Source organism: Oncorhynchus tshawytscha, linkage group LG01, assembly GCF_018296145.1.
Source record: "Oncorhynchus tshawytscha isolate Ot180627B linkage group LG01, Otsh_v2.0, whole genome shotgun sequence".
NCBI classification, from domain to species: Eukaryota; Metazoa; Chordata; class Actinopteri; order Salmoniformes; family Salmonidae; genus Oncorhynchus; species Oncorhynchus tshawytscha.
Window position 1 is genome coordinate 73,880,786 of NC_056429.1, and position 69,684 is coordinate 73,950,469.

At 42.2% G+C, this 69,684-nt stretch overlaps 1 protein-coding gene across 2 annotated transcripts; it reads left to right on the top strand.

Annotated features, from left to right (window-relative positions):
- The first annotated feature begins 26,116 nt into the window (after nucleotides 1–26,116).
- Nucleotides 26,117–59,941, top strand: LOC112256580 (secreted frizzled-related protein 5). Of its 2 annotated transcripts, XM_024429915.2 has the most exons (3): nucleotides 26,124–27,345; nucleotides 44,754–44,831; nucleotides 59,398–59,941. In XM_024429915.2, exons 1-3 carry the CDS (start codon nucleotides 26,757–26,759, stop codon nucleotides 59,724–59,726), a joined length of 996 nt encoding a protein of 331 aa, XP_024285683.1. In that variant the 5' UTR covers nucleotides 26,124–26,756; the 3' UTR covers nucleotides 59,727–59,941. The 2 variants fall into 2 exon arrangements, with proteins under 2 accessions (XP_042181327.1, XP_024285683.1); XM_042325393.1 differs by lacking the exon at nucleotides 44,754–44,831 and having other exon boundaries at nucleotides 26,117–27,345.
- The last annotated feature ends 9,743 nt before the right edge of the window (nucleotides 59,942–69,684 follow it).

Sequence of the window (69,684 nt, forward strand, 5' to 3'; positions counted from 1 at the left end):
GCCAGAGTCGCCCGTCTGTCAGGAGCTGCCAGCGCCGCCGGTCTGTCAGGAGCTGCCAGAGCCGCCCGTCAGTCAGGAGCTGCCAGAGTCGCCCATCAGTCAGGAGCTTCCAGAACCGCCCTTCACTCCGGCGCTGCCGGAGTCGGACTTCACTATGGCACTGCCGAAGTCGCCCTTCACTACGGTGCTGCCGGAGTCGCCCTACACTACAGCGCTGCCGGAGTGTCCCGCCTGTCCGGCGCTGCCGGAGTCTCCCATCTGTTCGTGGCCGCTGCAAGGGTCCCCAGTCTGAGGTCGGCGGCGAGGTTCGCGGCTCCAAAGGCGCCACTTAAGTGGGCCAAGACTATGGTGGAGTGGGGTCCACGTTCCGGGCCAGAGCCGCCACCGCGGACAGACACCCACCCAGACCCCGCACCTTTGGGGTGGGGGTACTTTCACGTTCTGACCTTAGTTCCTTTATTATGTCTTTGTAATAGTTTGGTCAGGTCGTGAGTTGGGGTGGGTAGTCTGTTCTTTTTTCTATGTTATTTTCTGTGTCTGTGTTTTTCCACACGGAACTGTTTCGTTTTCATGTTGTGGAGTGTTCAGTTTTAATAAAAAATATGACGAATACTTACCACGCCGCGTATTGGTCCGATCCTTCCTACTCCTCCTCAGAAGAGGATGACGAAAACCGTTACACATCTGGAGTGCAGCGCTGACCATGACTTACATGCTCAAAGCGGCTCCAAGGCAAAATTTCATTCTTAGCACGTCGTGAGAAACTACATTTCATATAATCTAACATATAGACCAAATAAATGTTGAGTTTTGAAACTTGTTTTCCAGAAGTGGCCAGTTAGCATGTCTGGAGAGTGCACTGAGCCCTGTCTCTGCTATTGTCACGCCCTGACCTTAGAGAGCCTTTTTATTTCTCTATTTGGTTAGGTCAGGGTGTGATTTCGGTGGGCATTCTAGGTTGTCTATTTCTTTGTTGGCTGGGTATGGTTCCCAATCAGAGGCAGCTGTCTATCGTTGTCTCCGATTGGGGATCATACTTAGGTAGCCCTTTTTCCCACCTTCAGTTGTGGGATCTTGTCTTTGTATAGTTGCTGTTTAGCGCTACAGAGCTTTACGTCCATTTTGTGTTTTGTTGTTTTTGGTGTCATTTTAAAAATAAAGTAAAATGTACGCCTACCACGCTGCACCTTGGTCTCCTTCAAACAACGAGCATAACAGCTATGGCCCCTGGCTGGGTTGGAAGTTGGAAGAAAGGCCTGGGGGAAGGACAGTACACAATGCCCACTCTACACGCTGCAGTCTCTGACCGCTCAGGTTATTTCTCTGTCTGCTGAACAGTGTGAGTGCAATAAACAGGTACCTAGAGATGGAAACTGTCACTGGGGCACTGCCGTCAAGAAGCAACAGTCGGTGTGTCTAGGTGTAATGAGTTAAAACACAAGGCAATCAATGCTAGACTCAAAACATAATGCAATGTCTTTCAGTCCCTCCACATGTCAAAGAGGACAAGGTACTCATCCCTGCTCATCTTTCCATCTCTTTGATGGCCCAGGTCATCTATTAATCTTGATCCTACTTGAGACGCAGACGTCCCAACTAGAGCTCTGGAAATGCAAATGCGCTACGCTAAACGCTAATAGTATTAGTTAAAACGCAAACGTTCATTAAAATACACATGCTTGGTATTGAATTAAAGCTACACTCGTTGTGAATCCAGGCACCAAGTCAGATTTTTAAAATGCTTTTCGGCGAAAGCATGAGAAGCTATTATCTGATAGCATGTAACACCCCAAAAGACCCGTAGGGGATGTAAACAAAAGAATTAGCATAGTCGGCGCTACACAAACCGCACAATAAAATATAAAACATTCATTACCCTTGACCATCTTCTTTGTTGGCACTCCTTGATGTCCCATAATCAATACTGGGTCTTTTTTCGATTAAATCAGTCCATATATAGCCTAGATATCGATCTATGAAAACTGTGTGATAAACGGAAAAAAATAGCGTTTCATAACGTAACGTCATTTTTTAAAAGTTAAAAAGTCGACGATAAACTTTCACAAAACACTTCGAAATACCTTTCTAATGCAACTTTAGGTATTAGTACACGTTAATAAGCTATAAAAATCATCAGGAGGCGATGTAAATTCGATAGCTGGTCGTCTGGAAAAAATGTCCGGAAAAACACCGAGCCAATGCATCAAGTTGGTGGTCGGAGGGAATTGGTTCCCTTTGGTCGGATCTACCAAGAATCAAATCAGAATCAAATGAGAAGACTCTATACATCCTGTGGAAGCTGTAGGTACTGCAACCTCGGCCTCATTTAATACGGTTCACCTTTAACAATGGGTTGAAGTGGCGCATGGATATTTTTTTCCATCTCCAGTGATCAGATTTTCCTGCGCTTTTCGATGAAACAGACGTTCTGTTATAGTCACAGCCGTGATTTAACCAGTTTTAGAAACGTCTGAGTGTTTTCTATCCACACATACTAATCATATGCATATACTATATTCCTGGCATGAGTAGCAGGACGCCAAAATGTTGCGCGATTTTTAACAGAATGTTCGAAAAAGTAGGGGGTCGGCCTAAGATTAACTGAGTTGAGGTCTGGCTCTTAACTTCTTGCCTCGAGCAATCCCGTATCCGGGAGCGTAATCATAGCCTCAAGCTCATTAGCATAACGCAACATTAACTATTCATGAAAATCACAAATGAAATGAAATAAATATATTGGCTCACAAGCTTAGCCTTTTGTTAACAACACTGTCATCTCAGATTTTCAAAATACGCTTTTCAACCATAGCTACACAAGCATTTGTGTAAGAGTATTGATAGCTAGCATAGCATTAAGCCTAGCATTCAGCAGGCAACATTTTCACAAAAACAAGAAAAGCATTCAAATAAAATCATTTACCTTTTGAAGAACTTCGGATGTTTTCAATGAGGAGACTCTCGGTTAGATAGCAAATGTTCAGTTTTTCCAAAAATATTATTTGTGTAGGAGAAATCGCTCCGTTTTGTTCATGTTTGGCTAAGAAAAAAAAACGAAAATTCAGTCATTAGAACGCCAAACCTTTTTCCAAATTAACTACATAATATCGACACAAACATGGCAAACGTTGTTTAGAATCAATCCTCAAGGTGTTTTTCACATATCTATTCGATGATAAGTCATTCGTGGCAGTTGGGTTTCTCCTCTGAAGCAAATGGAAAAATGCACGCAGCTGGAGATTACGCAATAATTGCAACGGAGGACACCAAGCGAGCACCTGGTAAATGTAGTCTCTTATGGTCAATCTTCCAATGATATGCCTACAAATACGTCACAATGCTGCAGACACCTTGGGGAAACGACAGAAAGTGTAGGCTCATTCCTTGCGCATTCACAGCCATATAAGGAGACATTGGAACACAGCGCCTTCAAAATCTGGGGTTTTCCTGTTTGAAATTTCATCTTGGTTTCGCCTGTAGCATCAGTTCTGTGGCACTCACAGATAATATCTTTGCAGTTTTGGAAACGTCAGAGTGTTTTCTTTCCAAAGCTGTCAATTATATGCATAGTCGAGCATCTTTTCGTGACAAAATATCTTGTTTAAAACGGGAACGTTTTTTTATCCAAAAATTAAAAGAGCGCCCCCTATATCGAAGAAGTTAAGCAACAGTACCTTTCTACAAACAGAGAATGACTTCTCCATATCTCAGATCAGATAAGATAGGATAAGATGTCTGGGTTATAGGGGAGCCATGGGAATTTTTTGTGTCTTTCCAAGTCATGTTTTTCTAGATACAGCCATGGGAACGTATGTATTTTTCCTCTGCCTATAATATAACAGATTGTTCTCAATATCAACCATCACTGAATTTTGTCTGACAACGGATTACTTCCTAATATGGATGCCGACACAGAACTAGCATAACGGGTGTCAGAATCAGTTGTTGAACCCTATTGTTGAACCCTATTGTACGACAATGCTGTCCAATCCTCTCCGATGGGTTGAATTCTGCCTTATGTTAATCCTCTTCTTTCTCTTATTGTTACTGTTTTTGACTGTCGTAATGTGTAAAAATGATCCGTTCAACATATACAAAATAATATGAAGTAACTACAGTAAGTGTGTAAGTAAGCATTGAGTATGTACAATATGTGTAATAGATATTTGAGCATAGAATATGAGAAAAGCAGGCGATTCCCCCTGGCAGGCTCACTGACTGTTCCAAGCTGCTCCTCTCTCCTCTTACACAGGAATTACACCAATGCTGCTTTTGGACAGCACTGTCTTTAGAGAAGGAAGAGGCTCATTAAGAAACATACCTCATACCTCACACATATACACACACACACGCGCAGGCACGTGCGCACACGCACATGCACACACACACACACACACATCACCACCCACCCACACTCATGGGCGCTGAACGAAAAGACCAAGTCCAGACCACCTGGATATTCCAGCAAGGTCAGAGGAAAATGTTCCCATTTCCATCAATGAGGTCCAGTGTCTTACGAGCGCAGGCAGTCCCACTCACATTTCAAGGCTATTAGTAAGGCATGGGTTGGGATGGGTCCAGGGCACTACTCTGGTACAAACTAAAATCTGGTTCAAGGTAGGGTATATGTGTATAATGTCAATCTAACCAGTTTCACAGGTGCATGTAATACAACGTAGCAACGGAAAAAGGAACATTTAACATATCATCACACCTTTTACCTGATTCCAAAGTAAAGCAACTTTGGGTCTTTGACCAGTTTGAAAAACAATGTTAGACTGCTACCGTTGTTTGTCAAGCTTCATAAAGACCCTTTAGAACAAAATGTTCGCACATCAAGAACATTTCACAGTTATGGTAGGCCTACAGGAAGTAGTATGTGAGAACAAAAGTAGGTAGGCTGCATGCTCACGCTCACACTCCCAGTTACTAATGATTGTCCACTGTGGGTCATCTAAAGATTCCCAGTGGTTCAAATGTTTCTACCGGGGTTGGGGTCAAATCTATTTCAATTTTGTTGATTCAGGAAGGTAATTGAAATGGAATTGATCCCGACCGTGGTTGTTGTATTAAATCCCAGAAACCTGGTCTCATTTCAGATGTCCTCATTGTGCCTTGACCTCAACCCGGCCACAGCCTTGGTCCCCAGCTGGGACTGATGTACTTGACAATGACATTCACTCAGTCGCTGACAAGACACACACACACCACTACACCAATCATTGACTCCCATCTGATCAAACAGAATCCCATTCACCCATTCTTTCAGGTGGTTATTTATCTGAAGACAAGTGGGACACAGACCAGTGGAACTAATCAAAGAAGACTGGGGGAAAGGGAAACGACCAGGGAATGTGTGTGTGTGTGTGTGTGTGTATGTGTGATTCAGTTGATTGAGAATAGGATCCAAAGAGGGTTTTCTCTCCTGGTTACAGTAGAATGAAAGGGTCAGAGGACAGGGATGGTCTGTTCTGGGTAAAGGCCTCTCCCATGTTTAGCGTAGTATTTACTGTTTTTTTCTCCTATTACAAAAGAACAGTAGAACAGTGGCAGAGAGAGAGAGAACAAGGGGGCAAGAGGGAAGGGAAAGGCATGCCTGTCTTTAACAAAGACTGCTCAAGTTTCTACTACAGGGATGGACCCCAGTTGTTTGGAGTGAGTGTATCCCCTGGCTTTTCCCCTGCATCTGACCTGGGACAGCCACCAAGTCAATGTATGATGGAGAAGAGTGGAGAAGAGAAACGTGTAATGCTATGGCCTAATATACCTGCCTACACACCACCTAGTGTAGAGGAGGAACATGGCAGCATGGAGCAGGGTGTGTGTACGTTAGTGTGTGTGTGTGCGTGTACCGCACTCTATGCCAGAGCCACCAAGCGACTAAGCAAAGGCACATTTTTTACCCTTAGAGTCGTTCACCGCCTCAATGACCCTGTCTGGCTCTACAACACACACCTCTCCCTGCTCCTGCTTCACCTGGCTGCTAATGACATTGGAAGCACAACAGAGAAAGAGAGAAAGGGAAAGAGAAAGAGAAAGAGAAAGAGAGAGGAATGGATATGGTTGACATTTTTATAACACAGGGGAATTGAAAGATACATTTTCTTCATAAAGGGGAAAAAGGGAAGAAAAGGAGTTCAGCTATTCAGATTCCTAGTTAGAGCCTTTCCAAAGAGAGTTCTGTGAATACCGACACTAACCTTAATTCGACCTACATGATTGGTAGTGCAGAAGCTTAGAGATAGCACGAGACAGACAAAGAGAGAGAGAGAGAGCAAGAGAGGGCAAGATAGTGAGAAATACAGAGATGGGGAGAGAGATTGAGGGGGAGAGAGGGGGAGAGAGCGAGAGAGAGAGCGAGAGGGAAAGGATGAGAGAGGGCAAGGGGGAGAGAGCGAGAGGGAGAGAGAACAAGGGGGAGGGAGAGAGAGAGAGAGAGATTGGCTACAGGTTGTTAGATAAAATGTGTATATTTGCTCTTCTGTGCCTTGTAACTATGTTACTGTGCTGGGAAAACTGTGAGTCAGGTGAGAAGAGTCCTGACAAGATTAATGATGGTTTAAAACGTCACAGCTGCTTATCATCTCCTATAAGACAAGGGCATACAGAGGCAGAGAAAGAGAGAGGGAAGAGGGAAAGAGGGAAGGAGGGAGAGAGATAGCATCCCTGTGGTGAAACAGGGATGAAGAGTTTAAGCCAATCCGGATGAGCCAAAGTGTGTCTGAGAGTGTGTCTCAAAGTTTATCTCGAAGTGTATTCCTCAGATTTGTCTAAAAGTGTATGTGGAATATGTGAATGGTCTGTGCCTTCAGGTTTTATATTGTAGCTTAGAAACAGCTGGATAAGACGGAGATAACAGATTTAGAAAGGACACACTTTTTCATAGACACCCACTGTAAAACACACACATCCCAGCCGTGTGAATTTTATCACCATGGTTAAACTATGAGACAAAATGTTGACAGATAGTCGCAGCTCTGAGTAAGGAAGCCACCTGTCTGGTCTTTTCTAATCTTTAATTTCCACGTCACTATCTGTTATTAAAAGCACTGCAGGCAAACAGTGATGACCATTTCCAATTAGTGTGTGTGTGTGTGTGTGTGTGTGTGTGTGTGTGTGTGTGTGTGTGTGTGTGTGTGTGTGTGTGTGTGTGTGTGTGTGTGTGTGTGTGTGTGCGCGTGCGTGCGTGTGTGTGTGTGTGTGCGTGTGTGCACAACAAGCTCTTACAGTCTCACTGCAGAATTAGACGTTCATTGAAGTGTTTTTGTTGCTTCTGCTGCTCTGTATCGTTCCATTTCTCCAAACGTCAAATTTCAAAGTTAAGAGTTAAGTTTAGGCATTCATTACGAATGGTAAAGCTAAGGGTTCATGGATCAGACTCCATCCACCACCCCTGTAAACAATACCTTAGCAAAACCCAAATCCTACTTGATGGTAATAGTGCTTACTATTGCCTCTAGTGGTCAGTTTTAAATTCATTTCCTGATGTTCTCAGGACATGGACAGACATCCAATTTTGATGTCAATCTTGAACGATCAGGCTGATGTGCATCCTTGCATGGATGTTTGTATATGCCATTTTGTTCCTTGGGGCAGAGCAAAGTGGTTGTGTGTGTGTGTGTGTGTGTGTGTGTGTCAGGATGTGCAATGTGGTAGTGTCAACACGTCAGAGGAAATGTCACGTAACCCAAAGCTATTTACTGAAAGTGGACCACATGCTGACACACACACACACACACAGACACACACACACACACACACACACACACATTACATACACACACATACACACCCCTAGCTGGGTTTAGGCAATCTCTCTTTCTCTGATCTGTCTCTTTACATAGGCTCCATGACGCTGATCCATTCTCAATGGCCTTTTCACACAGCCACCCTCTGATTGGACAAACTCAAGCCAAACGTGAGGGCCGCGCCTCCAGTGGACAGGTCCACGAGTGGGAGTACCTGAGTTCGTGTGTGAGTGTGTGTGATTTTGTGTGTGCGTGTACCTTTTGAACCCTTCTTGGTGGCCTAAACTCTTCTTATGCCAAGAAAGTGTGTGTGTGAGAGAGAGAGAGAGAGGGGGGGAGAGAGAGACAGAGGGAGTGAGAGAGAGAGAGAGAGAGAGAGAGAGAGCAAAGGAGAGAGAGAGAGCGAGATAGAGCAAATGAGAGAGAGAGAGGGAGAGAGCAAATGAGAGAGCGAGAGAGAGAGCAAATGAGAGAGAGCTGTGAAAAGTAGTATAAATGGTTGGCTGCCTGCTCTTCTGTCCGCTGTCCAGTGTGACAGACAACAGGGTTTATCACCGTCTCAATGTGTGGTGAGAAAATTCTCCTACATGATTTCATCACATTTTAACAAGTACATGCAACAGTCACTCCTCGAGAGAGAGAGACTTCAGCATAGAGCAGGCGTTCCCAAACTGGGGTACGCGTACCACCAGGAGTAGGCGCAATGCCGTCGGGGTACGCCAAATCAAAATGTGATTCACTTTTTTTTTAAAGTATACATTCTTCACATTTTCAAACAGTCCATTTATATTTTCCAATGGGGCTATATATTTGAGTGAGTTTTTTTTCTCACCTGAGTAGCCTCGTTCAGTGAAATAACAACACAATGTCAAATACAGTCAAATAATTAACATCCAATCAAATTAACCGGGAATTCCACTAACGGTCAGTATGTAGCCAAACGTAGCTGCTGCTCATTCCGTCTGCTCGAAAATTGATAAATGGTTAATGGTCCATAGAGACTCTACTGGTAGCACTGCTACTACCAGCAGTACTACACCTGCACCTGTTGACAACACAAGTTGTTCTGCTTCCATGAGCACATCCAATGCTAGCATCAGTAATTCTACATTTGTTGTTAGCCCAGCTAGCATGGACACTGACAGGTGTGAATCTGATGCTGCCGAAGAGCTACTGCCCCCTTACCTGGGAAAGCCCCGAACAACAGACAAGGACGTTGGACGATTGAAGAGGTGCAAATATGATGAGAACTACATTGATTTGGGGTTCCCTTATATTGGGAGTAGTGCCTTTCCTCAGCCACAGTGTGTTATATGTGCAAAAGTACTATCTCACAACTTGATGAAACCTTCACTCTTGTGCAGACATTTAGAAACAGAACATGTCAATTTGAAAAATCAAATCAAATCAAATCAAATTTTATTTGTCACATACACATGGTTAGCAGATGTTAATGCGAGTGTAGCTAAATGCTTGTGCTTCTAGTTCCGACAATGCAGTAATAACGAACAAGTAATCTAACTAACAATTCCAAAAAACTACTGTCTTATACACAGTGTAAGGGGATAAATAATATGTACATAAGGATATATGAATGAGTGATGGTACAGAGCAGCATAGGCAAGATACAGTAGATGATATCGAGTACAGTATATACATATGAGATGAGTATGTAAACCAAGTGGCATAGTTAAAGTGGCTAGTGATACATGTATTACATAAGGATGCAGTCGATGATATAGAGTACAGTATCTACGTATGCATATGAGATGAATAATGTAGGGTAAGTAACATTATATAAGGTAGCATTGTTTAAAGTGGCTAGTGATATACTTACATCATTTCCCATCAATTCCCATTATTAAATTGGCTGGAGTAGAGTCAATGTCATTGACAGTGTGTTGGCAGTAGCCACTCAATGTTAGTGGTGGCTGTTTAACAGTCTGATGGCCTTGAGATAGAAGCTGTTTTTCAGTCTCTCGGTCCCAGCTTTGATGCACAAAATAAGCCACTGGAGTTTTTGTGAGCGAGAATTAAGACAACTTTTGAGTAGTAAGACATGTATAAAAGCAACAGATACCATTAATAAGAAGGGGCTAGAAGAGTCTTATATGGTGAGCTACCGAGTGACTAGGACAGGCAAGCCCCATACTATTGTGGAGTACTTAATTATTCCTGCTGTCGTGGACATGGCTGGGACAATGTTGGGGGAAAAGGCCAAAAAAAACTTCACAGACAATGTTTCCATCAAACCTGTTTCATGACGCATCAGTGACATGGCGGGAGATGTTTTGAAACAATTACTGGTTCGCTTACATGCAATGAATTCTATGCATTACAGCTGGATGAGTCAACAGATGTGGCGAGCCTGGCAGCGCTTGGTATATGTCCGTTACGTTTATGGGGGGTCAATTAAGGAAGACATCCTTTTGCAAACCAATGGAAACAAGGACAACAGGAGAGGATATTTCTACTGGACAGCTTTGTGACATCAAATGGACGTCAAATGGACTTTGGTGGTCAAGATGTGTTGGTATCTGTACTGATGGCGCAAAAGCCATGACAGGGAGACATAGTGGAGTGGTAATGCACATGCAAGCAGTTGCTACTGATGCTATTGATGCTAGTTGGGTACACTTCAGCATCCACTGAGAGGCTCTTGCTGCCAAAGGAATGCCTGACAGCTTGAAAGACGATTTGGACACTACAGTGAAAATGGTTAACTTTGTTAAAGCAAGGCCCCTGAAGTCTCGTGTATTTTCTGCACTATGCAATGATGTGGGCAGCGAACATGTAACGCTTTTACAACTTACAGAAGTGCGTTGGCTATCTAGGGGCAAAGTATTGACTCGTTTAAAAAAAAAGACAAACGAGCTTAAAGTTTTCTTTACTGACCATCATTTTCACTTGTCTTACCGCTTGCATGATGACGAGTTTCTCACACGACTGGCCTATCTGGGTCTCGCCTGAATGATCTGAATCTAGGATTACAGGGACTCTCTGCAACTATATTAAATGTGTGGGACAAAATTGACGCTATGGTTAAGAAGTTGGAGCTCTTCTCTGTCTGCATTACAGTTTTTTTCGATTGCTAAATGACAGTGGTCACAACTGGAGTCACATGTGCAAAACTCTAACTACAGTCTGCACTACCAACAGTCACCTGAGCTAAACAGTTCACATCACCTGCAAAACTCATTCCAAGCAACACAACTCTTAACACATGGCTCAAAACACGCTCAGTGCAGCCAAACACTATGCACAACCCTCACTGAGATAACACACACTGTCACTCAGAACACACTGAGAGTAAAAACACTAGCATCAAACACCAATACAGAAAATACAAACTTTTCATCTTTACAGTTTGAACAATTTCAGTGACTTCATACAAAGTAATATTTTCTTCAAAGAAAAGAGTGACATTCTTTCACATGATTTATTAAAATTTTTAGAACATAACAATTCTTTAAGGTAAATGAAAATTAGCAGTTTGCTTCAATAGTCTGTAGTAATTTACGGAATTACAGTAATGAAAAAAAAAGGTAGAAACTAAAAGTACATACTGTAATTTGAACAAATAATTGAGGGGCTAATCCTGCCTCTCTCTAGCATCAGGCCACAGGTTTTCTTCAACATCACATCTAATGTTTTCTCTTGCCATGCACCTGGGGAAGAACCTTCTGGAGTGCCTTATCCATCCCTGGCAGTCCTCTGGACTCGTGTCCTCACATCCGGCACGCATGGCTTCCAAAAGAGACATTTGGTCATGTGGGTGGTGACCAAACACTTTCCACCTCCAGGCAGAGAAAAACTCCTCTATTGGGTTGAGGAAGGGTGAATATGCAGGCAGGTACAAAACCATAAATCTGTGATGTGCTGCAAACCAATCTGTGACAGCTGCAGAGTGGTGAAAAGCAACGTTATCGCAAACTATGACAAAAACTTGGGGGTTTCTTACTGGCTCCCCTGTTCTGCTGGCACTAGCTGAGCATAGAGCTGTTCTAGGAAAGCTATAAGCCTTTCTGTGTTGTATGGGCTAATGAGTGGTGTGTTGAGAAGCAAACCATCATTGGCCATTGCAGCACACATGGTGATATTTCCCCCTTTGGCCTGGAACCTCCACAGTGGCCCTTTGACCTATAACATTCCTTCCTCTGTGCCGTGTTTTGGCAAGGTTAAATCCAGCTTCATCGATAAATACAAATGAATGTGGTCTTTCCAGTGCTTCCACCTCCATTACTCTCTGAAAAACAGTAAGTGCACAGTTTTACTGTAGAAATGCTAGTGTTTTTTTTACTGTAAATATTTTGTATAGCTGTGTACGTAACCTCAGACGTCTTACCTGGACATATTGGTATCTTTGCTCTTTTACCCGTTCACTGTTTCTCTCGAACGGTACAGTGTATAACTGTTTCATTGTAACTTGGTGTTTCTTTAGGACTCAAGCAATAGTTGTTGTGCTGACAGAATTAACATTTTCAAATATATCATTATCAGCCAGCACTCTATCTTGAATCTCCCGCAGTTTTATTGCATTGTTGACAACAACCATGTCAACAATAACATTTTCCTCCGCATCTGAAAATATTTTTCCTCTTCCCCCTGTTGGGGGCAGCCTTTGGGTCCTGTTGTAAAAATATATTTTACAGTCAAACTTACTGTAATATATATCTGTGTAAATATTCTATAATTGCAATACAAAATAGATTCCTGTAATGTTTTCATTTACTGTAAGGATGTAACTCTCACCTGTTTGCATGATGGAAAATTCGCATTACAGATGCCACTGTGGATCTTTGCAGATTGGGTTGCACCCTCAACCCTGCCTCTCTCAATGAGAGACCATGGTTCACGACATGGTCTATAAGTGTAGCCCTTATTTCATCTGAAATAACAGCTCTTTGTCTTCTTTGTCTTCCTCCACACATCAGCCCTCTCCCTGCCACCCTTCTCCCTCCACGAACCCATCTTCCTTGTTCCATTTCCAAAATGAGTCTTTCTGAGCTCTACCTATATATACTGTAATATGTGTGTGTGTTCACTAACAAGTCTAAAACAAGACACCTGCTTAGCCTTTCAGCTGAAATTGCAATCAGCAGTGTTTGAAAGGCACAAGGCTGAAATCTATTCCGTTTTGAATGTGTGCTTCACAGTTTTGACAGCAGTGTGTTAGCATTTGAACAAAGTGCTGTAAATCCACAGTGTTGTGCAGGTTGTGGTTAAAGTCATGGGATAAGTGTGTAGAGTTTTGAAAACTGTGTTCAAGCAATGAAAAACGAACTACAGTTTGGTCCACATGAACTGCTGCTGTGCAGACTGTAGTTAGAGTTTTGCACATGTGACTCCAGTTGTGTCCACTGTCGTTTAGCAATCGAAAAAAACTGTAATAAGGACAACACACAGGTCTTTCCATCATTGTATGATTTTTTTGTGTGCAAATTAACTCAAGCTTGTCAATGTCAAATGTGATATAGCAAAGCACCTGAGTGAGTTGGGTGCACAGTTACGCACGTACTTCCCAGTATGGATGACACAAACAAGATGGTTAAATAAAGTGCAAAATTATTGATTATTATTTGTGCCCTGGTCCAATAAGAACTCTTTGACTTCCCACGAGCCAGGTTGTGTCAAAAACTCACACTCATTCTTATGTTTAATAAATGTATCGTATAGTGTGTGTGTGGTAGGCTTACAATGATGGCAAAAAACAACATTTGAGAGTGCGTTGACCATGGTGCTAGAGTGGATACGCAGCTGGAGGTTGAACATTTGAAGCGGGACTTTCAAAAATTTGGGAACCACTGGTACGGAGTCAAAGCAATGAGAGTGGAGAACATCGAAACGTTGAATCAACTCAAGTAAATGCTGGATTTAACTGTGAAACCCACACATTTGTCAGGCAGTGGGTGACGTGTGTGTGTGTGTGTGTGTGTGTGTGTGTGTGTGTGTGTGTGTGTGTGTGTGTGTGTGTGTGTGTGTGTGTGTGTGTGTGTGTGTGTGTGTGTGTGTGTGCGTGCGTGTGTATGCGTGCGTGCGTTTCAGGATCAGAATCTTTACCGTCTCACTGTATGGACTGACTGACCTCACACTGTTTGCAAACATCCAGAGTTAAGGGGCAGATTAGTCTGCTAATGAGGTTAAAGTTTACAGAAAAACAATATAAATGACTTTTCCATTGGCACATACAGTGTATTTTTCAGAGAGTTGAGCTAAACAGATATTTCATATTTTAAAAGGGATATTTGAACTGAATATTGTTTTGCAGTGTAATACTAGTGGAGAAGCCGTTACTCTTGTTTTGAAAGCTCTGCCAGCTAATCCCTATTGTAGCTGTTTGAGGTGTGTGTGTGTGTGTGTGTGTGTGTGTGTGTGTGTGTGTGTGTGTGTGTGTGTGTGTGTGTGTGTGTGTGTGTGTGTGTGTGTGTGTGTGTGTGTGTGTGTGTGTGTGTGTGTGTGTGTGTGTGCGTATGTTTGTGAAAGTCTTTTCAAACCACACTGAATCTCTGGCCTTTTTAATGCTGCCTGGACCTTTAATCTATAATCCTTCCTCCAATCACAAAGCAGGGAACTCCAGCACATGAGGCTGAGTGGCCAATAGTAGAAAAAGACATAGATGAGGGAAAATAACATGAAGACAGCTATTTATGAGTGATCACTATACAATGCACATTGGATAACTCCTTCCTTGTCAATAACTAATGGAAATGTACCAAGACTTGAATGTGATCCACAGTGTTTTCTCAAAATACTTTTGTCGGAGATGCTGGATTAGAAATAAAAAATACAATCACAAATCTCAATGCAAATCTCAGCACAAGCAGTATAGACTACTGTAACACAGTTGTTCATTTCTCTTTTTTACATCGTCTCTATGTGTGTGTGTGTTTCCGTGTGTGTGTGTGTGTGTGTGTGTGTGTGTGTATGAGTGTGTGAGTGCATTCCAGCGTGTGTAAATGTGTTTTCTGACACCATCTGCATACCTTATCAGTAGAGAATAATGTCTCCCGACCATTAGTTCCTATATTGGCTCCTAATATTGATTAGCTCTGGTTCAAAGATCAGAAGGCCTCTCTCAATCAGTATAATTAGCCAATCTAGACAGAGTGTGGAGAGATGGAGTACATGAAGGTGTGGAGGAGTGGCACAACGGATCAATGAAGGAGTGGAGGAATGGAGAGTGGGGTGTATGAAGGGGTGGAACTGGTGAAGCGTAGACCAACTAGAAGCACTAAGTATTGCACCAAGGTCTTGTGTTTGGAAGCTACATTGAGTTACACTGCTCAGGAAGGTTCAGGACAAAATTAATTCACAACAAGATTGAATCAGACAGGTAAATAATAAACTTGTATTCAGATATCTTTATGTCAACATATCTTCCATCGAACTTACTCTCAAAATACAATCCTTGTGCAAACACATTTCCCAAAATGTAACTGTGTATTTGGCAAATAAAACATGCATGAATTTCCATTGGGTCTTCTTTCAGTGGACCCTATAGTTTGCCATAATTTCACATATTTTTACTATAGTTCGGAATCAACACTCATCATAGAGCTAAGTGACTGTTTACTCTGCTGGCAGAGACTGTTTCCCATTATATCCTTCTGCAATGTCTCAACACACGAGCAAGGTAGAAACTCAGCGGGGACTTTAATTACGGCTTTGACAGATAGTGTTGGAAGTTGGAACGTTCTCAAATCTATTTTCTACAATAAACATTATTGCCAGTGTTATAATGTGTTATAATGTGTTATAATCCCTGGTGATATCTGATAAGAAACTGTAGATTTGAACTAAAAAAGGTCCATACTCTCACTTCTTACTTGAAGTTTGATAAACATTGGACATCATTTTGCATTTATGCTATATTACAGTACATATTAAAGTCAGTGCCATCCAGCCTCTTATAATGTAGCAATCGACTCGGACTAAAACAATATCTGTGGACCTCTCATATAACAACAATCACACAACACTAACAATATCTGCCAATCCATTATTGGCTTATCTGTTTAACTGTACAAGTCGACCTGTTTTATAGTTGTAGACTTGTGTCTAATAGTTGTGGTCTGTGGGGAGAACAATGCAGCTAGTGACAGTAGTCCTGTTGAATTTCTCCTGGTTATCATCACATAATGATATGACATAAACCAACCATCAATGGTGTAAAGTACTTCGTTTTGGGGGTTATCTGAACTGTACTTTACTATTTATGTTTTTGACAACTTTAACTTTTACTCCACTACATTCCTAAAGATAATTATGTACTTTTTACTCCGTACATTTTCGCCGACACCCAAAAGTACTCGTTACATTTTGAATGCTTAGCAGAACAGTAATGGTCCAATTCACACACTTATCAAGAGAACATCCCTGATCATCGCTACTGCCTCTGATCTGGCGGACTCACTTAAACACAAACGCTTTATTTCCGAATGACTTCTGAGTGTTGGAGTGTGCCACTGGCTATCCGTAATTTAAAAAACATCAACAATGGTGCCATCTGGTTTACTTGATATAAGGAATTTTAAATGATTTATACTTTTACTTTGATAATTAAGTACATTTTTGCAATTACATTTACTTTTGATACTTTAGTACATTTAAAACCAAATAGACTTCCTCAAATAGTATTTTACTGGGTGACTTTCACTTTTCCTTTTTTTTTTTTTTTTTAGTCATTTCCTATTATGGTATCTGTACTTTTACTGAAGTATGACAACTGGGTACTTTTCCACCACTACCAACCACCACATGATCACATAATCTCCTGAGCTTGTTTCACATCTCCCTGAAATAGGAGAAATGTAGATGTGTTTATAGCAGTGCTGGAAGTCATTCTAGAATAAAGTAAAATAGAGTAAAAACCCTATAAAATGCTCATCTTTTGAATGTATTTTTAAATCCCATTTAGCTATTGAAGAAAACAGCAGCTATTCTTCCTGGGGTCGACATAAAACATAGAACATGGAAAAATACACCTCACTAATGGACAAGAGCAGCAACACAAACTAAACTAAACTTAGAACACTATGACTAAAGAACAATACGTCTATCTTAATGTCAAACATTCAATAATAGTGTGTGTGTGTGTGTGTGTGTGTGTGAGTGTGTGTGTGTCTCTTTACAGTCTGTGTTGTTCCTTGAGGTGTTGTTTTATCATTTCGGTTTTGGACCTGAGGACTGCGAAGAGACCACTGATTGACATTTCCCTCTGTGTACATTTGAGGGTCTGACATGCTGTTCTGATTTGGACCAGCTACAGCTGACCATACAACTGGGCAATAGTCAAGATGCTCCAAAACCAGAGCTTGCAGGATTTGTATCCTAAATATAACTGCGAGCAGCAATGAACAGGGTTCACAGGATGACAGAAAGGACACAAAAGACACAAGATCAGTTGCATAACAAAGCAAGCACTCTATAATGTAGCAACTACCATTAAGCATTAGCTTTACTTAGTCAAAAGAGTTTCCTTAGTTTTTAAGGTATCAATGACAAACTTTACATGGTTTATCATGGTAATGTCTTTGATGACCCAAAATAGTTTCATGTTGATAGGCCATTATGGAGGGAATTTACAAAGGATTTAAATGGACACGTAAAATCTGATTTCCTGATTTATCAATAACTCAGCCATCTCTTAAAACCTCTTAGGGCTAGGGGGCAGTGTTCGGAAGTTCAGATAAACTGTCTGTTACTCAGGCCCAGAAGCTAGGATATGCATATTGGTAGCATTGGATAGAAAACACTCCGAAGGTTCTAAAACTGTTAAAATAATGTATGTGAGTATAACAGAACTGATATTGCAGGCAAAACCTGAGGAAAATCCATCTAGGAATGTTTTTTTTTTGAGGTCACAGTCCATCTCAACGCTTGTCTATGGGAAATACACATAAATAGCTCCCAGTTCCTATGGCTTCCACTAGATGTCAACAGTCTTTAGAAAGGGTTTCAGGCTTGTTTTTAGTAGTTTTTCAAGGTGGCTCTCATTTTGACTGTGGGCTTGTGTCGCGCATGGATGAGGTCGCAAACCTCGTTATTGATCTCCAGTATTGAATAAACTACATTCCGTCTTAAATTTGAAAGTTCATTTACATATTAGGGTACCTGAGGATTGATTAGAAACGTTGTTTGACTTGTTTGGACAAAGTTTATTGGTAACTTTTGGGATTCCTTTGTATGCATGTTGAACTAGTGGAACGGGTGGATTACTGAATCAAAAGCGCCAACTAAACTGACTTTTTGGGATATAAAGAAGGACTTTATCTAACAAAACAACCATTTGTTGTGTAGCTGGGACCCTTGGGATTTCAAACAGAGGAAGATCTTCAAAGGTAAGTGATTTATTTTATCGCAATTTCTGACTTTTGTGACGCCTCTGCTAGTTTGGAAAATGTTTTTAATACTTTTGTGTGTGGGGCGCTGTCCTCAGATAATTGTATGTTTTCGCCATAAAACATTTTTGAAAGCTTTAAATTATGTAGGACACTTGTATGTTCAAGAATGTTTAATATTACAATTTTGTCATTTGAATTTGGCAAGCTCCAGGTTGTTGTTTATTTTGATCCCGTTAACGGGATCCGTGCGCTAATAACCAATCCCTTAGCTTTTCTCAAACTAAGTTAAGAGATGTATCATGGGCCGAATTGGTGTAATTTTGACTTCATGAGAATTCGTTTTTCAAAGGTTTTCCAAAATGTCCAAGATAGAGGAAAATCTATCCTGACAGACCTTATGGGTCCTTGATGCAAAATAATTTCAGCATGAGCAAAAACACCTCTAGGTCAAACTAGACGGTCGATATGCGGGTTTATGTGAGACTGCTTATATCAGTGCCACTTATAGCTCAACTGGTGCCATTATTTTTGACCAAGTTACTCATGGCCTTTAGTTTGTGCCAAATTTGAATAAAAAGCTACCAGTATATGCTTAAGTTATTTGACCATGTCAAGGAAAAAAATAGTGATCCAAGAATTAAGTAATTTTATGAATATAACTAATGTTCCCTGAAGGAGGGAAAAGAGGCACAACATGCTATGGGGAGTCACACTCTCGCAACCTGGGTTGACGGCTCTACAATCACGCCTGACAAGGCCAATGAAATCTACACCTTGCTGGAATGGAAGACCCACCTTACACAGGTGATAAGCGTGAGGCTCAGATTCATTCCCTCAATTTAATACCGCTCTTCCCCGAGCCCAGGAGCAGGGCCAAACAGGTGTTGTACCTCATTTCTCTTCTTCAGGGAACAGTAGTTAAAGTCATAACGTTACGTTCCCTTTCAGTCAGTCAACTTCGGTATAACATACTATGAGGAAATATAATAATGCACCAAGCTGACTCCAACGGACACTAAATGAAACGGCCCATGGCAGACCACCCAGACCAGACCCCGCCAGATGTGGCAGTCTGAGTATTACGCACACGGCGCGCTGCCTAGTGACTTTCCCTTGTCCCAGCAGTAAGCACACTGTGTGCTTTAATGGGAGCAGTGACATCCAAGCGATAAAACCTCACAAAAGTGTGGTGATGCCCAACCGCCGCAGCACAAATATCTCCTATACTCAACCCTTTAACTCATACGAGTCTAAGCCCTGTCTAAGCCGGGAGAGGGAAGGGGTTCTACTAAGCTATATGGAATTTTTTAAAGGTCATACTAGAGGACATAGAAGGCACAGTATGTGGGTATGTGTGGGTGTATAGGGTGAGTGTAGTTGTGATGGAAGATAGGGAGTGTGTTTTTATGATTGGAAAAGTGTGGTGAGTTAAGTGAGTGAAAAAAGAAAATGGTTTAAATTTTGTGCAGATAGAGGATATACATTTCAAAATAAATTGCAAATATAGTCTATTTATTTCCTTTCATGATGGACCGGTCCCCAACCCTGTACCTTAGAAACCCACCTGAGCGACCCACACACATAGGCCTACTGCAAGTAGCAGCCAAGACAGAAAGATAAATGCGGTCAGAGACTCACTAAAGCAGTACCGCCCTCTCAAGAGTCTGAGCCTGCCTGGCAGGGTTGGTCCAACAAAGCCAAAGCCCCCGGGTGGGTGAGCATAATATACAAGGAATTTCTCAAAGCTGCTAACGAGAACCTTGATGACCTTGTCCCTAGCCGGTGGGAATTCCGGTGGAGACCCCCACCAAGGTAGTGGCAGTGCTGGCAACACTAGCTGCAGTAACCCATGGGGAGAGGGACACACTCGGACAATCAGAGAGTGGGCAAATTATTGTGGATCTGGCGGCACAAAATAATCGAAAGGTCTGACTGCTCAGAAATGCTTGGGAAAATGGTCACAACGGTGGACCAGCGTGTGTGTGTTTCAGGGGAAAGGGGTGTATCTGGGCTCCATCAGCTAGGACTTGACATTAGTTAAGTAACTCTCCCCATTCTTTACATTTTTGTACATGCCTTCTCAAACAGCTACAACTGTATATGCATTCACACATCAAGTCTTCTCTTGAGTTGGGCTCAGGGATGGAACAACTGTTGAACACCTGAGCTTGTGGTTGTTTGTGGGGGAAAGGTGGGGAGAGTGTGTGTATGTCCCCCACATCTGTTGCTAAGGGGTAATGATGTTAGGGACAGTATTGGATGAATCACATTTGTAATGCCAGTCCTGTTTATAGGTAAGAATCCTTTGTATGAAGTGCTTACATTATTATGTATATTATTCATTAATTGTGGAAATAACTTTTTAATAATAAAAAATAAATAAAAAAATAACAGTATAGAGTACAATCGAGGAGATGGAGTTGGAAATGCTTTTGGCTTTTAATCTGCTTCTGTCCCTAACATCATTACGCCTTAACAACAGATATGGGGTACATACACATAGTCCTCTGAATGGCACCGGAGGGTTGCCATTTTACAGACTCCATTTTACAGACTTGTGTGTTTTTTCACATAGGTTTTTACTGATTTTGTACAGAATGTTGCTGCTACCATCTCTTATGACTAAAAAAAGAGTTTCTGGATATCAGAACAGAGATTACTGCTTCTCCAAATCTGGTCAAGAGCATGAAGTAAAGATGGAAATATAGGGGGCGGAGATCGTCGGCAAGTGGGTAACCCGCCTCTACCATATGTTCTATTGGCCAACGTGCAATCACTGGAGAATAAACTGGATGATCTCAGTTCAAAACTATAGTACCAATGGGACATTAAAAACTGTAATATCTTATGTTTCACCAAGTCGTGGCTGAACAACGACAGGGATAATATACAGTTGGCTGGGTTTTCTGTGCATTGGCAGAACAGCTACGCCTGGTAAGACGAGGGGTGGGGGTGTGTCTATTTGTCAACAACAGCTGGTGGGCAATGTCTACTATTAAGGAAATCTGGAGGTATTGCTCACCTGAGGTAGAGTACCTCATGAGCTATAGACCACACTAGATTCTTGGGAGCCATCTATTTAACAACACAAACCGATACTGGCACTAAGACTGCACTCAACGAGCTGTGTAAGGCTATAAACAAGAAAATGTTCATCCAGAAGTGGGGCTCCTAGTGGCCGGGGACTTTAATACAGACAAACTTAAATCCATTTGACCTCATTTCTACCAGCATGTCAAATGTGCAACCAGAGAGGAAAAAAAACTCAAGACCACCTTTACTCCACACACAGAGACGTGTAAAAAGTTACGTTACAGGGCTCTTTTGCTAGCACAGACTGGAATATGCTCCAGGATTCATCCAATGGCATTGAGGAATATATCACCTCAATCACCAGCTTCATCAATAAGTGCATCGATGACGTTGTCCCTACAGTGACCGTAGGTACATATCACAATAAGAAGCCATGGATTACAGGCAACATCCACACCGAGCTAAAGGCTAGAGCTGCAGCATTAAAGGAACGGGACGCAAATCTGGACACTTATAAGAAATCCCGCTATGCCCTCAGATGAACCATCAAACATGCAAAGCATCAATACAGGACTAAGATTAAGATTGAATTTACTACACTGCCTCTGACGCTCGTCCGATGTGGCAGGGCTTGCAAACTATTACGGACTACAAAGGGAAACCCAGCCACGAGCTTCCCAGTGACGCGAGCATACCAGATGAACTAAATGCCTTTAATGCTAGCTTCGGGGCAAGCAACACAGAAGCATGCATGAGAGTACCAACTGTTCCAGACGACTGTGTGATCACGCTCTCTGTAGCCGATCTGAGAAAGACCTTTAACAGGTCAACATTCACAAGGCTGTGGTGCCAGACGGATTACCAGGACATGTACTCAGAGAATGCGCGGATCAACTGGTAAGTGCATTCACTGACATTTTCACCCTTTTCCTGACTGAGTCTGTAATCCCTGCATGTTTCAAGCAGACCACCATAGCAGATCACCAAAGCAAAGGTAACCTGCCTAAATGAAGTGCTTTGAAAGGCTGGTCATGGCTCACACCATCATCCCGGAAACCCTAGACCAACTCCAATTGCATACCGCCCCAATAGATCAATAGATGATGCAATCACACTCCACACTGCCCTTTAAAAACTGGACAAAGGGAACACCGATGTGAGAATGCTGTTCATTGACTACAGTTCAGCGTTCAACACCATAGTGTTGAGGGTAGGCAACAACACATCTGCCACACTGATCCTAAACAAGGGGGGCCCTCAGGGGTACATGTTTAGTCCCCTCCTGTGCTCCCTATTCACCCACAACTGCATGGCCAAGCATGATTTCAACACCATCATTAAGTTTGCTGATGACACAATGGTGTTAGGCTTGGTCACCGACAATGATGAGACAGCCTATAGGGAGGAGGTCAGAGACCTGGCAGTGTTCACCCACAACTGCATGGCCAAAGCACTTCATTTAAACTATGCCACTTTGTTTACATACTCATCTCATATGTATATACTGTACTCGATACCATCTACTGCATCTTGCCTATGCCGCTCTGTACCATCACTCATTCATATATCTTTATGTACATATTCTTTATCGCTTTACACTTGTGTGTATAAGGTAGTAGTTTTGGAATTGTTAGTTAGATTACTCGTTGGTTATTACTGCATTGTCGGAACTAGAAGCACAAGCATTTCGCTACACTCGCATTAACATCTGCTAACCATGTGTATGTGACAAATACATTTGATTTTGATTTGATTTGATTTGGTGGCAGTACAACAACCTCTCCCTCAATGTGAGCAAGACAAAGGAGCTGATCGTGGACTACAGAAAAAGGATGGCTGAACACACCCCCATTCACATCAATGGCGACTACGGGCTGCTGGCCTACTAGAGTTCCTCTGTACAGTGTCTGTGTTCTTTTGCACATCTTAATCTTTTCTTTTTATAGGCCAGTCTGAGATATGGCTTTTTCTTCGCAACTCTGGCTGGATGGCCAGCATCCCGGAGTCGCCTCTTTACTGTTCACTGTTGACGTTAACCCCTTATTTTTGACACTACATGGTGCCCATATATATTATACTTACATTAATGTTTTCAACTGGTACTGGGGGACCTTCAGAAGAGTTCCAAGATACTTGTGGGGGTTGTAGAGCAATACGGAGAACACTATCGTGTTTGTGTGAGTCTCATCTTTCCATAATGGGGTGGTTTGTAATAGTAATAGTTTGTAGGCCAAACCATTCGGACGCTACATATGATTTTGTGAGAAAGTCTGATACCTTTCACCGCAGATGCGGAAGTGCTACATAGGCAGATGGCTATTACTAGCTTAAACGGACAGATCTTTATGGATTTTTTACTTACGCTAAATAGATTTCCACGGGGAAGAAGGAGAGAGGGTCCCAAATGAGTAAAGATGTAGAAAAGCTTGATACTAGCTTAAAACGGAATGCGCTGGGATGGAGTCAGACAGCACTTTTTCTGGTTTCTTATGAAGCCTAGAGACTGAATATGGTAGCATGGATGTGTGTAACACTGCTTGGCCCCTCGACACTGCCGCAAACAGCCAATAGCTGTAATAGTCAGCGGCTCATGAGTTTGTAGACTCTGAGGTGCTTGGTCTAGAATGGGACATAAAGTCCCTTCCCTTTTAGTAACAAGGAACACCGGCTGTCCCGGGTCTTCGACATAGGAACCACTTGGAATGCATGCTTCTGGAATCGAGAGGATATTTTCTCCCTCAAAATGGGCACTGAGGCCACGGGACCTCAACGTGATGACGCTGCAGAAGCGTGTGGGACACACAACAAATTGTAGCCTGTACCCTGACGTCAATGTTCACAGGGAGACACTGTGCATGCACACCATTGGTCGGAGCAGATAGCGAGACTCCCGTGAAGTGCCATCTGAAGGGGCTGGACGCCGCCTTGTGAACTGGGAGCGATTGTTTCTTCGTCCATTTCCACCACCTTTATGGGGAACACTTTTTATCAAACTCACATGCAGGAGACAACACCTTTTTCACCAGTGAACACTGGAACTCAGTTGAAAAAACAGTGTTTATGTGCCAAGGTTTCCCTAAAGCCCAGCCCACTCTGGGTACACTGGCTCCGGCGATCAGTGACGTATTCCAATTGGCAGTGCCACTTGGGGGTACTGTTGTCACAACGAGTCTCCCTCGGTTTAGGTTTAGGCTGTAAGATGGGTTCTGGGAACCGGTTGGCACCCAAATCAAATCAAATTTTATTTGTCACATACACATGGTTAGCAGATGTTAATGCGAGTGTAGCGAAATGCACTGGACCGCACGACTCTGCTGCCAACAACTAATCGCCTATAGAGCCCATAATCTGTACCTCATATGGACTAGTGAGCTACAGGCAGGAATCACAGTAATGTTTTTGTGGAGAGGCACACTGGTCACTCAGACCCTTGCCAAGGCCCCTTGTTGTGGGAGTTACCCCAGGGACTGAACATAGGCTAAACAAGAGAGCTACCTCAGAAACTCCACCGTGGGGAGACAGGAATAGCTAGTAATAGCAAGCTTGCATCAGTGAGTTAGCCAACCTGGTTAAAACGCTATGCAGTGCTCATTTAGCTAGCCCGGTCTCAAAACTTCACATTGGACAGGATCACCGAGGTGGGACCAGACCCTTCATCAATAAGTCTGGGAAGAGAGGCAAGCAGTGCTTGACCGAGGCTGACACAGGCGGCGGGGTGTACCCACCAAACCTGGCCGCCCTCTCTCTTTGAGTAGCCTCCTGTAATCGGCGACAGAGCACACAGGAGCCGGGTTGGGCACGGGCAGACAAGGCAGACAAGACATTCGCTCCGACCACCCAATCCAGCACCTCGGTCCCAGCCGATACTGGCATCCGGGAAGGGAACGTTGTCATCGGTAATTCCAAGCTTCCTCAAGAATGCTACACGTCTTTCCAGGACGTTTGTACACAGTACGTGGCAATGCGCACATGGACTGGTTCGAGCGAGGGCTGCCAAAGCATGCTCCAAAGTGAACCCCTATTTATAATATTTTCACCAGCTTTAGCATGCAAAGAACATGCAAACACAAATCCACTAAAATGTGTCTGATTGAAGCCCCTTTCCCAATCTCTAACCCTGCTTTATTGTGGTATTGACGGAATGTCTGGACAGTGACATGAGCCCATATGTTCTGGCAGCGGGGAGGTTTCAGCAAAGTTGCATGGACACTGGGTTAAATGCTGTGTGTGTGTTTGACCCCCCTAATTAGTGAACATAACTCTAATATCCATTGGTACTTTCTTTGTCCACCCAATATGGTGACTCAACAGAATTTGAAGAATGTGTAGAACACTGAAAAATCACCTAATTGAGGGCATCCATATGAATTCAACACACCAGTCCACCCACTAAGTTAGAGTGCTTTGAATGAGAGATGAATGAGAATTGGATTCATTTTGATGCTATTGCTGGGCCCCTCTGTGTGTTGTGTGTGTCAGTGTTACTGATGGAAAGAGACAGAAAGGCAGCGCGCCTCTATTCAACACCACCATAGACATTAGCATATCTCACAGAGTGTAACCAAACGACCTAGCCACCTGTAGCTGCTGTAGCCTGCCTGACTCTCAATATAGTGCACAAACATTTCACTGCCACCCCAGTGTGTGTGTGTGTGTGTGTGTGTGAGAGAGAGAGAGAGAGAGAGAGAGTGCAGAGAGAGTAGAAAAGTCTCGACACATTGGGCTTTCCTTCTCTCTCACTTCTTACTCTCCCTCTCCTATCTCTCCTGCTTTCTCTCATTCTCCCTCTCGCTCTCCCTCTACCTCTATAACTCTCCTTCTTTATCTGTCTCTCTCTCTCCACAGCACACAAACACACACACACTTGGGCATTGGTAGTGCGACTCTCTCTCTCTGCCTCAGGGAGTGTCTACCAGAGAGGGTGATGAGGGGGGAGAATCTCATCCCCCTTCAGGACCTCCCCCTGGTCTCTGATTGGTTGAGGTAGCACTGTGTGAGGCCTGTGATAAGCTGAGCCAGAGCTGTGTGGGGCCAGTGGGAGGGAGAGTGTTCTGGGAGTCTGCTAGGGGACCTGACAGAATACAGGGAGAAACTATCCCACTAGCTGATATACTGTAGCTGCTCCACACACACTGCTCGACACAGACAGAGAGAGAAGGAGAGAGGTGGAGGCAGAGACAGAGGAAGAGACAGCTGTGGAGTGAGATAGAGAGAACTGCAGGAAGAGACCAAGAGAGAGATAGAGAGATTTAGAATTTGACAGACAGAGAATTAGAAAGAGGGAAAGGAGGCACACACAGCACTCACCCTCCACTGACCCCTCGTCTTACCCTCGACTCACCCCTTATCTCCCCACTTACAACAACCTGAGGCAGAGACACACAGCTCTACTAGCGCAGAGATGAGATGACTGGACACACACTAACACACACATTTTCTCTCTGTTGAAAGAAGACCAGAATACACACTTTCTTTTTGTTTTCTGTCTTCAGCTCCTGCTCTCGTTCTTGGCCAGGAAAAAAAGGATTACAGTTTATTTCTTCAGCACAGTCTTTATTCTCCAAAAGCCCCGAGTCACGTTGGACAATTTGGATACGTTCCTCTTTTCTTTCTCCCTCCAAGAGCACAGAGCAACATGGCACAGGGACAAAAGAACCACAGCAACAGCAAGCAACAGCGGGCACAACTACTCACTAACCCCTTCTCCACCATGGCACTGTCCCTCTCCATGTCCTTCTTCCTCCTCCTCCTCTTCCTCACCTCCCCTGCCTCAACCGCCGACGAATACGACTACTACAGCTGGCAATCAGACAACTTCCACAACGGTCGTTTCTACACAAAGCAGCCGCAGTGTGTGGACATCCCCTCCGATTTACGCCTCTGTCACAACGTGGGCTACAAGAAGATGCGCCTCCCCAACCTGCTGGACCACGAGACCATGCCGGAGGTCAAACAGCAGGCGGGTAGCTGGGTGCCGCTCCTCGCCAAGCGGTGCCACGCAGATACACAGGTGTTCCTGTGTTCCCTTTTCGCCCCGGTGTGTCTGGACAGGCCCATCTACCCGTGTCGCTCGCTGTGTGAGGCCGTGAGGGATAGCTGTGCCCCAGTTATGGAAACCTACGGGTTCCCTTGGCCAGAGATGTTGACCTGTGATAAGTTTCCTATTGATAATGATCTGTGTATCCCCATGCAGTTTGCTGGGAACCAGGCCACCCCGGCTCCAGGTAAGATCACACACACTTATTCACAATCTTATTTTTTCTTGCATCTTTAGAGACTGTATGCTGACTTGTGTAAAAGATTGCCCCTAAATTACATGGTAATTGTCCCTTCCCTATAGTAATAACTTGTTTAGTTGACTGTTTGTCAGGTTGAATGTTGTTTGTGCCTCCACACATCACACTGGCTCTAGATGGGAGAGAGCCCAAGCCCCAATGCAGGTTAACTCTTACTCCTGCTTCAGAGCTTTGAACAGACGATATGGTAGAACAAGATTTAATTTTAAGTAATGGAAGGAATAATCTTTGGATAGGAAAGAACAAACCACTGAAACAATTGTGATAGTTATAGATACAAATATACACCTTTTAAGTCAATGTAACTGCTATAAGATATATTGTAGCTAGGGAAGGAAGTATAGTGATGTTCCAGATTAGATATCAGAATGAATTATATTCCATTAGGTCAGCTAATATGCAAGTCAGTGTTTCTTCTACTGTATGTGAAAGCTGGAAATAATAGAGAGACCACAATGAAATGTCCATGTGTTCAATATAACTTCTACTATAAAACAGAGTGACATTAAAGAAAGACCAAGGGAACGTTTTCATGTCAAATATTGCAACGATTTATTGTTATTGCAATGGCAGAGATTAAAATAAAACTGTTACTGTAGACAAGGGAAACATTTTCAGTTTGTGTATCAGACTACAGTAGAACTGCTAGTGTGTGTAAAAAATAAAATGAAGAACAAGTTGACAGTTTCAGACTGATCTCAGTGACAGCAGCTTTTCAGATAAACCCTTATACCAGGCAGTCTAAGGCTATTCCTGAATATCTGAAAACACTTTCAGAGATTCTGCCTTCAGCATGCTTTTAACTCCCGGAGTAGGTTTTCTGGGTCAGGGAAACCGACCCTAAACTTAAATGTGCTTCCAAACAAATTCTCAGTAAAAAAAAAAGAAGAAGAAAATATCAAAATATCAAAATCAGATGGTGAATGAAACCATGTTTGTCTTTTAATATTTGAACTGATTTTAGCAAGCAACATTTCTTGAACATTATCAGTGACTGGGCTGATCAGGGAGCTATTCTATAATAAAATCTTAATAAAATCACAAGACAAACTATGTAACATACCTGTAGAATTCATGGAAAGTAGGGATTAACTATTCTTCACAATGATATAACATGAAATAAAAGATGTTACATTTACATGCAGTAAGTGATGAATACATTATCATCATTCATAATGTTAATGTCAACATGGTCTCGTTAGTATATGTAAAAATAGTGATATTTAACCATTTGAGACATATTTTACTGACAGTGACATACTAGTTATATTTTTGCTAATGTAACACAGAAAATGGCATTAAATCTCATATGTTATGAGTGATGTGCTGACAACAGACAGTGAGTCTAGTGAGAAACTAGCCAGGAGTAGATTAAGCACAGAGAGACAGGCAGCGTGGAGGGCTCTCCGGCTACGACTCGAGTGCAGGACAGAGAAATACACACTTTTCCCAAATCCACTACTGTATGACCCCTGATGTGTGTGTTTGTGTGTGTGTGTGAAACTTAGAGTGAGTGTGTGTGTGTGTGTGTGTGTGTGTGTGTGTGTGTGTGTGTGTGTGTGTGTGTGTGTGTGTGTGTGTGCACAGTAACTAGCTAGAGAAAAAGAGAAAGATAGAGGAGAAAGAAGAGAGGAGAGAGAAAGACTGTGAGTGAGAGAGAGAGAGAGAGAGCGAGAGAGAGAGAGAGAGAGAGAGAGAGAGAGAGACTGTGTGTGAGAGAGTCAATGTGAGTCTAGAGTCTATAGAATGTGAAGGGGACACTCTCCTCTGTGTCTCTGTTGTCCAAGCCTGCTCTGTCTTTTGTCTGGTCGGCCAGTTAGACAGCCAATTAACTAGCCAACTAATTACTGAGGGCGAATTAGTCTACAGAGAGAAAAGGAGAGACGGATGGAGGGGGCAGTTAGAGAGGGGGGTGAGGGAGAAGGGGGTGTAAGAGAGAGAATGAGGGAGAAAAGGAGAGAGAAAAAGAGGGAGGTGAGAGAGTGATGGAAAGAAGGAGAGAACGAGTGGGCTTTAGAGAGAGAATGAAAAAGTAGAAGGGAGGAGAAAGAGGGGAAAGAGAGTTTAGTGAGAGAGGGGAGGTTGTGAGGGAAGTAAAGTGAAAGAAAAAAGTAAAGAAAAGAGAGTGGTTCCCTTCCAGTTTCAATGAGGATGGGAAAGAGAATGTTTCATTCATTCATTCCTTCATTTATGTTTTGTTTCGTACTTTGCTACCCGGGTTGGTCGATTTAGAACCAGGGCCCAGATTCACAAAACACTTGTTCCGCAAAAACTTACAAAACATCTTAAGAAAAAGAATAAGAAGTTCATAAGATAGTTCTTAAGTGCAATTCCTCAACAATATCTTAAGATTTGATGATTTTCTTACGAACTTCTCAAATATCTTCTTACAAATCTTCTTAAGATGTTTGTTGCTATCCAGCTAGCACTGAGATTACTGTTGTAAAACATGTTATTGGGTTTAAAATAGTCAACACTGAAACTTTCAGCTGAAGTTTGTGAGTGAATTAAACATCTTGGCTTTCATGAGATTTGTTTATCACTGCCCTGAGTTTAAGACAAGGGACAATCTATCTTAAAATTAAGAACATTTCCAATAGCTTTATTTTCTTCTTTACTTTTTGCTTAAGGATAAACATAATAACCTTTTTGAGGAATAGCAACATTGCTTATCTTTCTTCATAAGTCTATAGTTAAGGAGAAAATGGCAGTTAATAAGAAATGTCTTCTTAAGAAGGTTTTGTGAATCTGGGCCCAGGTTTTCACCTACAGTGCACCATCTCAGGCAATATGAATAGAATCGGTCTATGTAATACTAGAATCCTTCTGATTCTATGCTTCAGACTGAACAATCTATTTAAAAGAGTACAAAGACAAGAAACTGGCTTAATAGAGTCAGACAAACTTGGCCGAGAAGGACAGGAGGACAATGTAAAGTGTGGATAGGAGAAGGATGAAAGAGACATATGGCCGACTTAATCTAGGAAAACATGTGTCAGTTTTAATCAGTCTGAACTCTGAATGATAACATAAGTCTGCGAACCTTTCATGTTTCATCAGGAAATATGAAGTGTTCAGGAAAACTCATTCAGCAAGTGTCTACGAACACACACACACACACACACACACACACACACACACACACACACACACACACACACACACACACACACACACACACACACACACTCTCACACACACTCTCTATTGCAGGCGGTGTGAAAGGAAGGCATTTGATAGCATTGGAAGACAGAGATTCATAGAAGCTGTTTCATTGAGCTCATGCAGAGGAGAGAAGTATGTCCCAAATAGCACCCTATTCCATATGTAGTGCACTGCTTTTGAAAAACCATGCACGATATGGCGAATAGGGTGCCATTTTGGATGCAGATCATATTCCATTATGAAAATATGTGTTGTGTTTTTATAGGACTAGAATCAACTATGTGACATATTCACTTCCCTGAGCCATAACTCACTCTTTTACATGGTCCTTGGAAAGTAGACGGCATGAATTGTACCTGAACTTTATCTTTTTATATGGAAAACCACATGTTTATCTATTCAAATGATAATATATAGGTTACTTCAGAGTGTACATTTAATTTCAAAAACTGGTTCATGGTCAAATAGTTACAATGCAGTTGCGAAGTCCAAGCACACAATGTGATATTACAACATATGCTGCTTTTGAAATACGCAAATATTGGTACAAATAAAATAAACACCTTATATAAATATTTTACTCTGTTATGTTCAGATGAATGCATTTTTTAAAATACTGATCACAGGGTCAGTGTCAAAAAAAAAAAAGATTTCAAGAACAAAATACATTTTGGACTTTTTTCTGGAAACCTGGTTTACAGCCTTTGATTGAATATGGCTCCCGGTGTGTGTCTCCATCCTGTTAGAGTGGAGCATTTGAGATTTACGCTTGGCAAACGCTTGGCAAACGAGCATGTGTCTGCGTGTGTGTGTGTGTGTGTGTGTGTGTGTGTGTGTGTGTGTGTGTGTGTGTGTGTGTGTGTGTGTGTGTGTGTGTGTGTGTGTGTGTGTGTGTGTGTGTGTGTGTGTGTGTGTGTGTGTGTGTGTGTGTGTGTGTGTGTGTGTGTGTGTGTGTGTGTGTGTGTGTGTGTGTGTGAAACAGATTGAACCCTTATCAGTTCTAGCCTGGCGGGTTAGAGGCTGCTGACATGCTGTTAAGATCCAGAGCTTCTCTGATGTACCGGCTCCATGTCCTGAGAGCCTCTTAGTCTGATACTACACCTAACCCTGCAACGTTTCAGACACACCATAATAATCCTTCTAACACACAATTGCTACGAAACTCATCTAAAGATGCAATCTACACTGAAAAAACATGCAGTATAAACGCAACATGTAAAGTGTTGGTGTGTTGGTTTCATGAGCTGAAAAAAAAATATTCCAGAAATGTTCTATAAGCACAAAAAGCTTATTTCTTTCAAATTTTGTGCACAAATTAGTTTACATCCCTGTTAGTGAGCATTTCTCCTTTGACAAGTTAATCCATCCACCTTACTGACAGGTGTGGCATGTCAAGCTGATTAAACAGCATGATCATTACCCAAGTGCACCTCGTGATGGGGGCAATAAGAGGCCACTCTAAAATGTGCAGTTTTGTCAAAGAACACAATGCCACATATGTCTCAAGTTTCGAGGAAATATGCATTTGGCATGCTGACTGCAGGAATGTCCACCAGAGCTGTTGCCAGAGAATTAAATGTTCCTTTCTCTAACATAAGTCACCTCCAACATCGTTTTAGAGAATTTAGCACGTCCAACCGGCCTCACAACTGCAGACCACGTATATGGCATGTGTGGGTGCGTGGTTTTCCGATGTCAACGTTGTGAACAGAGTGCCCCATGGTGGTCGGTGGGGTTATGGTATTGTCAGGAATAAGCTACGGAAAATGAAAAAAATCGCATTTTATCGAGGGCCATTTGAATGCCGAGATCCTGGACCCAATGTCGTACCATTCATCCGCCTCCGTCACCTCATGTTTCTGCATGATAATGCACGGCCCCATGTCTCAAGGATCTGTACTCAATTCCTGGAAACTGAAAATGTCACAGTTCTTTCATGGCCTGCATACTCACCAGATATATCACCTATTGAGCATGTTTGGGATGCTCTGGATAGACATATGCCAATATCTAGCAACTTCGCACAGCCATTGAAGAGGAGTAGGGAAACATTCCACTTGCCACAATCAAAAGCCTGATCAACTCTATGCGAAGGAGATGTGTTGTGCTGCATGAGGCAAATGGTGGTCACACCAGATACTGACTGGTTTTCTGATCCAGGCCCCTACCTTTTTTTAAGGTATCTGTGACCAACAACTGCATACAGTATCTGTATTCCCAGTCATGTGAAATTCATAGATTTGGGCCTAATGAATTTATTTCAATTGACTGATTTCTTTATATGAACTGTAAAACTCAGTAAAATCTTTTAAATGTTTTGCCCAACGGTGAAGTCACAATTTTTCCAACATGGTAGAGTACCAGCTTAGAGGTATCTCATACATACAGTACTTGGTCTGGTCTAGGGATGCCCCCGATAGTATCTGGAGAACTGAGGGGGAACTTCAGAGTTTTAAAATCTAAGCACATAAACAGGTGGCCTTAATGGAACAAATCAAAGCACATTATTTATATTTTTAGGTAGTGATTATTTGTTCAACTTTTTTCTCATAGCCTCTGTTCCTCTACTCAGAGCTCTAAAATCACTTCAAAGTGTAATGAATGGTTGGTCTTTAGAAACCTCTAGATCATTCTTCCCTGTATCATCTTTCTGACTTTTTATCACTCAGAGGGATCTCTCCTGTCTGTCTGCAAGAACCAGATACCAGCTATTCTGCAATTGCATGATATAGCACAGCTACACACACACACACACACACACACACGCACGCACGCATACATGTTCATTCACACATACATGTGCACGTTCATTCACAGACACGCACATACAAACACACACGTACACACACATACACAAGAGAAAAAGGAAGAGTGAGGAAAGACAGAGAGAGAGCGACAAAGAGAGAGACAGGAAAGATAGAGAGAGAGAGGAAAGATAGAGAGAGAGAGGAAAGACAGAGAGAGAGAGGAAAGACAGAGAGAGAGAGGAAAGATAGAGAGAGAGAGGAAAGACAGAGAGAGAGAGGAAAGATAGAGAGAGAGAGGAAAGACAGAGAGAGAGAGGAAAGATAGAGAGAGAGAGGAAAGACAGAGAGAGAGAGGAAAGATAGAGAGAGAGAGGAAAGACAGAGAGAGAGCGACAAAGAGAGAGAGAGGAAAGATAGAGAGAGAGAGGAAAGATAGAGAGAGAGAGGAAAGATAGAGAGAGGAAAGATAGAGAGAGACAGGAAAGATAGAGAGAGGAAAGATAGAGAGAGACAGGAAAGATAGAGAGAGACAGGAAAGATAGAGAGAGACAGGAAAGATAGAGAGAGAGAGGAAAGATAGAGAGAGAGAGGAAAGATAGAGAGAGAGAGGAAAGATAGAGAGAGAGGAAAGATAGAGAGAGACAGGAAAGATAGAGAGAGAGAGGAAAGATAGAGAGAGAGGAAAGACAGAGAGACAGGAAAGATAGAGAGAGACAGGAAAGATAGAGAGAGACAGGAAAGATAGAGAGAGAGAGGAAAGATAGAGAGAGAGAGGAAAGATAGAGAGAGAGGAAAGATAGAGAGAGACAGGAAAGATAGAGAGAGACAGGAAAGATAGAGAGAGAGAGGAAAGATAGAGAGAGAGGAAAGATAGAGAGACAGGAAAGATAGAGAGAGACAGGAAAGATAGAGAGAGAGAGGAAAGATAGAGAGAGAGGAAAGAGAGAGAGAGAGAGGAAAGATAGAGAGAGACAGGAAAGATAGAGAGAGAGAGGAAATATAGAGAGAGACAGGAAAGATAGAGAGAGACAGGAAAGACAGAGAGAGAGCGACAAAGAGAGAGACAGGAAAGATAGAGAGAGACAGGAAAGATAGAGAGAGACAGGAAAGATAGAGAGAGACTGGAAAGATAGAGAGAGAGAGGAAAGACAGAGAGAGAGACAGGAAAGAGAGAGAGAGAGAGGAAAGACAGAGAGAGAGACAGGAAAGATAGAGAGAGACAGGAAAGATAGAGAGAGACAGGAAAGATAGAGAGAGACAGGAAAGATAGAGAGAGACAGGAAAGATAGAGAGAGAGAGGAAAGACAGAGAGAGACAGGAAAGAGAGAGAGAGACAGGAAAGATAGAGAGAGACAGGAAAGATAGAGAGAGAGAGGAAAGACAGAGAGAGACAGGAAAGAGAGAGAGAGACAGGAAAGATAGAGAGAGACAGGAAAGATAGAGAGAGACAGGAAAGATAGAGAGAGACAGGAAAGATAGAGAGAGAGAGGAAAGACAGAGAGAGAGACAGGAAAGAGAGAGAGAGAGGAAAGACAGAGAGAGAGACAGGAAAGAGAGAGAGAGACAGGAAAGATAGAGAGAGACAGGAAAGATAGAGAGAGACAGGAAAGATAGAGAGAGACAGGAAAGATAGAGAGAGAGAGGAAAGACAGAGAGAGAGACAGGAAAGAGAGAGAGAGACAGGAAAGATAGAGAGAGACAGGAAAGATAGAGAGAGACAGGAAAGATAGAGAGAGACAGGAAAGATAGAGAGAGACAGGAAAGACAGAGAGAGACAGGAAAGACAGAGAGAGAGAGGAAAGACAGAGAGAGACAGGAAAGACAGAGAGAGAGCGACAAAGAGAGAGACAGGAAAGATAGAGAGAGACAGGAAAGATAGAGAGAGACAGGAAAGATAGAGAGAGACAGGAAAGATAGAGAGAGACAGGAAAGATAGAGAGAGACAGGAAAGACAGAGAGAGACAGGAAAGACAGAGAGAGACAGGAAAGACAGAGAGAGAGAGGAAAGACAGAGAGAGAGAGGAAAGACAGAGAGAGAGAGGAAAGACAGAGAGAGACAGGAAAGATAGAGAGAGACAGGAAAGACAGAGAGAGACAGGAAAGACAGAGAGAGACAGGAAAGACAGAGAGAGAGAGGAAAGACAGAGAGAGAGAGGAAAGACAGAGAGAGAGAGGAAAGACAGAGAGAGACAGGAAAGATAGAGAGAGACAGGAAAGACAGAGAGAGACAGGAAAGACAGAGAGAGACAGGAAAGACAGAGAGAGACAGGAAAGACAGAGAGAGACAGGAAAGACAGAGAGAGAGCGACAAAGAGAGAGACAGGAAAGATAGAGAGAGACAGGAAAGATAGAGAGAGACAGGAAAGATAGAGAGAGACAGGAAAGATAGAGAGAGAGCGACAAAGAGAGAGACAGGAAAGATAGAGAGAGAGAGGAAAGACAGAGAGAGAGACAGGAAAGATAGAGAGAGAGAGGAAAGAGAGAGAGAGAGCGACAAAGAGAGAGACAGGAAAGATAGAGAGAGAGAGGAAAGACAGAGAGAGAGACAGGAAAGATAGAGAGAGAGAGGAAAGAGAGAGAGAGAGCGACAAAGAGAGAGACAGGAAAGATAGAGAGAGAGAGGAAAGAGAGAGAGAGAGCGACAAAGAGAGAGACAGGAAAGATAGAGAGAGAGAGGAAAGAGAGAGAGACAAGAAAGATAGAGAGAGAGGAAAGACAGAGAGAGAGCGACAAAGAGAGAGACAGGAAAGATAGAGAGAGAGAGGAAAGAGAGAGAGACAGGAAAGATAGAGAGAGAGGAAAGACAGAGAGAGAGAGGAAAGAGAGAGAGACAGGAAAGATAGAGAGAGAGGAAAGACAGAGAGAGAGAGGAAAGAGAGAGAGACAGGAAAGATAGAGAGAGAGGAAAGACAGAGAGAGAGCGACAAAGAGAGAGACAGGAAAGATAGAGAGAGAGAGGAAAGAGAGAGCAAGAGGGAAAGGGAACACAGTTAGGAAGCTGGTGTAGAAACTAGCACAACAGAGTTAGATTCACTTTCCACCTCTCGCTTCGGAGAGAGAGAGTGCAAGAGAGATAGAGAGAGAGGAGCACTACCAATGTCCAACTGTGTGTCTGTGTGCTTGTGGTGTTTGTGTGCTATTTGTGTGCACATGTCCATGTACGTGTGTGTGTGTTTGGGCACTGGGTGTGCGATTATATGAAACTGACACCTAGAGATAGCAAGGCAACACAAACAAGCAGCGGTACCTGGCAGGACCATGGGTTTTGGGGTTGTTATAGGAGAGAGCGGAACAGGGAGGCTGGAGTGTATGAAAGCATAACAAGCAGAAGAGGATTGGACTGACAGTGCAAGTGTGCATGTGTACTGTGTTGTATGGTGTTACTCAGTGGTGGTGCAGAGCTTCTGCAGGATTTGATAACCACTTTGTGGGACGTACTCAGCTCACTCGAGAAATGGGATGAGGGGGTCTAGAGGGTAGAGAGAGAGAGCGAGAGAGAGATGAGGTGAGGTGAAAAGGAGGTGTAGGAGAGAGAAAGAGAGATGAGAGGGAGGTCTGGGAAGCCCTGTCATCCTAACCTTAAAAATCCAGGGTGATGCCTAAACTTAACCTTAAACACTTTGAATAACTTAGAAATTTGAAACATGAATGAACATCTAACTCTGACGTGAGGCTGTGAGAGCTGGTAGGCTGGGACACTTGTTTTTATTATTTTCTGTTTTAACTCATCCCTAACCTTAACCCTTACCTTAGCCTGTCGAAACTAATGACTAAACATATTATTATTATTTATTTTAACCCTTTTTCTCCCCAATTTCGTAATTTCCAATTGTCCTATCACTGAAACTGCCCTATGTACTCGGGAGAGGCGTCCTCCGGAACACGACCCTGCCAAGCTGCACTGCTTCTTGACACAATGTGTCGGAGGAAACACACAGCTGGCGACCTAGGTCAGCTTCCAGGCGCCTGGACCACCACAAGGAGTCGCAAGAGCGCGGTGGGATAAGGAAATCCCGGCCGGCCAAAACCTCACCTAACCCGGACGACACTGGGCCAATTGTACGCCGCCTTATGGGTCTCCCGATCACAGCTGGTTGTGACACAGCCTGTGATCAAACCAGCTTCTATAGTGACGTTTCAAGCACTGTGATGCATTGCCTTAGACCTACTCGAGAGGCCCAATGCCTAAACTTAACCGTCAAGTTTTTCCTGTTTTAACCCTAACCCTGTCACAACCCTTAAACCTTGTCTTAGCCAGTCGGAATTAATGCCTAAACTTAACCGTCAAGTTTTTCCCGTTTTAACCCTATCCCCAACCTTAACATTTACCTTAACCAGTCAAAATGTGATGTTTATCCCCCCCAAACATTGGATACTGAAGTGAGACAGTGACATCTTGTTGGTCACTGAGTGTGTGATGACTGGCCTGCTGTCTACTGTCAGATTGAATAACACTGATTCTAAACAGAGTGTGCAGTATCACACACACACACGAACCCATGCATACACACATGCACCCGCACAAACAGGCACGCACACACACACACATGTAAACACACATGCATACACACGCACACACACACATAGACGCACACTCATAGACACACACTCATATTTGCACACACACTCACACACTCCCATGTATCAGAGGGGCTTTTATGAATAAACTATGCACAGGTCACAATCTCACGGCTCATTTGGGCCGTTTAACTTACGAGCAGAGACACTTCTGACATAAAACGCTGCTGTGGCGGGGATGAAAAACACACACACACACACATGAAATACAGCATGTGATTTATGTCAGTGAGGCTAACATCTGGTTAAATGCACCATGCTCACAGACAGAGAAGAGTTTAAACATCGCCCCGCAGGCCGACCCCTGGGACCACTAAAATACAGCACGCTTCTCGCATCTGTAGGAATCCTATACCCACAGTGTGTATGTGTGTGTGTGAGTGTGTGTCCTCTACAGAACAGAAATAATATTCTCCAAAGGCATGGCCAGTGTTCCGTGTACAGAGCGTTGGATCAGATGTTCCCTTTTAACATCAGCCCAGCAGTATGACTAGTGGGCATTGTGCTATTGGTGACCTGAAAGTGTTAGACTGGTCCCAGATCAGTCCTGCCAACTCCTATGGTCACTGGTCATACAGCAACATTAGGACCTATACAACACAAATAGATCTGAGAACTGGCTATGACAGTGCTGACTCTCTGTCAATGTTTAGAACATACACTGACCACTGTAACGAAATTATTAGAGGCTAGTGTATTTACATGACCCCTGTCCAGTTTGTACTGCCATGTGCAGATACTTATGCATGCAAATATGTACTCATAGAACTAAATAAAGAGAGACAGGGAGGAGAGGGAAAGTAAGAGGGAGTGAGAGAGAGCCCATTCATTATCAGGCCAGCCCGTTCACCTCCAAAGGTCAAAAGTCAAAGGTTGGAGGTTATCACCTGGTCCTAACTAGCCGTCTGGCCTGATAATGAGAGGGGTCAGAGTTCAACATGCCTCACTGCACTGGGTCGCATCGAGGTGAACTCTTTAGTCACACAGAAACCCTCAGTGTGTGTGTGTGTGCCTGCCCTTGTCTTATTGTCAGCAACACACAATTAAAGCCTTGACCCCCTCTGTGTAGTAGGCCTCACTGTGTTAATGCATGGGAACCTTCACGGTGGAATGACAGTTTCTCTCTCTCTCTCTCTCTCTCTCTCTCTCTCTCACACACACACACACACACACACACACACACACACACACACACACACACACACACACACACACACACACACACAGCCTCTCTCTCCTCCCCCTTCTCTCTCTCCCTCTCTGCTCTGCCTGTTTTGAACGATTCACTTGGAGGCTGTTGCATCTTATTCATCCCATAGAGTAATAGATTGTAATTTCTCTGGGGTTGTGGTGTGTTGGCTGGCTGCCCAGTTGTCTCAGTGCCAGGGTTTGTGTCAGGAGAATACATTCCTTCTATACAGCACAACCAACGCTCTGTCCTGTTTATTCATTAACAGGGGAAATCAATTAGACTGGGCTGGCTGCCGTCAGTGAATAGGTCCCAAATGGCACCCTAATCGCTATATAGTGTGCTACTTTTGACCAGGACCCATACTATATTGTCTTGTGATGTAAGTGAATTGAATAAGTTACTTTTAATTAGATATTCCCATAGCAATCATGAATTTAAAGAAATTTGACTTGTGATTTTTTCCCTTGTCCAAATACACTCTGTTATTATGCATTTAAATTAACAATCAGGTAATATACAGTGCCTTTGAGAAAGTATCCAGACCCCTTGACTTTTTCTGCATTTTGTTAAATTACAGCCTTATTCTAAAATGAATGAAATAAATGTTTTCTCTCCTAAATCTACACACCCTATAATGACAAAGCTAAACAGGTTTTTAGACATTCTTGCAATTTTTACATACGTATTCAGACCCTTTGCTATGAGATATGAAATTGATCTCAGGTACATCCTGTTTCCATTGATCATCCTTGAGAGGTTTCTACAACTTGATTGGAGTCCACCTGTGGTACATTAAATTGATTGGACATGATTTGGAAAGGTCCCACAGTTGACAGTGCATGTCAGAGCAAAAACCAAGCCATGAGTTGGAAGAAATTGTACGCAGAGCTCCTAGACAGGATTGTGTCGAGGCACAGATCTGGGTAAGAGTACCAACAAATGTCTGCAGCATTGAAGGTCCCAAAGAACACAGGGGCCTCTATCATTCTTAAATGGAAGAAGTTTGGAACCACCAAGACTCTTCCTAGAGCTGTCTGTCTGGCCAAACTGAGCCATTTTGGGGAGAAGGGCCTTGGTCAGGGAGGTGACCAAGAACTCGAGCTCTAGAGTTCCTCTGTGGAGATGGAAGAACCTTCCAGAAGGACAACTGTCTTTGCAGCATTCCACCAATCAGGCTTTTATGGTAGAGTGGCCAGACAGAAGCCACTCCTCAGTAAAAGGCACATGACAGCCCGCTTGGAGTTTGCCAAAAGGCACCTAAAGACTCTCAGACCATGAGAAACATGATTCTCTGGTGTGATGAAATCAAGATTGAACTCTTTGGCCTGAATGCCAAGCGTCAGATCTAGAGAACACCTGGCACCATCCCCACGGTGGTGGCAGCATCATGCTGTGGGGATGTTTTTCAGCTCGCAAAGCCGTCGGAGGTACCACAAATAAAACCGTCACTCTCTCATGGGAATAACACTAACGGTCCGTATGTAGACAAACATAGCTGTTGCTCATGTCGGTATCTGTGCTGATGGCAAAAGCCATGACAGGGAGACATAGTGGAGAGATAACGTATGTGCAAGCAGTTGCTCCCGACGCCACTTAGGTACACTGCAGCATCCACTGAGAGGCTCTTGCTACCAAGGGAATGCCTGACAGCTTGAAAGACGATTTGGACACTACAGTGAAACTGGTTAACTTTGTTATAGCAAGGCCCCTGAACTCTCATATATGTTCTGCACTATGCAATGATATGGGCAGCGACCATGTAATGCTTTTACAACATACAGAAGTGCGCTAGTTATCAAGGGACAAAGTATTGACACGTTTTTAAAAATTGAGAGACGAGCTTAAAGTTTTCTTTACTGACCATTATTTTCACTTGTCTGACCGCTTGCATGATGACGAGTTTCTCACACGACTGGCCTATCAAGCTTACAGACAATGTCAAATGTGATATAGTCGAAGCACCTGAGTGAGTTGAGTGCACAATTACGCAGGTACTTCCCCAAAACAAATGACACAAACAACTGGATTCGTTATCTCTTTCATGCCCTGCCTCCAGTCCACTTGCCGATATCTGAACAAGTGAGCATCATCGAAATTGCAACAAGCGGTTCTGTGAAAATTTAATTTAATCAGAAGCCACTGCCAGATTTCAAGATTGGGCTGAGCTCAGAGTATCCTGCCTTGGCAAATCGCGCTGTTAAGACACTGATGCCCTTTGCAACCGCATACCTATGTGAGAGTGGATTCTCGGCCCTCACTAAACACAGGCACAGACTGTATGTGGAAAATTATTTTTGACTGAGACTCACTCCAATTACAACCCAACATTGCTGAGTTATGTGCATCCTTCAAGCACACCCTTCTCATTAACCTGTGGTGAGTTATTCACAATGTTTGATGAACAAATAAGGTTTTATATTTAAGAAGGTTAAATAAAGAGCAAAATTATTGATTATTATTGTATTATTATTTGTGTCCTGTTCCAATAAGAACTCTTTGTGACTTCTGACAAACCGGTTTGTGACAGAAACTCACACTCATTCTTATATTTAATAAATGTATCGTACAGTGTGTGTGTGGCAGGCTTACAATGATGACAAAAACAACATTTGAGAGTGCGCTGACCCTGGTGCTAGAGGGGGTACGCAGCTGGAGGTTGAATGTTGAAGGGGTACGGGACTATAAAAAGTTTGGGAACCACTGGTGTAGATGAAGCAGAGAAGACAGGTTAAAGAACGATTTTTAAGCTTTGACACAATTGAGACATGGATTGTGTGTGTGCCATGGGCAAGACAAAATATTTAAGTACCTTTGAACGGGGTATGGTAGTAGGTGCCAAGCGTACCGGTTTGAGTGTGTCAAGAACTCCAACGCTGCTGGGTTTTTCATGCTCAACAGTTTCCTGTGTGCATCAAGAATGGTCCAACACCCAAAGGAAATCCAGCCAACTTGACACAACTGTGGGAAGCATTGGAGTCAACTTGGGCCAGCATCCCTGCTTTCGACATCTTATAAAGTCTATGTCTGACGAATTGAGGGTGTTCTGAGGGCAAAAGTGGGTGCAACTCAATATTAGGTAGGTGTTCCTAATGTTCTGTACACTCAGTGTATGTTACAGTGGTAAACACACTATTATTGGCAACCACATCCTTACCCCTGCTGTCTCCCCTCTTGCTCTCTTTCTCTCTTCCCTAAACGTTTGTGTGTGGATCAATAAACTAATTTCGGTCTCTATAGGAAATGGCATAAGACAACTGCATAGACATTCTTAATAAAACCATGTGATTTAACACACCCATGTGCACACACACACACACACACACACACACACACACACACACACACAGTTAGTTCAACTGAGACGAGAGGCCTAATTTGAGTAATTTTAGTAATTTGCTTTGCTTTTCCCTTGATTTTCCACTGTAGCCTATCAGACTACACGTGTGTTTCATGTTTGGGACATACTGTATGACTGGTTCTCTGCTTCTGCACACAAAATCACTGTTCATTAAACTTAGCTGTTACTCCATTTACCTTTTACACACAGACACACACGCACACAAACATGAACACAGACACAGATGCACGCACGCACACACACAATCTAAGCCCCAACACACACACACACAGTAATGAGAAAAACACACATACGAACACACATGCCACGCCTCAACACCAAAATATACAACTTCTCAAATTAAAACATTTTCTCCAGAGTAATTGCAGTGAAAACATCACTCAAGATCCTGCGCTATATATTCCCTCTTCGACAAATAACCTCTGACAGGCTGCTTCTAAACAAGTGCTTCAGTCTAGACTAGGGCATAAAACAGCACAGGCTGATCTATATATAGTGCAGTCAGAAAGTATTCAGAACCCTTGACTTTTTCCACATTTTATTACGTTACACCTTATTCTAAAATGTATTAAATTGTTTTATTTCCCTCGTCAATCTACACACAATAATACCATATAATGACAAAGCAAAAACAGGTTACATAAGTATTCAGACTCAGAACTTTGTTGAAGCACCTTTGCCAGAGATTACAGCCTTGAGTCTTCTTGGGTATTGCTCTACAAGCATGGCACACCTGTATTTGGCGAGTTTCACCCATTCTTCTCTGCAGATCCTCTCATGCTCTTTCAGGTTAGATGGGGAGCGTCGATGCACACCTATTTTCAGCTCTCTCCAGAGAGTTTTGATCGGGTTCAAGTCCGGGCTCTGGCTGGGCCACTCAAGGACATCCGAAGCCACTCCTGTGTTGTCTTGGCTGTGTGCTTAGGATCGTTGTCCCGTTGGAAGGTGAACCTTCGCCCACAGTCTGAGGTCCTGAGCACCCTGGAGCAGGTTATCATCAAGGAGCTCTCTGTACTTTGCTCTGTTCATCTTTCCCTCTTTCACTAGTCTCCCAGTCCCTGCCGCTGAAAAACATCCCCACAGCATGATACTGCCATGCTTCACATGGTGATGGTGCCAGGTTTCCTCCAGACGTGACGCTTGGCATTCAGGCCAAAGAGTTCAATCTTGGTTTCATCAGATCTTTAGGTGCCTTTTGCCAAACTTCAATCAGGCTGTTATGTACCTTTTACTGAGGAGTGGCCTCCGTCTGGCCAATCAACCATAAAGGCCTGATTTGTGGAGTGCTGCAGAGATGGTTGTCCTTGTGGAAGGTTCTCTCATCTTCGCAGAGGAACTCTGGAACTCTGTCAGAGTGACCATCGGGTTCTTGGTCACTTCCCTGACCAGGGCCCTTCTCTCCCGGTTGCTCAGTTTGGCCGGGCGGCCAACTCTAGGAAGAGTCTTGGTGTTTCCAAACATCTTCCATTTAAGAATGATGGAAACAACTGTGTTCTTGGAGACATTCAATGCTGCAGAAATGTTTTTGTCCAATTCCCCAGATCTGTGCCTCGACACAATCCTGTCTCTGAGCTCTACAGACAATTACTTCAACCTCATGGCTTGGTTTTTGCACTGACATACATTGTCAACTGTGGGACCTTATATAGACAGGTGTGTGTCTTTCCAAATCATGTCCTATTAATTGAATTTACCACAGGTGGACTCCACTCAAGGTGTAGAAACATCTCAAGGATGATCAATGGCAACAAGATGCATCTGAGCTCAATTTCAAATCTCATAGCAAAGGGTCTGAATACTTATGTAAATAAGGTATTTCTGTTTTTTTGTTTTAATGAATGAGCAAACAATTATAAAAACCTGTTTTCATCATTTTGGGGTGTTGTTATTATAATGATCCATTTTAGAATAAGGCTGTAACGTAACAAAGTGTGGAAAAAGTGAAGGGGGCGGAATACTTTCCGAATGCACTGTATGAACAAGCTGATTCTCTGCTCTACTGTAGCCTTCTTCTCTTCTTTAGTCCACTCTACTCTACTGTACTCTGGCTGTTGTATATAAGCAACTGCCTACACTAGCTGAAATTAATACATGCATTTTCAGTAATAATTCATTATATCGTAGCGATCTTAACCCAACACAGAGCTTTGTTGTGAAGAGGTTTGAATGTCTTGGTGTGAAATCCAAGGTGTTGGGCTGAAAGTCGGAAGGTCCAAGGTTCAAGTTCAGGTTGGGACTGCCCTCTGCCTTTGCCACAATATCAATCATTCTCCTCTCTCTCTCTATTTCTTCCCAGCATCTAAAGCCTGCCCTCCATGTGACAACGAACTGAAAGCTGACACCATTATGGAACATTACTGTGCCAGTGACTTTGGTAAGTACTACACACACACGCAGACACACACACACACACACACACATACACACACACATGCAAACATATGCAAACACACACACACACACACATAGAAGTGTGACGTGTGATGTGTGTAGTTGGGTCATTCCACCAATTCAGTGCCTTTTTGGTTTCGCCTAATTTTTACATTCTGTCTACATGTTAAACTTCATAAAAAACACGTTTTCCCATCTCAAAATAATATAGTAAGTGCCTATTAAGTGCCAAATAAAGTAACAGGGTTGGCCGTAACAGGGTTGACAATTTCATCTTAATTCAGCCATAAATCCCCTTGTGACATGGGGAATGGAAGCTTGTTGTGTGCAAAACGTGTCAAATTGCCAAAAATAGTAGAACCAGCTTTTACATTATGATTTATTTCACTATTAGATGTTTCATGTTTCTTTTGAAAAAAAAATACTAAAAAAGGAATGGTTTCATCATATTATAACAAGAGTTGAGTAACAGGGTTGACCTTAAATGAGCGACAGACGTAAATGATTCACTAATCACATGAAATAAATCATGATCTTCAGAACATTTAAAACATCTGATTTATTGAATTCTCCATGTTGTCTTTAACAAAGGGCAATTCGTTTAATATAACAGGCCTTGAAATTCTATATTGGTGCATAATCTTTTCATTTTAAAGGGACGCAAAAGTGGAACGACCCAGTTAACAGGAATGGCTAATGACAGTTTTATATGTGTTTTGATGTTATCACAATTACTCTACAATGTAGAAAACAGTAAAAAATAATGAAAAACCCTTGAATGAGTAGGTGTGTGCAAACCTTTGACTGGTACTGTACGTGTAATCAGATCCTCCCCAACGCTGATTACAAATAGGAAAGATACAATAATACAAATAGAAAATCTAGTCAGCAGGTTGTGTTCGAGTTCAGTTTAAGTGCATTATGAAACAATTTAATGTAAATTGTTAAACAATTTAATCTACTCAATTTGATCCATTTCATATTTTAAATGGTACATTTCAGGCAATGTCCTGATAGTAACGTCCATACAACATAGAGGTCATGCATGGCTGCAGGAAGATGTTTTGGTCTGGGGGTACTGTTGACCAAAATACAAATACACTACCATTCAAAAGTTTGGTGTCACTTAGAAATGTCCTTGTTTCCCATGAAAAGATATATGAAATTAGTTGCAAAATGAATTGAAAATATAGTCAAAGAATCCTCCATTTGCAGCAATTACAGCCTTGCAGACCTTTTGACATTCTAGTTGTCAATTTGTTGAGGTAATCTGAAGAGATTTCACCCCATGCTTCCTAAAACACCTCCCACAAATTGGATTGGCTTGATGTTCTTACCATAAGATAAAGCTGTTCCCACAACAGCTCAATAGGGTTGAGATCCGATGACTGTGCTGACCACTCCATTATAGACAGAATACCAGCTGACTGCTTCTTCCCTAAATAGATCTGGCATAGTTTGGAGCTGTGCTTTGGGGCATTGTCCTGTTGGAGGAGGAAATTGGCTCCAATTTAGCGCCGTCCACAGGGTATGGCATGGCGTTGAAAAATAGAGTGATAGCCTTCCTTCTTTAAGATCCCTTTTACCCTGTACAAATCTCCCACTTTATCACCACCGAAGCACCCCCAGACCATCACGTTGTCTCCACCCTACTTGACAGATGGCATCACTCCTCCAGCATTTTTTCATTTATTCTGCGTATCATGAATGTTCTTCTTTGTGATTCGAACAACTCAAACTTAGATTAATTTGTCCATAACACTTTTTTCCAATCTTCCTCTGTACAGTGTCTGTGTTCTGTTGCCCATCTTAATCTTTTATTTTTATAGGCCAGTCTGAGATGTGGCTTTTTCATTGCAACTATGCCTAGAAGGCCAGCATCCTCTTCACTCTCTTCACTGTTGACATTGAGACTGGTGTTATGCGGGTACTATTTAATGAAGCTGCCAGTTGAGGACTTGTGAGGCGTCTGTTTCTCAAAGTAGACACTCTAATGTACTTGTCCTCTTGTTCAGTTGTGCACTGGGGCCTCCCATTCCTCTTTCTATTCTGGTTAGCGCCAGTTTGCGCTGTACTGTGAAGGGAGTAGTACACAGCATTGTAGGAGATCTTCAGTTTCTTGACAATTTCTCGCAATGATTAGCCTTAATTTCACAGAACAATAAAAGACTGACGAGTTTCACACACGTTCTACACACGCTGTGTAGAACTATTCACTGAATGATTATGATAATCATGGACATTGCCCAAGCTGTCCAGATCTCTAGTGGCAATCAATCATTGTTCAAAACAAGCAACTAAAGCAAAGATATTCTACGTCTTTCATGTTTTTGTACATGAGAACACAGAGTACACTATAACCTCTTTTATGTATCACCCCAAAATGTAAGATATTACCCAAAATATTATTGCTGTCCATTACTCAGTTCATATGATACCAGCCATACCTTTAATTAATGAGAAGGTACTTCTGGTTGAAGCATGGCGGAACAGTGTCATTAATAAAATCCAAGAGAAACACAAATGTGTCCCAAATAGAACCCTATTCCCTACATAGTGCATAAAGCCTTATAAACCCAAGTCAAAACCAGAGCACTGTACGCGCATTGCGCTAGCCATATTTCGCAGGTCACTACTTTTTAAAAAGGCAGAAATGCCTTTTGGAATGTAAAGTTTCATGTTCCTTAATAACAGACTTGTATGCCATCTGTAAATGCAAATTAAAATGTTAAATTATGAGCCTACTGTAGTTGGTTTAGCCACAGAAAAAGACAGCAATCTTCTCGCTAGCCATGATTGGCTGAGATAATGAGTGGGCTGGACATGCCGAGAGATGAGTTCGGATTGGTCTGCCTTATAGCACGCTTCTGTGTATTTGAGCAGGTAAGTATGTGTAAGTAATCCTGTCTAAGCAGCTTTTTTTATATATCGCATCATATAACAGCATAAGTGTTGCTCACCACTTTCTGGAGGACCGAGTTTTGAAATCAGTGGAATTAGAGTATGATAGCTAAGTAGATGGAGAAAACACCTTTCTCTGGATTACATCTTCAAACTAAGGGCAACCATGGCATCCATGACAGGGAGAAGCGTCTATGATGTATATGGGTAAGATAGTCTAGAAAGCTACGCAAGTAACCATTTCAATAGAATGTCACTGCGACAACTGTTGATAGACGTAGCTGGTAAATTCACTTTGGCTATCTACTCCGATTTCAGAGCACGGGTAAGATAGTCTAGCTAGCTACATTTTCAGATATTACACCTTTCTAATTTTGACAGAAGGTCGTTTTCATTTCAAGTTAGTGTACTGTTAGCTATCTAGCTAATGTTAGCTGTCTGGCTCGCTAGCTAATGTTACGTATATGATCTTATTATTTGTATCTCGGAGGCATTTGCTTTGCTAGTTATAGTCTAATGTTAGCTAGCTAACATTGAACTTGGTTGGTTAGCTACCTGCAGATGTATGCAGGGTAGTAACTTCATGAGTTGGGATTATGGCTAATGGTTTACCTAGCTAGCTAGCTAGCTACATGTCTTAACAAAAAGACTCCACTACGCAGGTAACCATTTCAATATAATGTCACTGCGACAACTGTTGATAGATGAAGCTGTTAAATTCGCTCTGGCTATCTACGATTTCAGAGCACTCAGCCTCAGGCAGACCGACATTAGTTGTAAAAACACTGCCCCTCTGTGTCATTCAAACATACTTTTTATTATGATTTATTTGTACTTTAAAAAAAACGTTTATCTTTAACAATCATTCTATATCCCGCACAGCAACTGCACTCCCACTTGTCTCCTATTCCACATACCAACCCTCAGCTTCCCTCAGCCCATCCCATCTATCTCTGCTGGCAACCCACTTTGGGTTTCTACGCAACACATATCTTTGAACTATGCTGTGATGCTTAATGTACAATTCCAATCTATCTAATGGAATAGAATTTACAGATTGCATTTTGAAGATAAATACTTTTACTAAGAGTATTAGTATATTAGTAATTGACTGACCGGTCTCTCCAGATCTCCAAACAGTACTATTTCTAGGGTCAATTTTAGTTCAATGCTATGCATTTTCAGTCATTCCTGAACCTGAGACCAGAAACAGGCTACCTGAGGGCAATACAAAAATAAATGGTCTATTGATTCTGTATCCTCACAACAAAATCTGCAGAGCTTCGATGATTTTATGCCCCAAATATTCAACATTTTGTTGGTGGCAAGAATTTTATGTAATCATTTCAGCTGAAAAGCATGAAGTCTTGAATCTTGCGTTGTCATATATCAACTCATACACCTTGTACCATGGAATCGGTACATCAAAAATCTCTTCCCAACTATTTTACAATGTGTATGGCACAGTTGTCAACATCCTGGTCCTCAAATGAAACTGGTATACTTTCCTGTTTATGCTATTTTTATTCCTCTGCCAGTTTTGATCCTTTATATTGGGCAGACAGACCAGTTCCCCACCTCCTCTCACTGCCAGCTGCCTCCTCCATTTTTGGGGTAATGCTGTAATCAATTGGTTGTACTCTTGGATTGAGCAGACATTCCCATATAATTCTGATAATTCCATGAAGGACATAACTCTACCATTCCAATTTACAATATAATTTAAAAACAAATAAATACAGGTATTTTATCAACCAGCACATTTGAGTTCAGACATAATATTTGTTACATCTTTTCAGGGGGATGAAGTTGAATTTGTAGCCAGCTCTGCAATGCTTGTTTGAAAAAGAGAGATACTTTGAAAAAAAGTATCATTTTCAATTCATTCGAAAATTAAACATGGCCATCTGCACAAAGGCAAAAAGGCCATTCTTAAACAATGGATGAGCTACCTGAGAACCATTTAGGGTTTAGTGCTTTTATATTTAATAATCTCTACCAACCCAATTCATATTCTGTCACGAGTCCGACCGAGGGTGGCTTCCCTTCCCGGTCGGGTGGCGCTCGGCGGTCGTCGTCACAGGCCTATTAGCAGCCACTGATTGTCTTTCCTCCCCCTCCTTGTATGTTTATTGGTAGCACCTGTTTGTGATGATTAGTTGGGGTTCTTTAGACAGCCGGTCCGCCTGTTTGTTGTGTGGGATTAATCATTGTAACCTTCGGCTCTGTAGTAGAGGAACGTGTTTGTTCCTGGTCGTGAATTTTCAGTTGTACATTTTTCATTCCCTGTGTTTTGGGGCCGTTATTATTGTGAGCACCCTGTGGTGCGTTGGTGCAATTAAAGAGCACAGCATTGCACTCTCTGTCTCCTGCGTCTGACTCCACACCCACGACACCCGGAGCATTACATATTCATTATATAGACAGGCACATTTTATTTGGTCTGGTTTAGCGTCCCAGATAAAGCTAAATAAACTGAACTATGACTAAGGAGTTAATCAGGGCAATTTTTCCATAAATAGACAGTTATTTATCTCTCCATGGTTGCAGGATCTTGTCTATTTTTACAAGTTTTCTATTGAAATTCATTGTGGAGAGGTTATTTAAATATTTTGTGATATGAATACCAAGTATGTCTACTTAACCATCAGCCCATGTTATAGGTAAACTGCAGGGTAATGTAAAAGTTGTATTTTTTAAAGAATCAATTTGTAAAATTGTACACTTATCATAATGAGGTTTTATTCCAGAGAGTACAGAAAAGTTATCTAGATCTTCAATGAGACATTGCAGATGTGGACACCTTTGTTTTTAAGCCTTGGATATCTAATCCTCTAAGTTGTTATTGATTCCGATTTCAATAGCTAGCATTTCGATGGCCATAACGATATGGTGACAGCGGACCCCCTGTTTAACTCCTCTTGACAATTCAAAACTCTCTGAGAAGTAGTCATTATTTACTATTTTACACCTGTGGTTGCTATACGTTATTTTTATCCATTTTATAAGAGAATTAACAAAATTGAGAAATATCCAGGCATTTATAAATAAAATCCAGTCTTACTTTATAAAATGCCTATTCAAAATCCGCTAAAAATACCAGGCCTGGCTTCTTAGATGTTTCATGATGTTCTATTATTTCTAGTAGTGTTGTATATTATCTCCAATATATTGTCCTCCTAAAAAACCTGTCTGATCAGGATGAACAATACCTGGTAAAGCCCTTTTAATTCTGAATGCTATGCATTTCGCAAGGATTTTTGCATCACAACATTGAAGTTTAAGGGGCCTCCAGATTTTTAGATAGACTGGGTCTTTATATTTGCCATCTGGGTCTTGTTTAAATAATAATCAGACCTTCCTGCTGAGTACCTGACAGACTACCAATTCTATAGGAGTAGTTAAAACAATCTAACAATGGAGCTTTTATTATATCAAAAAAGGCTTGATAGACCTCTACCAGTATGCCATCAAGCCCTGGGGTTTTTCCGGACTGAAAGGATTTAATAGCCTCAAAAAGTTATTCCTCTGTAATTTGTCCTTCACACGGATCTTTCTGTACATTTAATAATTTTTCATTTTTTATATTATTTGGAAAGAATTCCTTTCCGTAATCTTCATTCAGTGGGAGAGGATGAGACGGAAAAGAGAACATCTGCCAAAAATGATTATCTTCCTCTTTTAAAATATAATTCGGAGAATCATAGATGACTCCGTCTTCAGTAACGAGTTTCTGCAAATTATTTTTGTTAGCGTTCCTGTATTGGAGATTCAGGAAGAATGTTGTGCATTTTTCTCCATATTCCATCCAGTCTGCTTTATTTTTGTAATATATTTCATTAGATCGTTCTTGAATAAGTTCCTCAAGTTCTTTTTGTTTTTCCTCTAACTTATTTTGTCTCTGTAACATCGTTTTTATTGCTATCTACCTGTACTATTAGTTCATGTATTTCCCTTGTTAGTCTTGTCTCTTTAGCCAGAAACTGCTTTTTTATTATTGATGAATATTGAATTGAATGACCCCTGAAGGTACATTTGAAGGTATCCCAAACAATAAGGGGATTTGCTGTTCCTATATTATACTGTAAGAATTCACTTATAAATCATTTTGTCTTAGTAAAAAATAAGTTGCCCTCCAGTAAACTTTGATAAAATTTCCAATATCCCCGTCCACGTGGAAAATCTATAAGAGTTATGTGAATGCCAATTAGATGATGATCCGATCGCGTTCTGTCTCCTATTATAACTTTTTTCACCTTTGATGGAAGAGAGAAAGAAACAAGAAAGTAGTCAAGGCGACTAGCTTGATTAAGTCCCCTCCATGTACGTATATCTCACTTTAGTCTCCAAATATCCACTATTTCTAATGTGTCCATTATTTGTGATTTCCTTAAGGGCACAGTGATGATAGTTTGTAGAGTGATTACCTTTACGGTCCTTTGAGGAACTTAAAACTGTGTTATAATGATATAATGAACTGTAAGTTCAGTAAATTGGAAAAATAGTTTTAGACGAAGTATGGATCATCCTGATTTGGACCATATAGATTTAATGAGCCAGATCTATTTTGATATTTGAGTTTCCTGTGAACAGTACATGTTATATTACTTTTCTTTAAGCCATGTAAAGACTGATCTTCTTCTTTATAATCTGCTGAACCGTTACAATTATAAATGGCTATACTTATTTCACCCCTTACTGTCATGTCCTGAACTTAGAGATCCTTTATTCTCTATTTTGGGTTAGGTTGGGGTGTGACTAGGGTGGGCATTCTAGTTTCTTTATTTCTAGGTTGGCCTGGTATGGTTCCCAATCAAAGGCAGCTGTCTATCGTTGTGTCGGATTGGGGATCATACTTAGGCAGCCTTTCCCCACCTGTTGGTTGTGGGATCTTGTTTTGTGTATAGTTGCTGGTTAGCACCTCATAGCTTCACGTTCGTTTCTTTCTTCTTTCTTGTTTTTTTGCCGGTTCACGTTAATTAAAGATGATGAACCCAAACCAGGCTGCATTTTGGTCCGATTCTTACAACAACGATCGTGATACTTACCATAACTAGATACTTTTCTCAGTCTAAATGGACCATAATTAATGCTCGTAAAGTTACCTCCATCAGAGGTATTATGACAGTCAAAACTAGAGCTTTCAAATGTCTGATATTTAGAATTCAAGAAATGAGTTCTCGCAATATTTGTTTTATTCCCTTGCCTGTTTGCCTGTGAGCCAATCCCACAGATGTTAGAAAATTGAGACAAGATACTATGTGTGTAGTAAATCTGAGTAGGTTGATGTGTATGATATTGGATGTGATTTAGTGAGAGTGTGTACGATGTCTGTATAAGTGTAAGATTATAATGTGTGATTTCCAAATAAATAATAACTCCGCCAATTTGCATCGTTGAGTGTCTATTTGTGTAACATGTAGTGCGTATAGTTTTAATATTCATGATGATAATTGTAATCTATACGTGTCACCGTCATAGTTGCATCATAATTACCTTTAGTATCATTGAAAAACACATTCCAGCATTTCCATAGCAATTGACGTTTCACATGAAAGAGACCTTGCATTACTCTAGAGACAGCTTCACTATAAAACAAATGTTATGATTCCCTAATACCCCTATTCTGATATCTTCCCCTTGCTTGTTGTAAACATCCAGTATATAAACTTGTAGACAAATACATAAAAAAGAGACAAACAATAAACACATTAAAATATAAAACCGTTCTCGACAATAGAGAGAGAGGGAGAGAAGAGAAGAGAAAAGAGAGAGAGTGAGAGAAGACAGCGAGATCAGGTGTGTATGTGTACTGTATGTATAAGTCAGCATGTGTAAGCGAGCATGTAATTGAGTACGTGTGTGTTCATATCCACTTCATGATGTTCAGATATTTTTACAGTTCCCATACTTTCTTTTTTCATAACCTGAAGTCCCTGTAGAATTTAGTACAGCCATGGTGTTATGGAGCTGTCTCAGAATAGCTGTCCATTTATAAAGAGTTTGTCCACAATGATAAAGGCACGCTTACCCTTCTCCCATTGTTGCCTTTGTACCGGATACAGTCTCTTATGATGTTTGTTTATCTCCCTTGGAAGTTGGTCATTGAGACTAAACATTTGGTCCCTTTATGTTCCCTTCCCCTGCTTTTGATCAGCTCCTTTTGTTGGTAGTGCTCAAATGCGATGATCGGACGGGGATCCTTGGTCTTGTCGCTCTGAGCTCCAAATCTGTGTACTCGGTGGAAAGCCACCTTGTTTACAGTCTCTAGAGGAAGTTTCAAGACGGATTGCATGAATTCTCTGATCGCGAACTCTGGATTCCCAGATAGAAAATTGATAGATAGAAAATTGATTTTCACGCATGCTACGACTTTGTATGTCTAGTAGTGACTCCTTCATCACCCTGTTTTCCCTGAGTAGACAATCCCTGTTGAAATCGTGGATTTTTACCTTGGCTGTGAGTGTCTTGTTTTCTCTTTGGAGCGTGAGAATATCACTCTGGCTGAACTCCAAACTCCCCCTCAGCCCTGCTACCTCCTCACACAACCTCTTCAGTGTCGCATGGATTCCAGCCAGAGCACTAGCCTCTACTTCAACGGTAAGTAAATCGTCCATGTCTGTAGACACTGTTTTTCTTTTTTTTGTCAGGTTGAAGTTCTTTTGTGAGGTTGTCTTTCCATGATGGAGTATGTTGTTTTTCCATAGCGTAAATCTGTTGGTACTCATCGATTACCCTCAGGATCTCCTTAGTATCCCGGTTGGCTCTTTACTGCAATCAGTTGTTCTACGAAAAGATAACCATGAGTCTTTCCCATGACAATGACAGGTGTCCACAGTACAGCCAGCTAGCACTCGCAGAATCCATGCAAAAAAGAAAATGGACCAGAAATTTGCAGTCCCAGCTGTAAAGGCTATCCACGTTGTGAAATCCGTAGCAACCAAACTTTAGTTCTGATTAAAATCGATTTTATGAAAAAAATAATTATATTAACAACAAACCGAGTGTAGACAGTACAGTGTTCTATTGTGCGCTCTGATGACGTATCTGATGACAAAAAAAGCATTGCCAGCAGCACAGTTGTAGTCACCAACCCTAAAGAGATGGGTGGGGCTAAAGCTTAAGAGGGTGTGAACAATGCAGAATGGGTGTAGATAAAGAAGAGCTCTCCATTGGGTACCAAAACTTTCAAAGGCATTTTTCTCAAAAGTGAGGTTACAAGATTATCAACTTTCAAAGCACAATTACTTTCCTATTGTTCCTCATATGTAGTGTATGATATACCATTTTGTAGCTCTGTGTGTCTGCTTTTATCCAATGTAAAAAACACCATTTCAAATTTTGCTACATAAGACCGAATCAAGGCGGTCAGTCACATATAGGGAATAGGATGCAATTTGGGACACATCCAATGTCTTCATTCTCTTTCACATTTAGAGTAGCAGCCAAAGTCCTATTCTTTGTCATCTAGCATGAGGTCAGAAACTCATCTAGATATATTTATTTGTCTGTTTAATTGTGAGATTGAATAATGGTAAATTGTGGAGTCCAGGGGGAATGAAGGAGAATAACAAGGGAATATAGCTTGAAAAAGCATGACACAATAACTCTCTTATTAGAATGTAATATGATTGCGTATGATGGCAGATAGCCATTTGAAGAGACACAGAAACACACATGCAGATGCACACACACAGATGCACACACATGCAGATGCACACACACCCAACCTAACCCATTACTCTCTGTAGTGCCTTGCGGTCAGAGGCCGAGCAGTTTCCATACCAGGTGATGCAACCAGTCAGGATGCTCTCGATGGTGCAGCTAAAGGTTTTGTCGTGCCCTCTTCACAACTGTCTTGGTGTTCTTGGACCATGATAGTTTGTTGGTGAAGTGGACACCAAGGAACTTGAAGCTCTCAACCTGCCCCACTACAGCCCCATCGATGAGAATGGGGGCGTGCTTGGTCCTCCTTTTCCTGTTGTCCACAATCATCTCCTTTGTCTTGATCACGTTGAGGGAGAAGTTGTTGTCCTGGCAACACACGACCAGGTCTCTGACCTCCTGACCGTCTCATCGTTGTCGGTGATCAAGCCTACCACTGTTGTGTCATCAGCTAACTTAATGATGGTGTTGGAGTTGTGCCTGGCCACAACACATCAGCTTTCTGTGACCAGGCAAAAAAAACTTTCCAAGCCAACCTTCATATCATAACTGCTAACTGCTACACACAGCCTACATCATTGTCACCATGTTAACGGCATAGTCAACATAGCTACTAGAACTAACGTGTTAGTAAACCCGTTACAAGTACAGTGTACAGTCAGCAGCAAGCAGTTTGGCAGTTACACCGGCGGGCCTCAGTGGAAATAAATTAATAAAATCAAAAGCTTAACTTGACTTGGAAGAGTTCCAGTGTTGGATAGTTAAAGCCAGCTAGCTAACGTAGCATCCCTCTCTGTTTGAGCCGGGTGTTTGAGTAGGCTAAATTAGCTAGCTGCATTCGCTACCTAACTAAGTGAAAGTGAAAAAGAAAGAAATGAAATCAATTATAGCTATCTCTCTCTCTTCTCCTTAATATTTTATGAAATTAATTTATTCAAAACTGTTCAACTATTGCCTTTCTCTGTCACGTCTGCTCCCGCTCTTCCCCCCCTGGCACTTGAGGGCACCAGGCTGCCCTGCATCATGCACTTCTGTCATCAATTATGCACACCTGCCTTCCCTCGTCACGCGCATCAGCGATATTGGACTCACCTGGACTCACTCATCTGTTTATTACCTCCCCTATATTTGTCAGTTCCCTTGCTCTGTTCCCTGCTGACCCATTAGTTGTTTTTTGTTTGTGTTACCTGTTTGCTGACACTGTTACTCTCTAGTTCCATGTCCGTTATTTATTAAATGTTTTACTCCCCGTACCTGCATTGTCTCTCCAGCGTCATTCCATGTGACATTCTCTCTCTTTGAGTCAACTACTTACCACATTTTATACACTGCAATGCTAGCTAGCTGTAGCGTATACTTTCAGTACTAGATTCATTCTTTGATTCTTTGATTGGGTGGACAACATGTTGCAAGAGCTCTGATAGGTTGGAGGACGTCCTCCGGAAGTTGTAATAGTTACTGTGTAAGTCTATGGAATGGCATGAGAACCAAGAGCCTCCTAGTTTCAGTATTGCATTTAATTTACCCAGAGGAGGATGGAAACTAGCTGTCTTCCGACTATTGCATAGACAATAACTCAGACATGATTTCAAGTTGAATTAAAGTTTCTTGTCAATCAGGCTACCAAAATTGGACGTTGATTTGACATTGTCAGGTTTTTACCCACTGGGCAGCTGGATATCCAGTCAGTCACTGGCAATAAACTGCTGACCAAACAAAGCAGTCCCAGAGAGACCTGGCTGTGGACCTGCTAGGTATAACCCTCTTAGGTGTGGTCCTGCAAATACCCAACACCTGCGTGTTAGTGAGGCTGACGTGCTCTCGCCCCAGGAAGTGCTGTTTCTGCTCAAAATGACAGGCCCTCTCTCTCCCTCTCCGTCACTTTCTCCTCCTTTGCCTCTCTCTTGGTTTCTCTCTGTCTCTCTCGGTCTTTCTCAGTCTCTCTCGATCTCTGTCTGTCTGCCCCCCTCGTTCTCTCGCTCCTTTCATTTTCATTGTATAAAGCAGGTTGAGCTTGTCATCAGGACATAGGTCAGACTCACTCACACACAGACTCCGAGAACATTACTTATGACATATCTCTAGGTGGGCACACAGGGCATTTTACTTACAGCTGACCCCTTTTGAAGCTTCCATCATTGTGTGTGTGTGTGTGTGTGTGTGTGTGTGTGTGTGTGTGTGTGTGTGTGTGTGTGTGTGTGTGTGTGTGTGTGTGTGTGTGTGTGTGTGTGTGTGTGTGTGTGTGTGTGTGTGTGTGTGTGTGTGTGTGTGTGTGTGTGTGTGTGCGTGTGTGTGTGTGTGTGCTTGTATGGTGTGTTTGTGTGTGAACTAGGCCCACCTAGCCATCCAACCTGCAGTTTCCTCACTGAAAACTGTGTGAGACAACTCTTTCCATGGCCATTTTATTGTATGTTACTTGCGTTATTTTGTGCAATGTCTCAGGTCAAATCCTAGCCAGTGGAACACACAAACACTAAACAGACACATATCCCCCTGAACATACTAAGACCATGTGTGTATATGTGTGCATGAAATGAATATGGAATGTATGTTTATAAAACAGCAGGCGAGAAGTGAAATGGCAATCTTCCAGGCGGTTTGGAAACATAGCAATGTTTCATACCAATGTTGGTCCTTACCCTCAACATGATTAATTTTGCCTGTCAGGGTGTGTTCACATGGAGAATTCCTCTCTGTTACACACACACACACACACACACACACACACACACACACACACACACATAGGGCAGTCCGCCTTCACGTGTATACATTAAGCTGTATAAATGAATGTATTGGAGTCACTAGCTTAATGCTCTGTTTGTCATAGCATATACGTATCTACGCTGTTGCTATCTATTTGTGGTTCACCAGAATGTAAACAACCATATAGAGGAATATACAGTGCCACATGTAGGAATATTTACATTATAAATGCTTTATAACTGGGTTTCAGTAAGTAAGGGAATAAAAACGTTTGTCATGGGCTGCGTTTCAAATGGCATCCTTTTCCCTTTATAGTTTGCTTTATAGTGTGTTACTTTGTATGCCATTTTGGGACACATCCACCAGTGTAACTTTCCATTGTAGTGTTTAGGTGCTCTATAGAGGGACAACGATTAGGGCGTACACACACACACACACACACACACACACACACACACACACACACACACACAGAGGATGTAGTCTTGAGGCAGTCCCAGGGTAATAGCGATTAGTTGTGTCAGGGGTAAATGATGACCCTCTAGACCAGGGTTCCCAAACTCGGTCTGGGGGCCCCCGGTGGGTGCACATTTTGTTTTTGCCCTAGCACCACACAGCGAATTCAGAAAATAACCAACTCATCATCAAGCTTTGATTATTTGAATCAGCTGTGTAGTGCTAGGGTAAAAACCAAAGGCACCCATGGGAAGGGCCCCAGGACCGGGAAACCCTGATCTAGAGAGGTGTAGAGTACCCCTGTGCCTGGGGCGGGATCTAACCGCGTGTGTGTGCATCTGAGTGTTTGCGTATTGCGTGTGTGCGTGCATGCGTTTGTGTGCTGTCAAAGCAATGGCCAAGTCACAACATAAAACGCATGATTAGCTTTCATATACTGTCGTCTTTGAATGATCAGGTCCAATGTTAGGCTGATTTGATTTGCTAAAGAATGGATTGTATGTTTTTTTTGTTTAGCTCATGGATTTAAGTTGTCTCTGTTTACCCTACCATAGATTCAAATAAGTTAAATATGTTGTTTAAAGGCAACACAATCATTAGGATGTTCATCTGAAATAAAATTGATGTCATTGATCCAATTTTGTATAACTCTTCATATTTCCTCCCTCTCCATCTCTCCTCTTCTCTCCATCTCTCTCTCTCTGTCACTTTCCCTTCTCTCTCCCTCCTTTCTTTCTCTCTCCCTCCTCCCTCCTCCCTCCATCTCCTCTTCTCTCCTCACTCCCTCTCTTTGTCCTCTCTCTCGCTCCCTTCTCCCATAGCTATCAAGATGAAGATCAAAGAAGTGAAGAAAGAGAAGGGCGACCGTAAACTCATCGCTGCCCAGAAGAAGAAGAAGGTGCTCAAGATGGGTGTCCTGCGTAAGAAGGACTTGAAGAAGCTGACACTGTACATAAAGAACGGAGCCAACTGCCCCTGTGCTCAGCTCGACAGTCTTGGCAGTAACTTCCTCATCATGGGTCGTAAGGTGGACCAGCAGCTGCTGCTCATGTCCATCCACAAATGGGAGAAGAAAAGCAAGGAGTTGAAGTTCGCCATCAAGTATATGAAGAGTCATCAGTGTCCCACCTATCATACTGTCTTCCAGTGACCTTAGTGATACAACAATCCCAACCCTACTCCCAGTCTTCCCCAGTTGTCTCCCCCTCTCCCGTCTATCCTTCCATTGTCCTACCTATCATACTGTTTTGCTGTGACACTGTGGAGATGTATCCTTCATATCCAGTGGTTTTGTGATGCCTGTAGAAGTGGGTATACTCTAATTCTGCCAAAAATATTCCCAAATGGCCTGCCCGTCAAAGGAAAGGCAAAAAAAAGATATATTTTCATATAGTTTTTCTGTATTTTACTATAGATTTTTCAGGTTTTCACTCTCAGAATCACACTTTTTTTATATATAGAAAAACAAATGTATGTTCTAAGCCCACGATAATGTTTAACCACATCAGGGGACCATTTTTGAGGCCTGGGAAAATTGTAATTAAATATTTTTGGCAGGTAGTAGTTGCCCATTAATTCAGTTGTGCACCTAGCAAGATACCCTTTATGCACTACAAATGCAAAATACAGTAACTACATATTTTTTGACTGTATGATCCGTCTTCAAAGTATTTTTCTGTCTAGACAGACAGCATTCTCTGATACTCAATGATATCTTCTGATCAACTGGTTGGTTCTTGTGTCAGGAAACTTAATTCCACATTAATCAGATAATATACTTAGCCATTAGAATGGATCAAAGACTTTTGAACAAATTCGTAGTTACTGCATTTTGCCTTTGTATGGCGGAATTTGGCTAGTGGTGTTTCTGTACTGTACAATGTCCTACATGTGATGGCAGAGTTTGTAAAACAAATGCCCTCCCAATTGATACAAATCATCATGGAATCATTCTACCAGGTAGGCCTACTTTGTAATCAACATTTAATAGGAAAGGATTTTTGCCAGACATTTTCATTCAAACAGCGCATGATGACTGAATTGCACACCAATTTCGGACCCCACTTTTTCAATATCTGCTTTGCATACACATTGTTGCCTTAGTTAGCATTTACTGGTAGATATCAAAAGTTGAACCGTCTTTCCTACCTACCCTACTAACCGATGTCGTTCTTCGGTGAGCTGCTCCATGAAACAACCAGTTGATAGCTGCGCACTCTTGCTGTCTGCTCTGAAACTAGGCTATATGTGCAGCTCACATGTGAATATACACCATATTTACAAAAGTATATAGACATCCCTTCAAATGAGTGGATTTGGGTATTTCAGCCACACCCATTGCTGACTAGTGTATAAAATCGAGCACACATCCACGCAATCTCCATAAACAAACAGTGGCAGTTGAATGGCCTTACTGAAGAGCTCAGTGACTTTCAACGTGGCACGGTCATCGGATGCTACCTTTCCAACAAGTCAGTTTGTCAAATGTCTGCCCTGCTCGAGCTAACCTGGTCATCTGTAAGTGCTGTTATTGTGAAGTGGAAACATCTAGGAGCAACAATGGCTCAGCCACGAAGTGGTCGACCACACAAGCTCACATAATGGGACTGCTGAGTGCTGAAGCGCGTAGCACTGTCCTCTGTTGCAACACTCACTACCGAGTTCCAAACTGCCTCTGGAAGCAACATCAGCACAAGAATTGTTCTTCGTCTAGGCCTCTTAGTTCAAGTGAAGGGAAGTTTTAACACTACAACAGACAATGACATTCTAGACATCTCTGTGCTTCCAACTTTGTGGCAACAGTTTGGGGAAGGTCCTTTTCTGTTTCAACATGACTATGCCCCCACACACAAAGCGAGGTCCATACGCAAATGGTTTGTCGAGATCAGTGTGGAAGAACTTGACTGGCCTGCACAGAGCCCTGACCTCATCCCCATCAAACACTTTTGGGATGAATTGGAATGGCTGTGAGCCAGGCCTAATCATCCAACATCAGTGCCCAACCTCACTAATGCTATTGTGGCTTAATGGAAGGAGGTCCAGCAGCAATGTTCCAACATCTAGTGGAAAGGCTTCCCAGAAGAGTGGAGGCTGCTATGGCAGCAAAGGGGGATCAACTCCATATTAATGCTCATGATTTTGGAATGAGATGTTCAACGAGCAGGTGTCCACATACTTTTGGTCATGTAATGTATTTCACGTGCCTTGCGTTTGTGTAGGATACTTTGTGCATGATTTCTTTATTGTACTACATAATTGATCCGATGTATACCGCCATTACACTAGAAGTACACTCATTAAAAAGTGAGGGGTGGCGCAGTGGTCTAAGGCACTGCATCGCAGTGCTAGCTGTGCCACCAGACATTCTGGGTTTGAGCCCAGGCTCTGTCACAGCCGGCCGCGACCGGGAGGTCCATGGGGCGATGCACAATTGGCCCAGCGCCGTCCGGATTAGGATTGTATTTCGGAGGATGCATGGCTCTTGACCTTTGCCTCTCCCATGTCCGTACAGGAGTTGCAGCAATGAGACAGGACTGTAACTACTACCAATTGGATACCATGAAATTGTGGAGAAAAAAGGGGTAAACAAGAATTGAGGGTATGCAGTGCCCATAGGGGATTAAGAAGTGAGTGTACTTCCACTGACATTTTTTCGGGTATACGGCGTATACCTGGGGATACCCTCCACTAAGCCACTGTTCATATCTCACAAATACCTCTATTAGTATCGGATTAGTATTCCCATCTAGTCTGGTCCCAGATCTCTTTGTGCTCTTGCGAACTCCATTTCTGTCCTTGTCAAGCCAAAATGACAATGAGTTGGGCATGATACCACAAACAGACTGGCACTCGGGCTACTTCTCACCTGGCTATCTATCCCTCATTCTCACCCAAGTCTCCCCAGTCTCTCTCCCAAGTCTCGCCCTGTCTCACACCAGTCTCCCACATATCCCACCATGCTCTAGAAAACACCCTCCATGCCCCTCGGCTCCAGAACCCTCCAGATCCTCTAGAACCCTCCAGACCCCTCCAGACCCTCTAGACCCCTCCAGACCCTCCAGACCACTAGTCCAACCATTGAACCTTTTTGTGGCCCAATCTCCTTTCTGCTACCCACCCACCCCCTGTAGACTATTCTGATAACTCACTCCCTAGCACCTACCCTACAGTAGCACTTTCTCTAGCCCCTTCCCTTTCTCTAGCCCCTTTCCTAGCCCCTACCCTACAGTAGCACTTTCACTAGCCCCTTCCCTTTCTCTAGACCCTACCCTAGCCCCTACCCTACAGTAGCACTATTTTATACCTGACCTGAGAGCCCCAAAGAAACCCAGACTTTCCTGTTTTTGAGATGGTTACTACAGATTTTTGATACAGGGGTGGTGGTGTTACTAACCTGCCATATATTGGAGTCAGCGTTTATCACAGTCAGAAGGTGACGGGATCCTCCAAGACACTATGAGATTGTTAGATCCTATAAATAAAACAATCACATGTATATTTTACAGATGTCCCCTTATCATTATGACGATAGCAGAGGGGGTTAGTAAAAAGTATGGTAAGACTTGCACAGATTGCGGTAAGGACAATGCTTTTGGTGCTTTGAATGAGTTTATATTTCTTCAAAGGAATGCAGACATTGGAGTAAAGCAAGCTTCAAGATGTATTAATAGTCGAAAGGGAGAGTTTATGCTTTTGAGAAAAAGGGGTAAGAGAAAATGCATGTGTAAAGTTTGAGTTAAAGGTTGTGCCCTTAGCAAGCCGTTTGTGGGTTCAGTAGACACTGAAATAGACAAGCTACCTGTCTGTCCAGAGTGGATATAGAAAGTTAGTTAGCTGCTGATGACACCTTATTTGAATGTTCTGTCATATGCTCAAACTCATGACTGAGCAGGATTTTCAGGTATTTCCTGAAAACACAGGCGTTGCAAAAAAGGTTTTTCAGAAAACGTGATTGGAGGATATCCACATGTCCTTTCTATTCCCTCCCAATTCCAGGAATTTTTCAACCAGGATTTCTAGAAAACCAAGGAATTTGGGGAAAGTTATCGGAATTTTGCAGGCCTACACAGAAACATTATGGAATATTCAAATAACATGTTTCCATTCCTTGTTATGTTTCTCATTTTGTGTAGAAAAGAATGAATAAGTTAATTCAATGAAAAAAATATAATAATAGGTTGTTGATATCAAAAATATCAAAAAGAAGATGGATGTATGAATTCCTAGAAAGAAGAAGAAGATATGGATTGATGGATTGATGCTGCCACTGACTATCGTACAGAGCAGCGTGCATTGGGACCATAAGCCTACTCCTCAGAAAGAGATATAGAGAGAGAAGGATACTACATCTGAGAACAGAAAGAAAAAGAAGAGAGGCCAGAGAGAGAGAGAGACTCATATTATGGAATAAAAGTACCCATTGGGTGGTGAACTCTCTGGTTCTCACTATGTTTCACTATCACTATTGAAAAATGTCACTTTTTAGTAACGCTTGACTTTACAGCTCTCTAGTTACCAGGTATTTACCTATGTATTAAAATATATTGTGAGAACATATCGGTTCAGTTGGGAATTGATAGACCAGAGAGTACCTTATGTTAGAAGAAATGTCACATTACATACCAGATGACAATTCCAGTGGTAAAAGGACTGTAAAGGGACAGCATTCAACTTTAAAACAAAAAAATGAATTTGTTATAATTTGCTTGAATTATACTTTATGGTACGGTACACCAAGAATCAAGAATCATATACAGACATAGCACTTGAATTCATGAAAAGATGAATTTCACTTAGGCAGTTATGTTTTTAACCCTTTAAAACTTTAAGTAGTTCTGTTACTGAACCACTTTTTATTGTTTTGCAAAAGTAAATCAATTAAATATAAAATTAAATATAGTTGACATTTTTATAAAGATAACTATCTTAATGGTGCCATTTATTTTCAAACCAAAAGATATATGTGATTTTGTCATTCACTATCTAATGTTGTTTACTCTATGGAACTTTTAGGCATTTTTGTTTGCTTCTCTTTCTACATTTCTAATACTAACTCAAGTCTAAAAAGGGAGAAGATAGTAAAACAAGGGACCACACACACACACACAAAAGCCCCTGTCTCAGAGGGCTAAGTCACCTTTTCTAAGTGCCCTTTCTCCAGGCAGCACTAGCGATCATGTGGGGGTCCTCCTTCTCCGGTCCTTTTATGTGTGTGTGTGTATGTGTGTGCGTTTCCTCCTACGTTCCAGCCTGTCTCCTCAGTAGCAGGTCTGAATATGTCTGGAGGAGCTCCAGACAGCCCAGCACAACGCCCAGCTCTCCCCAGCCCACACTGCCTCTAATCAGGCTACACACAGACTAGTCCCCCCAGGCTGGAGCTGCTACCCGGGTCAAGGGGAGGGAGGGAGGGAGAGAGAGAGACAGACAGAGAGAGAGAGAGATACAGAGAGCGAGAGAGAGAGAGATAAATAAATAAAGAGAGAGAGAGGGAAAGCGAGAGAAAGAAAAAGGGAGAGATAAAGAGAGAGAGAGAGAGAGATATGATTCCAACAGACAGAGGCTGCATTTCTGACACACTAAAACGAACACACACAAATACACATACAATAACAAACACTCAAATGAGTTGATAGTTCACACATTCTCCAAATACATTCTTAGACAATGCTGTACTGTATTTGTATGAGATATGAAAACCTTCCTCTGTTGAACCGTTTCTCGAACCACTGAACCACTCAGGAGGCGAGGAAGAGACAGAGAGTGACGGAGGAGAGAGCGATAAAGAGAGGGAGAAAGAGAGAGAAGGGGGGAGGGAGAGAGAGAAAGAGTGAGAGTGAGAGAGAGAGAGAGAGAGAGAGAGAGACAGACAGACAGACAGACAGACAGACAGACAGACAGACAGACAGACAGACAGACAGACAGACAGACAGACAGACAGACAGACAGACAGACAGACAGACAGACAGACAGACAGACAGACAGGATAGAGAAAAGAGAGATATAAATTAAAAAGAGAGGGACAGACAGACAGACAGACAGACAGACAGACAGACAGACAGACAGACAGACAGACAGACAGACAGACAGACAGACAGACAGACAGACAGACAGACAGACAGACAGACAGACAGACAGACAGACAGACAGACAGACAGACAGACAGACAGACAGACAGACAGACAGACAGACAGACAGACAGACAGACAGACAGACAGACAGAGCTAGCAAGGGAGAGGGACAAGAGAGAGAGGGAGAAGGAGAGGTAGATAGACAAGAGATGGGACACAGCCAGAAAGTCTATCTTCACCTCCTCAAAGGTCACTTAGCGTGACTAATGAGGGCCTGATGAGGGACCCAGGACGCAGACAGGAGCCAGCTTTGTCCCCTGGTCCCCTTGACACACACATGCACACAAGCACATGTGCACGTGCATACACACAAAGACACACAAACACACTCACAAGGATGCATATCCACACGCACGTAGACACACAAACACACACACACACACACACACACATACATGGCCAATATCAAACTAATTCAGATCCCCCATCAGCTTCTGTCAGACTGTCAAGCCTAGCTGATGTCCTCCACCCTGCTTTCCCAACCAGATCTCACACAGACATGGGTTGACTTCAGTATTCAACGTTTGTTCAGATGGGGGATAATCATCCAATTTTGACAGTTAAGTTTAGGCATTAATTCTGAATGGTTACGATAAGGGTTGAGGTTTCAGATAGGGTTAAAACAAACATAACAAAAAACTCAGGAAGTGCATGTTGCAGATATAATGAATAGACCAAACACAATCTCCTGTACCATTCCAATCTATCTGACAGGAGATCAAATTTGATCTACACAATACATTTCTATCTGAACATTCTGTATATTTCCTTTCTCCTGAACAGACCCCAGCTGTAGATAATCAAGTCAAACCAATCAACCAATGATATTTTTACAGATAAGTATAAATAAGTTGTGACTAAACTACAGTATGCCTCTTTCAACATGCCACTGAAAAGGTTGAAAGCTGTGATACATTTTATGATGCCTGAAAATACTGCAGAGAAATTCAAAGAAATGTGCAAACATTGCAGGCATTGGATGCTCGACAAAAACAAGGTAGAACCTCTTTGTCTATCTGAGTGTTCTTATTTCAAACACACAGTAAAGCATATTTAAAGGGATGGTTTAATAAGACAAATGAACATGAGTTCCCTCCCACCTTGGCTGTCAAGAAGGCAGTTTTTTATATTTAGTTCTCTTAGACACTTATTGGCTATATTTTAACCGTTACTGCATTATTAATAACAGTTATTGTGCCTGTGTAACAACACTGTAATCACTTTTAGAGCACAATTTTATTAGTATGCTGTTACATAATACTTGGGTAATTAAATTGCATAGCAATGAGCCGAGAGATTTTGAAACTACTGTGCACAAGATTAGTGATTGTACCTTATTCCACTTGTGTATTAACTCCCTTATTTTGCAAATATAAACCAATACCTAAAGTCTTATTTAATAAGCATGTTGCTATTGTAGTAATCACAAGGTTACTACATATATGGTATATTGTATATGTATGTTATATGAACTTGATGTCCAGTGTTAATGTACATTATGTTTCACTCATTAAGAAAATGTATTTTAGACAAGCGTTCCAACTCCAATGTTGAGGTGAGTCCATGTCCCTAACGAACAATTGCCTAGATGTACCTAAATGCCTGATTGATTTACATTTGTATCCCTTTCCGTTATTTAGATAAATGTGAATGTTTGCCATGTTTTATTTGATTCAATCATGAACTTTTTAATGATAGGCTATATATTAAGATTCATACCTGAAAGTCGTACAGACCATGTGATAATCATCATTTAGGTATCTAGAATACCTAAACTAATTGTTGTAGTTTTTGTGTTCCTTATCAAATATTTCGCAGCCATCAAATAACTACATTGTTTTTTTTCTGAGAAGTATTCAAAATACGTTCAAATATTTTAAACCAATTCATTAAAAGGCCATTATCTGTGCTTTAAAATATGATTTGTTTTTCTGAGACCTGTATATGAATATCAAAGGAAATACTTGCATTCAGTGGATTCTCTACATGTTCCACTACCTTTTGACTACCTTGATTATTTGAAAATGTGATGTTTTCAAATAAACTACAAAATACACATATTTTCTACACAGGTCTGAAGCACACTCAAACTCAAACTCACACGCACACACCTACACACTCAAACAAACACACACACACACATCATGAGAATAGGTCATTTATGCCTTTTTTGATGTGCAGTGATAAGTGGAACATTTTTCACAGTTGATTAGAGCCTTTCTGTTTGCTTGTCTCTGTTTACAAACACACACAGATACACACACACATGCACACACAGACACACACACACACACACACACACAGACGCACACACACACAGATACACACACGCGCACACACAAATGCTCATGCACGCACACACACACGTACACGTACACACACACACACACACACACACACACACACACACACACACACACACACACACACACACACACACACACACACACACACACACACACACACACACACACACACAGTAAACTTGTATTACAACTTGATCTAGAGAGAGATGACTGTGTTTGCTTAGAGTCCTGGATTTATAACAAAGCCAATTTGAAAGGCCTTGAAAGGATAGTAATATATTCCAATCCAGACACAATAGTCAGAAAACAAGCACACACTCATGTATACACACACACTAACACACACACAGGTATGTTCCTGCTTGGTTGCTGCTTGGGCCACTGGCCGCAGACACAGTCGTATTCCATGTCAAGGTGGATAGGAAGAGAAGGGAGATTGAAAGGTCCAATCTAGAGAGAGAAATACACACAAATAAACACACACACACACAAATAAACACACACACACACACACAAATAAACACATGCACCCACAAACACACAAAGACACACAGTGGGAGGTCATTAGGAGTGACCTCTGTGATTGTCGTCAACTTTGACCCGTGAGGCCATGACAGCGTATGGAGTGTTGTGTCACTGTGAGAACACTACAGTTTTCCCAATTGCTAAAACACATTTTTGCAAACTAGGCTGATTTTATCTAAATACTTAACACAACTCACAAAACCACACCCCCAAACTGCAAAATACCTCATATATCCTGCAAAATGAAGCACTGCAACCAAAACTACATCTAGCATTATCAAAATCAAACGTTTGCACGAAATGGCCCACACTTCATTCATATTACCAGATTTTAGTCTAACCAACTACACACTGTTGGGCATAATGAAAAGCACTCTCATCTTTAGTATGCTTTGCCATAATACTAAAATAGTTCAAATTGTAGAAAATTCTTCAGATGCACAGAAATATTTGCAGAGAACACACACATGCTGTTGAAAAATGTATTTCTATATTTTTCACCAAACAAGTCAGTGCAACATATGCACAGCAGATATATTTACATTGGACTGAACAAAAATATGCTCACAAAAAAACAGTAAACTGAAAAAGAAAATTGCAGAAAAAATGTGCAGAAAAAATATATAGAAAAAAAAGAGGCAAGAAAAATAATTAGGCAGCATCTTGCTGCACAGCTGGGTCTGGTCACAACGCCTCGTCCACATCACAGCTGGGTCTGGCCACAACGCCTCGTCCACATCACAGCTGGTTCTGGTCACAACGCCTCGTCCACATCACAGCTGGTTCTGGCCACAACGCCTCGTCCACATCACAGCTGGGTCTGGCCACAACGCCTCGTCCACATCACAGCTGGGTCTGGCCACAACGCCTCGTCCACATCACAGCTGGGTCTGGCCACAACGCCTCGTCCACATCACAGCTGGGTCTGGCCACAACGCCTTGTCCACATCACAGCTGGTTCTGGCCACAACGCCTCGTCCACGTCACAGCTGGGTCTGGCCACAACGCCTCGTCCACATCACAGCTGGGTCTGGCCACAACGCCTCGTCCACGTCACAGCTGGTTCTGGCCACAACGCCTCGTCCACATCACAGCTGGGTCTGGCCACAACGCCTCGTCCACGTCACAGCTGGTTCTGGCCACAATGCCT

Bases quoted from the DNA above. Each gene is read 5' to 3' on its own strand.
- LOC112256580 (XM_024429915.2), top strand. From the start codon at position 26,757: ATGGCACAGGGACAAAAGAACCACAGCAACAGCAAGCAACAGCGGGCA. The intron at 27,346-44,753 runs GTAAGATCACAC...ATTTCTTCCCAG, and splicing joins CCAGGCCACCCCGGCTCCAG to CATCTAAAGCCTGCCCTCCA. The intron at 44,832-59,397 runs GTAAGTACTACA...CTTCTCCCATAG, and splicing joins TTACTGTGCCAGTGACTTTG to CTATCAAGATGAAGATCAAA.